Here is a 62194-nt window from a genome sequence, read left to right as displayed (position 1 = left end):
CCAAAGAGAAGGTAATGCTTTTGAGGTTGCTTAATTAACACTGCCTTTCCCAGGACAGAACATAGGATCACCTCAGCCTGGCTGCTGGGATTCCTCTCCTGTACACTTGGGGTCAACTGTGGTTGACTGAAACAAAATGGCACCCATAGGTCCACAGGGAGTGGCACTATATTAGGAGGTGTGGCCTTGGAGGCGAGGCTTTGTTGGAAGTGGTGCCTGACTAGGGGATGGGCTCTGAGCCAGTTCTCTCCTTGCTGCCTGTGGATCCAGATGTTGAACTCTCCGTTCCTTTTCCAGCACATCTGCCTGCAAAGGTGCCATGCTTCCTGCCATGGGCTAAATGGCAATGGGCTAAACCTCTGAAACTGAAAGCCAGCCCCAACTAAATATATTTCCTTATGAGAGTTGCCATGGTCATGGTGTCCCTTCACACTGATGTTCTGTTGCTATCTCTTGTTCATAAGTATTATACATAGACTTAAGTACTTCAATTCCAAAGACTAGTATATTTCTACTTCATTGTTCAAACCTCTTTAATAACAGATTAAAAGGGGTTGAGTGACCAGTCAACCTCTTCCTCCTGGTATTCTTCCTGTTTATGTGCATGTGTGCACAGTGTATGTGTGCACATGAGTGTATGTGTACACATATGTGTGCACATATTTATATATGTGTGGACATGCATGTATGTATGGACATGTGTGTATGTGTGCAGTAAGCCCAAGTGCCAAAGTGTGAAAGAGGCCAGTGGTTGTCACCAGGATGCTGTTCTTCATTTTGAAATAGGGTCTCTCATGAACCTGGAGCTTGTTATTTGGCTAGGCCTGTTGGGCAGTGAGTGCTCAAGATACACACCTGTCTCCACTGCCCAGCACTAAACTTACAGAAACGTGCTGTCACGTTCAGCTTTCATGTGGGTGAAAGAGAGAAAACTCAAGTCCGCATGCCCACACAGCAAGCACTTTCCCCCTAAACCATTTCCTCAGTCAACATTTTCTAACTGGCCTGACTGTCTTTGTGTTCAACAAGTTGGGAATATGTAGTAATTATCCATGTGGACTAGCCTTTAGCCCTTCTATCTCCTGACAAGTATTTCCCTGCAAAAGATTAAAAGCATGCATATACCTTAGCATACTACTGACAGTTCCGTGAACTAACTCCATGGAAATAATTATAAAAGTATAATAATGGCTTGAAAGGTAATCACAGCCTCATTGTTTATAATAGCACATAGCTAAAGAGAAGTTACATCTCTAGCAACAAGATATTTATTAAATATGTTGTAGCTAAATGTAGTCATTGATATGCTATATAAGATTGCTTATTACTCACTGTTAAATGTTAAAAGGGAGACTACGTAACATTGTGTAAAACCAGTGTCTACTTTTGCAAAAGAAAAAATATATAGATGTATAGCAGTAGACAAAAGAATAAAAGAAAATATAAATATCTAAAAGAAAGTGGGTTTAGTGATATCCTATTTTTCTGCTTATCTATACTTCCTACATTCTATATAATTGAAATGCATTACTTCCACTTAAAATGGTTGTCATTATTGTAATAATGGAAAGTTAACTCTTATGGTTTTATTTGAAGGGATTTGATGTGGCAATGAGGACCCTATTCAAAAGTATCTCAGAATCCTTCACTTTGTAGCTTTCCTGGTAAGGAAGCTAGTTTGTCTCTCTACTCAGCATATTACTAATCCTGCAGTGATAGTCTATAGCTGTCGCTCTTTACGCTTTATAATTGCTGGTGTCTTCTAGGCATAAAAATGTGGACAAGGCCTTTTGTTGTTGTTGTCTGGGAGAGATCACTATAAGATATTGAAGACAATGACCCCCAAGCAAGTATTCAAGAAATTATACCTAATTTGTTACAGCACTTGCTGCGACATGATAACCATTTATGCCTGGTTCAGCGTGGGAGCGTAGGCTGCATTCCAGCGCTAGAGGACATACCTTGCAAGATCAGCCAGCCACAAATACAGTGAGCCCACCACAGATACGGATGCAAATACAGATGTGCATTGATTAGAACAGAGGCACGAGAGACGGGAGGAGGGTGAGCTTGGACGGAAGGGCCTCTGCTTACATACTTGCTCTCCTGGTCTCCTGCATAGCTCCTCTTTTCTGTCAGTCATTGGTGACCTCCTTCCTGGATATTTGCACTTCGCTAGTAGAATGTTCATGCAAACACGTTCTTGATTGTGAACCTGGCTCCTGCCACAGGAACAAAGCCTGGCCCTCTCTCAGGAACATTTGCCTGGCTTCTGTTTAAAATCTGTCCAGGGTAAAGCTGCACTCTGCAGCAGATCTCTCTGCTTCTCTGCCGTTGCTCTCCCACCCAGGTCTGACTTTGCCTCTGCGCTCACATAGTACCTGGTGCATAGATGTCACATGATTAATACCCTGCAGCTGCCATCTTGAAATGCCCACCAGACCTCATGGGCCAAAAGCCACCCCGCTCCCCCACCTCAGCACACACACTCCATCCACAAGTCATGTTTTAGCCCAAGACACTCTTAGTCCTTCAGGGTAATGTGACTATGCTTGCAGATACTATCTGTAAAAGGGTGGCTAGGGATTAATGGTGTTTTGGGGTGGACTCTAATCTTTTTGTTTTAAAGATTTGTTTATTTATGCTATGTATATGAGTTCGCTATCTGCATGTACACCTGCACGCCAGAAGGAGGCATCAGATCACATCATAGATGGTTGTGAGCCACCATGTGGTTGCTGGGAATTGAACTTAGGATCTATGGAAGAACTCTTAATCATGGAGCCATCTTTCCAACCATGGTGGACTCTAATTTTAAAAGAAGAGATATAGACCCATAGTTCTGGTCTGTGGTAATGCTACAGCAGCATTGCAGAAAAATGTAACAATTTCACCTTTTAAAAGAGATTGATTTTTTTATATGTGTGAATATTTGCCTGCATGCATGTATGTACACTACGTGCCTGCGGAGGCTGGACGGGTGCATTATATGTTGCAGGATCTATTGTGAACCCGAGATTGTGAACTGTAAAAACCTGTTTCTTGTTTGGTGTGGCCCAGTCCTAATACACACCTTTAATCCAAGAGCTTTCTGTACACAGGATTTAATAAAGTTAACCCTAGGTGAAGAGGCAGAGCAAGAAACCAGCTGACAGGGAGTAAACAGAAAGGATGGACACTGAGTTGAAGGGTATTTCAGACAGTGTGGAGTGAGAGAAGGGGCTTTAGGCTTTTTCCTTCTGGGATATCGGCTGAGTAGGAAGGTCAACCAGTCACTTTCTCTGCCTCTCTGAGCTAACAGGCTTTCACCCTAGATTCTTGCTCCTGAGTCTTTATTTGTTTAAAAAAAAAAAAAAAATCCAACAATTGGCATCTTTTTTGTTTAAAACAACCATTAGATTCCCTGAAACTGGGTATACAGATAGTTGTGAGGCCTCGTGTGGGTGTTGGGAACTAAATTTACGTGCCCTGCAAGAGCAAGTGCTCTTAACCACGGAACCATCTGTTCATTCCCCAATTGTTTCCCCCTTCTTATCCACTTCTGTGCAAGCTTATATGGTGTCAGAGGAGTAAACCAATTTACGCTCACTATTGTGCCCTGCTACTGGGAGAGGTCTGCATACAAGTGTTGGTTCCTTTGACAAAGAGTTTTCCCACTAATCTATACGCTCACTCAGACCTGCAGTGGCCTTTTAGCATAACTGTGTTAGCTTTCGGGTTCTGCCTTGCTTCACTCCCTGCGGCATCCGGTGGTGTTAGTGTGCTTTCTTGCCCTCCCTCCCCATTTTCTTTCTTCCCTCACGTCCTGTATTTCTCTCTTCTCCAGGATATGCTCTTCTCTTGTTATATCTACAGCATTTGCTAACCTTTCTCTCTTTCTCTTTAATCTTCCCCCCTCTCCCTCTCTCTCCCTCCCCCTGCCCCCGTGTGTGTGTGTGTGTGTGTGTGTGTGTGTGTGTGTGTGAAGACAAACTCAGCTGACATTCCTGAGTGTATTATCTACAATTTTTCACACACACACACACACACTCACACACACAGAGGGGGGGGGGAGGGAGGGAGTCTCACTGGCCCAGAAGTCACAAAGTATGTTAAATAAGCTAGCCAGTGAGCCCTAGAATCTGTCTGTCTTTATCCCCCTGTACTAGGGTGCAGCTCCATGCTAACGCTAGGGTTCAGCTATTTCCCATCCCACCCAGCTCTTATACCGGTGCTGGAGGTCTCAACTTGTGCCTCCATGCTTTCCAACCAACACTGTTCTCACTAAGCCTCCCTGATCCCTCGGGTCCTTCTGCCTGAAAGGAAAGCGCTTTCTGGACCAGGCTGCCCTCCCAGCCTCACTCTGCCTCTTCCTCAGCATCCCGCAGAGATTCTCAAGCTCACTCAAGGCTTCCCCTCTGGTTCTATCCTATCCCTGTCTCTCCTCCCCATCTTCCATTCATGAATTTATTCTGTCTTTTGACTCCAAGCACTCTGTTTTGTTTTGTTTTGTTTTAGATGTGCCCTCTAGTACTTGCCTTTTGGCCCACAAAATCAGGGAACAATGTTGGTTCAGCCACTCACAAAACTCCCATTAAATGGACTTAGGAAATTTAGCCGGTTTCAGCCCTTGTGCTATGAGACTGAAGATACATATGGCCTAGCTTTGGTTTAGCCAGCTTCCCAGTTCAATGTTTTCCCTGTCAGGCATAGCCTTTCAAGTAGCTAAACAAGTCTGTTTTATTTTTAAATATGTTTTATTCCATTATTTTTCAGAATTTCATATGCATATTGTATTGTATTTACATCATTTCTCCCTGCCCGTCTTCCCTCCAACTTCTCCTGGGCCCCTTTCTCAAATTTGTGTCCTCTTATTATGTACCTATTATTGCTACATATATGTGCATGTGAATTTACGTTTAAAATCTGCTGAGTTAAAAGAGTCTATTTTGAGAGTTCCCTATAGGTAAGGAGTCGTGTTCACGGGCGATCTGGATGGGATTTTGTGCAGTGCTCGTGAATTCACTACTAACCGAAGTTCAAGTTTTGGAGGACATTGTTTGACGTGCTAACAGCCAAAACAAAGGGCTCGCAGATGGGTGCTAGCCCATGTTCTAGCCTGCTTCTTGAGCCTTCTCAGCGATTCTAAATGCTCCGACTCACCCGAATGAAACTGCTGGGGAAGCCAAAAGAAACCTACCTGCCTTCCTCGACTTCTGTCCAGCCTCTAGCATGCTTCCTCCTCAGTCCATAGTCAAATCAATTCCTTCCATTCTGTCCATCTCCGCCGCATCTCTGACGATGCTTTACAACCTTCTGGAGCATCTCTGTTCCTCGGATCATTGTCACCACAATCCAGGGCAGCACTTGGCACTCAGGTACCTGCTGCTCACTGACTGACTACTGACTGGAGAAACGCTTCATCAAATTCCAGTAGGGGGCGCCTTGTCTGCAGTTTAGGAAGACTGCACAGGCATTGTAGACCAAACTGTATGAAAAATTCAGCCTCGTGTTTAAATTTTAAAGTCATTTGTTGTTTATTTAATAGAAACTGAAGTTCTGCCATGTCGTACAAGCCTGGAAGCACTGTATGATTGCCAGTGCTATCTGATTTTAACGGATAATGTCAATAGCCATGCTTGTGGGAAACACAGGATGAAACTGAATGTGGCATTTAGTTTTGAACTTTAAGAATTCAGATCACTGCCCGCATTGAAAACCTTCCTCCCTATTTTTAGGCAACTGTCCTTAGATAAATGGTGTTTTAAATGAAAATCCCAGATCGTTCTATTTTACCAATAAAGACTCAGGAGCTAGATGCTGAGGTGAAAACCTGCTAGCTCAGAGAGTCAGAGAAAGCACCCCGCTGACCTTCCTACTCAGCTCACGTTCTGATGGAAAAGGCCTAAAAGACTCACTAGCTCAGCTGACAGCCAGGAGAAAAAGGCAAAACAACAACAAAAACAAAAACAAAACAAAACAAACAAACAAACCAAGGCCAAAGGCTTGCTAGCTCAAAGCCCAAAAAGCCAAAGGCCAAGGAACTGAGGAGTTCAAGAGTCAGAGAGCTAAAAGCTGAAGCGCTCCTCCTACTTCCACACGCTGTCTTAAATGCCCTTCAACTCAGAGCCCCTCCTACTCTTTAATCCCTGTCAGCTGGTTTCTTGCTCCGCCTCTTGACCTAGGGTTAACGTTATTATATCTTGTGTCCAGAAAGTTCTTGGATTAAAGGCGTGTGCTGGGGGCTGAACCACAATAAACAAAAGACAGGTTTTTACAGTTCACAATCTCAGGGACCACAATGGGATGAAAGATCCCGCAACAGATAAGTTAATATTTAATTAGTTTATCTCAAATATGCTTATAGATTATCCCAAAGACCTGTTATTTCAAACGTTTATTTTCAGCACTGACTCTCATTTTGCCCTAGGAGCAAAATCTGTGATGTATAGGGACCACTCAGGTAGCTCCGCTCAATACCATGGAGACTCTAAAAGAGGATTGGAACTCTGGTGGATTGATTTTAATAGCAATTATCAGGCACATTAGCTCAGTACAAATATAGTTAGCCCAGGCATAATCTTTAAATATTTTGGTTATGTTTGCAGACATAATATTCTTGCCTGGTTTCCAAAGTAGCCATTGCTGCAACAAAACACCCTGAGCAAAAAAGCAAGTTGGGGACTAACAAAAGGGTTTGTTAGATTTGTACTTTCACATCACTGTTCATCATCAAGAGAAGCTAAGGAGGAACTAAACAGGGCGGGACCCTGGAGGCAGGAACTAAACAGGGCAGGACCCTGGAGACAGGAACTAAACAGAGTGGGACCCTGGAGGCAGGAATTAAACAGGGCGGGACCCTGGAGGCAGGAACTAAACAGTGCAGGACCCTGGAGGCAGGAGCTGAAGTAGAGGCCATGGAGGGGTGCTGCTTACTGGGTTGCTTCTCGTGGCTCCCCTTCTCAAAAGCCTCCCTCACAGAGGACTATCTGGTGTGTATCCAATTCCTCCAGAGTGCATCAGAGCAACGCCGTTATTAAATACATGCTGTCTGCGTAAGAGCCATTTGCATGGGGATTTTCATATGAGGGTTGTTCTCATCACTTTCAGAAAAACCTCTGCCTCCTTGATTTTAGTGCCTGTCTCAAAAGCCCTCGATTTTGGGACAAAGAACTGTTGGAACAGTTGTGGACCGCATAGACGCTACTGTGAATCTCCAAGACAAGAATTTTTTTTTCTCACATAGTGGGAAACCATTTGTGTGCCCTCTACCTGGACTCCTCCAGGTGCACACGATGAAGCCGGCTTCTTCCTTTGAACCTGAATAGAAGGGGAAGTGTGTGTTTGAGTTCCATCTTTTCCTTGAGCCAAGCCTTGCCATGCATCTTGGATTAGGGGGAATTTATTGCAAGTCCTCCTTCAGGTCTGAACATTTCATCTCTCCTTGTTTAGTTAGCAATCCTGGTAATTAGTGGACAGATGGCGGCTCCTCAGACCCAAGTGAACCCCACCCCCTGCCCCCGTCCACCCCAGGTGCCTTGGCACCTCTGGGAGTGCTCTAGGCAGCTCTCCTTTGCCCAGCAGAGCGTCTGGCACAAGACAGGCATTTAATAAATATTTGCTGAATATGCAAATGCATGTGTGACTGCCCCCCCCAAAAATGAACAAAAATATTTAAGTGTCAACACTAATGAGTTGTTTCACAGCAGGACTCAATGAGAGATGTGGGCAGAGGTCTCTGACTTTGAACTCTGCTTAGAGAGAGCTCACGCCTTTTTCGGAGCATGCTTTCTGAACAGTGACAGTAGACGATAACACTTCGTTTCTTCCTCCTCTTCCTTCTAGAATCCTTTTTGAGGCAGGGTCTCAAGTAGGCTCGGCTGGTCCAAATCCACAATGCATCTGAAAATGACCATGATCCTCTAATATTGTTCCTGCCTCTGCTTCCCACGTGCTAGGATTGTAGGCTCGCACCACCGGGATCAAAGGATGGATGTGCTGTGTGTGAAGCTGGCACACTCTGAATTGAGTCACACCCCCAGTCTGAGTTCAAGGTTCTTTTTTTTTTTTTTTTTAAGATAAAGATTTCTTAAACTTTGTGTCCAAATGTGTCAGTGTGTGTGTCTGTGTTCATGGGTGTCCTTGTGTGTTGTGTATGTGTTCATAGGTGTCCGTGTATGTGTCAGTGTATGTATGCGTGTGTATGTGTCCGTGGGTGTCCTGTGTGTTGTGTGTGTGTCCACAGAGCCTGATGACGACTGAGGTCAGGATGTCCTTCCCCGGGAGCCTCTTCTTTCTGAGATAGGGTCAGTCACTTAACCCCAAGCTCACCACTTCAGCTGGGCAGTGACCCTCCAGGACCAGACCCCCTCCCCTCCCAGTGCTGAGGTTACAGGGTTGTGTCGCCATGTCCGGCCTTTACAAGGGTGCTGGGGATCCAATCTCAAGTCCTCATGCTTGTACACACTTTACCCACTGAGCTGTTTTCCCATCCCCAGAAACACTTTTAAAATGTTGTTGGTGTGAAACGAAACCTATAGAAAGTTCCATAGAACATTCAAGTCAAACCCTCCTCACATAAACTACCTGTCACACCTGAAAGTACTACATAGTTAATACACAGAAAGTTCCCAACACCCTTTTTCCATCCTGACCCCAAAGGAAAGGACTCTGTAGTTTTACAGTAACCAGTTGCTAATTTTAGCAGCTTTATTGACACACAATTCAGACACCTGACAATTCATCCACTGACAGGTCACAGCAGAGCACTTTCTGGTATAGTGTGTAATGTAGTGCAACAATCACCATGCAGAATATTTCTTCACTCCTTGTGTCAGTCAGTGCTCAATTGCTGTGAAGAGACACCACGACCTCAACAACACTTATAAAGGAAAACATTTCATTGAGCCTGGCTTAGAGTTTCAGAGGGTTAGTCCATTGTCATCATGGCAGGAAGGATGGTGGCACCCGGGCAGACATGGTGCTGGGGCGGTAGCTGGGAGTTCTACGTCCAGATCAGCAGGCAGCAGGAGGAAAGAGTGACACTGGGCCTGGCATGAGCATTTGAAACTTCAAAACCCACCCCCAGTGACGCACTTCCTCCAACAATGCCACACCCCTTCCAAAAGCCACACCTCCTAATAGTGCCACTCCCTAATGACCAGGCATTCAAAACTATATAAGCATCTACAGGCCATTCCTCTCCGAACCACTACACCCCTAGAGGAAACGCTGCATATAATAGCTATCACCCTCCATCCAGGCCTAGGGAACAAATTCCCTACTTCATGCCTATATAAGTTTGTTTTGTCTGTTTTGCGTATTTCCCATAGTGGAACCATGCAGCCTGTGGCAGTTTGTGAGGCTTCCTTTTACTTTGCATATTTCTTCGTCTGTCTATATTGCAGCATGGATGGACACTTTATTTCTTCTTATTGCCACCTAGTATCTCCTTACACAGATATACCACTCTCCAGTCATCATCTGATGAATGTTTCAGTTGCTTTTAGCCTTTTCAGTGTCATTAGCCAATATTATGATTAACATTTATGCACAGGTTTTTTGTGGCTATGTTTCCTATTCTCTTGGGCATATGCTAAAGGATTCAGTTGCTGAGTTATTGTACCTCTTTTTAGCATGTTGAGGGACTGTCAAACTGTTTGCAAGTTGATTGTGCAATGTGCAAGCCCGTGCCTGAGGGCTCCGGCTTCTGGCAGCGGCTCTTCTGTGTCTTTTCAAACTCACAACCTTATTAGATATGAAGTAGCATTTGATTGATAATGTCCTGACAAATTATGTGAATATCTCTTGAAGTGGGCACTGGCTACTTGTATGTCTTTAGAGAAATGTTTATTTGAGTCATCTGTTCTTAAATTAGGTTATGATTTTCTATCATTGGGTTATAAAAATCTTTTAGATATTTGGAATACTAGTTCACCATTGATAACTTACAGAGTTTTTTTTTTTTTTTCATTTTCTTGTTGATACCTATTAACACTGGACTGTGAATCAAATACCATTTTCCTCTTCCTTGATTTTTTTTCATGCAGATTTACTTCTATTTTTCTTCTATGAGTTTTTATAATCTCTTATTTGCTGGGTCTGACCTTTACATAGTCAAGGGGTTCCCCAAAGCAGCTGCTTTATAAAGATTTCAAATAGAATTTTTCTTCCTGCTATTAATGCTCTAGTGATTGCATTTTCTCTCTTGAGAAAACAGGAAGCTTTCAGCCTAGTGACTACAAAGCTGCATAGCTTCTTGGTGACAGATTTTGGAAGAATCATTTTTCCCTAAGAAGTCCAGTCCAGTCCACTTTACACCCATCTTTTCCTCTCCTTTTACTCTATATTTTCCTTGGAAACATGAAGTAATGTCTAGTCTTTATAAGGGTAGCAGCACCTTTAAAATGATGCTCCACACATGTTTGCAGAATGAATATGCTTCACCCATATCCTTCGGAATGATTTTAGATACAATTTTCCCTGGAGCACCAGGAGAGGGCAGCAGAGGCATGAAAACACTGTCGTAATTTAAGTAGTAAGGCTAAGTCAAAGCCAAAAACCTTGGAATAAAAACTACTAGCCCTTAGGGTCAGCAAATAAAAATTCAGGAAGACCTAGGACATAGTTTGCTGGGGTTGGGAGGGCGGGGCGGGGGAATCATTGTTATTCTGGGGGTTTGAATAGGAATGCCCCTCCCCGCCCCCTCCCCATAGACTGAAGTGTTTGAATACATCATTGACTTTGCTCCTGGGGCAAAATGAGAGTCAGTGCTAAAAAATAAACGTTTGAAGTAACAGGTCTTTGAGATAAACTAATTAAATATTAACTAATCTGTTGCGGGATCTTTCATCCCATTGTGGTCCCTGAGATTGTGAACTGTAAAAAACCTGTCTTTTGTTTATTGTGGTTCAGCCCCAGCACACGCCTTTAATCCAAAGCTCTCTGTACACAGGATTTAATAAAGTTAACCCCAGGCCAAGAGGCAGAGCAAGAAACCAGCTGACAGGGATTAAAGAGTAGGAGGGACTTTGAGTTGAGGGGTATTTAAGACAGCGTGTAGAAGTAGAAGGGTCTTTAGTCTTTGGTGCTTTTAGCCCTTGGGTTTTACTCTTGTGATTGTAGCTCTTCGGCTTTTAACTTTCTAGTTCTTCAGCTCTTGAGCTCCTCATCTCCTTGGCCTTTAGCTTTTTGGGCTTTGATCTAGCAAGCCTTTGGCTTTGGGTTCTTTGGCCTTTTCCTCCTGGGCTGTCAGCTGAGCTAATGAGCCTTCTGGGCCTTTCCATCAAGATGTGAGCCCTTCCGGTCAGCTGGGCTCCTTCTCTGTCTCTCTGAGCTAGCAGGTTTTCACCTCAGCATCTGGCTCCTGAGTCTTTATTGGTAAAATAAAATGATCTGGGATTTTCATTTAAAACAACAATGTCTGCCTGCATGCTGCCATGCTTCCCACCATGATGACAATGGACTAAACCTCTAAAACTGTAAGCCAGCCCCAATTAAATGTTTTCCTTTACAAGAGTTGCCATGGCTATGCTGTCTTTTCACAGCAATAGAATCCTAACTAAGACAGTTTTGTTACATTCAAAGCACCTACACCTGAAACTCGATGCTCAGGCAGTGACATTGACCCTTGTCAGAAATACACTATAAGAACCTTGAAGTGGTGAGGGATCTATTTATTTATTTATTTATATTTAATATGCTTCCAAAAAAGGGAATCTTAATATAACTCAAAGTCAACTGATAACAACAAACGTTTCCGAGGAAAGACCACATTGGAACCTAGAGTCATCAGGTGACATCTTCCTCATGACCTCCTGTGTGATGCACAGTTCCCATCCCAGGCAAAACAGCTGTTTTGGTTAGGGTTTTACTGACATAAAGAGACATCATGAGCACGGTGACTCTTTTAAAGGAAAACATTCAAGTGGGCCTGGCTTAGAGCTCAGAGGGTTAGTCCAGTATCATCATGCCGTGAAGGATGGCAGCATGCAGGAAGACACGGTACTGGAGGGAGCTGAGGGTTCTACATCTTGAGTCACAGGCAGTAGAAAGGGACTATCTTCTACACTGGGCAGAGCTTGAGCATAGGAGACCTCAAAGTCCACTCCCAACAGTGACACACTTCCTTCAACAAGACCTCATCTACTCCAACAAGGCCATGTCTTCTAATAGGGCCACTCTCTATGGGCCAAGCACTCAAACACTTGAGTCTATGGCTCCATTCCTATTTAAACCACTACCACCACCACAACAAATACTAACCTGTGGAAGAAGAGGTGCTTGTGCTGGTGAACTGGGACATTTTTCATCCATATGCTGGCAGCAATAATGCTATTGGATTTTCTTCCTTACTCTTGGGGTCCTGCAACTTGTGCAACAGTTCATTTCCTTTATTCCCCAAATTTTCACATCACATACTTCCCCCCTACAATTTCTCTACTCCCCCCCCCCCATTTTATCCGAGACACCCGGCAATTCCACCTTTAAAAAGTGCCTTTATCTCACTAAGTGGAGACATTTACCTTATCTGGATTGATAAGCACAGATGGGATAGCTTGTGATATTTACTCATTTAGATGGACAATTACTGAATATCTCCTGTATAGAAGAAAGGCTTTATCACAAGAATTATATACTGTTGTTTAAAAAAAAAAATGAGACAATAGAAACCAGATCGGGGCTGGGTGTGAGGTGCATGCCTTTAATTCCAGCACTTGGGAACCAGATGCTGGTGGATCTCTGTGAGTTCGAGGCCAGCCTAGTATACATAGTGAGTCTAGGACAGCCAAAGCTGCATAATGAGAACCTCACCTTTTAAGAAATGAGAGAGAGAGAGAGAGAGAGAGAGAGAGAGAGAGAGAGAGAGAGAGGAGAACAGGGATTTCTGGTTTATAAAATGTTTTAATCCTAGTTGCCAGTTCCTTCATGAATCATTGTTTTCATATTCCTAAGCCTTTCTCTTTGGAAGCAACCTTAGATTGAGCAATGTCATGAGCGTCTAACAGTCCATCCCTTGAAACAGGAATTTTTAGCCAGGTGCAGCAGTGCTTGTCTTTAATTCTAGCACTCAAGAGGCAAGGGAAGGTGAGTCTCTGCGAAGTCTGATGACAGCCTCACCTACACAGCGAGTAAGGCTGTGGCCTGCTAGAGCCAGCCGGCTTCACTGAATGAAGGCACACAGTACTTTAAATTAAGTGACCTCTTGCCATGAGGAAGTACCAGCCTCACCCTGCCAGGTATTCTAAATGGAAGAGAAGCCTGTATTTGAAATGTGAAATCTTCTTATTTTTAAGCATGACATGTAAGTACACTTAAAAAACAGACAAACAAACAAACAAACAAACAAACAAAACAAAAACAATGCGCAGCGTTGAACGGGAAGCAAGCCTGCCTTGCTTCCTGTCCCATCCCCACCACAGGGCACACACCATGGCCAAGATCTCTAGTCTGCCCATTGGCTTCTAGTTCACAGTTTCTGCACAGACTCTGTTAGTTCCTTGCAGGGACTACTGCCGAGCCTTCCCAAATTCTTCCTCATGTCGCTCTGTGATGATCATAAGCATGCAGAGTGATGCGATGATGCTGATCGATCATCATTCTGACTTGAATACTTACTACATGCCAGCTCCTATGACACACATATGTCACTCAGCCCTTCCAATAGCCCCCTGTGGCATGGTCATCATCACCATACAAGATATTAGGAAAGCAGGTAGATGCCCCTGACATTCAAGCTCTAAGGTTTATGCCGTGTGACCCCTCAGATCGTATCCTTTCCTTTGGCTTCCTACGTCTCAACCTTCTGTAACGCTTTACGCCCTCCTCCCCAACATCCTGCCTGCAGCTGGGCCTGTCCTCCAGTAGAGGGCATCAGATCTCATTATAGATAGCTATGAGCCACCATGTGGTTGCTGGGAATTGAACTCAGGACCTTTGGAAGAGTAGCCAGTGCTCTTAACCTCTGAGCCATCTCTCCAGCCCCCTATACCTGATTCTTATCACCTTACTTTTTGAGTAGTTTTCTTCAAGTCTTCTAAATTCCCTCCTATGAAATGCAGGTATAACTGAGACTGGAAGAGTCATCTGCATGGGTTGGCTCAAATATGGCCTTGTATGGGCCATGGGCTCTGTCTCTCCCCTTTCGTGAGCTCTCTGACCCTCTGATCCAGGGGTGGGTCGACCAGCTGTTTGGAGAAGGTCCGTGACTCATGCCTATCTGGATGTCTCTCTCTAGGCAAGTTCCAGATCTGATGGGAGAAACTTTTCAACCTAGGCTCCCACTCACTGGCAAATGCAGTATGTTTTAAATTTAAGGTCATATGAGTTGGGTTACTGGACATGAGGAACTGCATTAAAGGGCGGCAGCATAGGGAAGGTTGAGAACGCTGCTCCATGCGTACTTACGTATTGGCTTGGAAAAGCTTACGTGGTGACATGCAGAGAGCCTATAAACAACTAAATATGCATGGGAGCCTTACACATCAGAAAAAGACCAGGAGAGTGACATCATAACTGTGATGGCTATTCTTGGTTGTCACCTTGATGGCATCTTGAATGAACTAAAACCCAAGTGGCTGGGTACACCTGAGAGAGATTACTATTAATTATTATTTAAAATGGGAAAGACCCACTTTAAATTCAGATCTTTTGAGATGGGGAGATCCACCTGAAACCTGGGCCACACCTTCTGGTGGCAGCCCCCGCAAAGGACAGGGAAGAAGGAAGCACTCACTCTTCGCCTGCTTGCCCTCACTCTCGCTGGCAAGGCTGTTCCTTCTCTGGCACTCTCTGCCTACTTCTCTGGGATTCCAGTGTATACTGAAGACCAGCTGAGACGTGCAGCTTTGTGGACGGAATAATTCCTGGACTCTTGGACTTTTCATTGTTGGGCAGATATTGCTGGACTGGCTGGACCACAGCCTGTAAGCCATTCTAATACATCCCATGTATGTTCATAGAGCAGCGGTTCTCAACCGTTCCTAACGTGCAGCCCTTTAACACAGTTTCTCATGTTGTAGTGACCTCCGACCATAAAATTATTATTATTATTATTATTATTTTGGTTGATCGAGACAGGGTTTCTCTGTGTAGCCTTGGCCATCCTGGACTCACTTTGTAGACCAGGCTGGCCTTGAACTCACAGCGATCCGCCTGCCTCTGCCTCCCGAGTGCTGGGATTAAAGGCGTGCGCCACCCCGCCCGGCTTCATAAAATGATTTCTATTGTTACTTCCCTGCTGTAATTTGGCTACTGTTGTTGTGAATTGCAATGTAAATAGTTTTGGAGATAGAGTTTTGCCAAGGGGGGTCGCAAGCCAGAGGTTGAGAACGGCTGCTGTGGAGAACCCCCCAATTAAGACAATGGCAGAGTCAGTTGAAAGTGAAATTTCAGGGGAAGAAGAATAAACATAACTTAAGGTTTAATCAGCAGGTCTTAACACCTGCTCGTCATCTTTATTAGGTCAATTCCCTGACCATAGAGACATCTCTAACACAGCAGTTCACTTCATTTAAGTGACCATGTAGTGAAGAGATGGTAGGTAAGGGTTTCTGAAGAGCTGGGGAGAAACATAAGGAATTCTGCTTGCTTCCAACAGGAAGTCATGGTCAAATATTACAGGAAAGTGGTCAGTCACCAATAATCCGTCCAAAATAGAGCCAAAAAGGAAAAAGGGTTAAAAAAAAAAAAAAAAAAAACATTTCTTCTACGTGTATCGATCCTCAAACCCTGAGTGTAGACTACTTACAACTTGACCTCATAATGGTAAGAAAACAAGTAACTTCCTCGCAGTGGGAACTGTTTCTCACTTATTGATAACATGAAATTGTGGCGTCTTCATTGCTGATTTAAATCTACCTGAAGGTCCCACAGAAGTGCGTATGTTTGACACATCTCTAGCAAGCAAACCTGAAGTGCTGTGTTAGGATTAATTGACATTGTGCTGGGGTTGTAATTCCTGGCAACCCTGAGTGTGCCTGTGGGGCATGCATAAGGTCTAAACACAGAGCAGAGAGCCGTGCTCAGCAGCCAGCCTTCTGGGTTTGATTCCCGGCTCTGCACTCATCACTTACTCATCAGCAGTTTTCTCACGTATTCGATGGGCATTTTTTTAATGAGCATGTCTGTTGTGCCTGCATGCGCATGTGGGCGTGAGGTGGGGGGACTGCATTTTCCAGTGTGTGCTCATGTGGAAGTCATAGGTGCCATCTTTGCTAATTCTTTCCATAGTTTGCTGCTTTTTTATGAATTATACAAGCTGAGATAAATACTTTTCACCCAATTCCTACAAAATCCTACATGGCCACCTAAAGACTGACGCCTAGCACCATCTCTCTATGGAAGCTGAGAGTTTATGCTTTACTGCTTACTTCTGTTTATTTCAATAATAGCGCATTTGATAGTAAAGAAGATTCTAGACAGGATGCTTAAGAAGAAAGTGATTTTCAATGACCATACTTTTGTATATGTTATAAACTTTCAAGAAATCAGAAATGTAACGATATGGACCATGTCCATCAAATGTTTTAGCATGAAGAAGGACTTATGTGATTAAAGCAAACTGAATGGGGTTGTAACTGATGTGGAAAAGGTCTTTGCTTTGGGTGTAACATTTAGATACGTCTTAACATCAGTATCAATTTATGTGATTCATTTTCTTCAAAGCACTCTCACAGCCAAGAGGAAGGCACATGCAAATCATGGGGTCTTGAGGAATGTCCTCACATGGATGCTCAAAGGTGGAATTATTTTTACGTTTCAGCATATCTTAAGAGGTTGTATCTTGGAGGAAGGTCCAACTGTGTTTTCAGATGCTAATTTCAGTGCTTTGAGAGCTGGTTACGGCCCTGCCTTGGGCAGTGTTATGAATGCTGAACTATCTCCTGTATTCATGTGATGTTAGGAATGTTCTCCAGTTATCCCTGATTGGCTAACTGAAGATGCTGAAGCCTATGATTGAGCAGAAGAGAAGGAGACAGAGTTTTAAGTGCCTGGGCTTGGGTTTGAAGGAGGAGGGAGGAGGAGAGGAGGAGAGAGAAAGGAGTGGCATTAAGGAAAGATGGCCATGAGCACATGGTGGTAAGGTCAGACTGATGGAGCAGAAGCTACCCCTAGAGTTTTCAGATTGGTAAGTGACGGGCTTTTATGTAGGTTTTAAAGGTATTAGGATTAGAGTAGCCCAGAATCTGCCCAGCATAGTGCTTACAGCTTAATAATAAATCATAATCTCTCTGTGTCAGTCACTGGTGAAACAGCTGGTTAAAGAAAACTGTTGTCATAATAATTTATGGCATTGTTTAATACAGAAAGAATAATTAATCTTTCTACAAAAATATCAGCTTGTCATCCTTATGAAATAAATAGTTGTTTAAATGTAAAAATAGTGCATTGTTATAATAATAGAAAACCAGGTGCTCTAGAACACCTTTTACTTTGTATCACGTTCCCTTCCTGTTACATCTCTAGTTATTTGCAAGTCTTGATCCTAAGGGATGAGACAGACGTTGGCTCTTTGAGAGTGGGGCACACACTCCCTTGTGTTCCTTTGGTAATGTCTCAGTAGTTTAGCATTCACAGTTCCTTAGGTCAGGGCACTACCACAGTTTTCTACACCTTTGCTCTATCAATTGCCAATATACACATCTTGATTAATTCACAGGAATTGTTTGGTAAGAATTCTCTCTCCCTCCCTCCCCTCCTCCTTCCCTCCCTCTCTCTCCCTCCCGCTCACTCTCCCTCTCTCTCACCCCCCTTCTCCCTCAGGAAAGACAGGTCAGTTTCAGATGAAATGAGAAACAGCCCCTCTATGCAGAGTCATTCCTGCACTGTCTGTCACATGATGCCGCACTGTTCCACCTCATGGTGCTGCAATGATCAGGCAACGGACACTTGGAATGGAGAGGGAGCTTCCATAGTTTGACACTTCTACTCTGAAAGGGTTTTTTCCATTGGCCAAAATAAGTTCTGGGGCACATAGCCTGGCTGACGGCAAAGGCAAGCATGGAGTCAAAGACGTGTCCAAACCTTGAAAATCTCAAACCTAAGACTGAAAAATCTCAAACCTGAGACTGAAAATGTCATCCTGAGACTGGTAGGAGTGGGACTGCTCCCTCCCTGCTTCGGTGCCTGGATGCCCCCCGCCCCCCCCCCCCCACATAGCCTGGAGAACCCCAACCTTGCAATTCTCAAGGTGGTCACAGGTAGTCACATAGCCTAGCACCTGGATGCAAACAGCATCACCAGCATCCCAGCCACAACCAGTGATGTGCACCCACCCTGCAATCCCTTCCCACTGCCCAGGGTTTATATAGTTGCAGTCCGCCTCAAATAAAGTGACACAAGCTGTTTCACCGATGATTATCTAGGAGTTGCCTTTTCACTGGGCTGTAACACTTGAAGGGCTGTACGGAAAGGGCTTTCTCTCCAGACATTCATTGCTGGGCCTTCGGACCTGACTGCCTGGCGGGGACCAGCTCCCGCTATCCGTCGAGCAATCCGCAATAGGACGCTGAAGTGTTCCCTCCCTCTCTTGCTGCTCGCTCCCTTGGCCACCCGAGTGCTGCTCTGCTCCTTCTTGGCGAAAGGCTATCATCGCCTGAAAGAGCTGTAACACTAAAAATTGGGGAGAAGATATGTATCTTCCCCCCGCCCCCGTGGACCCTCCTCCTGCCACTCCCACCTGGACCAGGATCCTGCAGGCCCCCAGCCCCCAGACTCAAGGTAGCACCAACACCCCGAGAGAGGAAACAATGCAATGCGGAACAACAATTAGTCAATGCTGATGAAGTACAGTAGGACTCCATACACCTAGAAATAGAAAGGAGTCAGATACCAGAGAGCAGTAAAATCACAAGACACGAGTACATATTTGTTGACTAACAACTCTAACAAGTTTTTATTTAGCTTTTCATACTGTACGTAACTGTCGATCTGTATGGTAGTGCTATCACCGACTCATTTTCTGCCTTTAACTCACCATCCCAAAGCAGACAGAACACTATTTTAAACACTTGCCAAGATTAAGTTAATTTGAATGCTTTCAGCATGGCCATGGTGGCTGCTATTATCATGGCTGCATCTTAATTGTATCCTTAGTGTAACACATTAATTAAGCAGGTCACTAAACATCATTCCCTTCCCACTCACCCAATAAAAGGTTTAAGTTTTGCTAATGATACCTGTACGGTGTGACCTGAGTTAGGGCCATTCCGACATACGTACAAGCATATTTAAAATGTGAACACAAAAGACATTATCTAATACAGAAACATCCAAATAAGAATTTGTGTGTATAAAGTAATTAGAGATTATGGTTCCCAATTCAGATTAATTGGCTTATTTAATATACATTTCCTGGGACAGACTTTAAGGGAACAATGACATCAGGGCATAGTTTATAGGAGATTAATTGCCGTGTTTCCAGAAAAGAATGGTTGAGCTTTAAAAAAAAAATCATTTAGTAGCTACTTACTGATCTCATAGCTTCCCAACCAGCAAATTCTAGATCCAGCCCACTTCTCTTGAGCCTAATCTTCATGGACTGCCCATGGGCGACCTGGGAATCACTCTTGTTCTCTCGCTGCCTGTCCGTACTGTATGTTGACTTCTTGGAAAACCTGAGGAAACATCTGAAATATTCCATGGTCATTGTTTATGTTGATGCCTTACTCTTCTGCTGTCATGACAAAACACTGTCATTGAGGCAGCTTATAAAAGAAGGAATTTAAGGGGGGGGGAGGGGAGCTCATGGTCCCAGGGGGGTCCCAGGGGGGGTCCCAGGGGGTTAGAATCCATGACCGTTACTGTGGGGAAGATGGCGGCCGGCAGGCATGGCACAGCACTGGAGCAGTAACTGAGAGCTCATATCTTGATTCAGAAGCATGAGGCAGAGAGATCTAACTGGGAATGGAGTGGGCATCTGAAACCTGAAAGCCCAACGCCAGTGACACACCTCCTCCAACAAGGCCACACTTCCTATCCATACCAAACAGTTCTACCAAGTGGGGACAAGCATCCACGATATGATCTTATGGGGACCATTCTCATCCAAACCACCGTAGTTGATTGCAATTTCAAAATAATACTTCAGATAGGCGAGGCTAAATATACAGCATCTCTACTTTGCTGTAAATGTAGTCAATAGAAAGTTTTAAGCTATGCGTGTGGTTTGTGTTATACATTATTAATGTTCAACCATGACTAAAACAAGGCAAACTATTTTGGGTAGCACTATTTCACAGCTACCTGTGAAATACCTGTGAGACACAACATCATGGGGGACAGCTCACACAATCTGGGAACCTGGAGCACACAGCACAGCCTGTAGGCAGGTCAACAGGATGGAGAGTACCTCTTACAAGTTACTTAGTTGGTCTAACTCTCTTCTAGGCATCTTGGCTTGTTTCTGCTTCTTCCAGGCAGCTGGTCTGATCTCAGAGGCTTCTTTGCAGCTTGGTTTGTCTAGAGAATAACTCTAGGCTACTTGGCTTATTTGTTTTCAGGAAGACAGGGTTTAGTGAATCTGCTCAGTTTCATCCTGAAGCATTTTTTTGTGTTGTCTATCTTCTGTGTTGGGGAGCTTCCCTGCAGGATAGCATGTAGTAGTTTTGGAGGGAACTGCTACAAAGGTTGACAAGGCTATGGAACTCATGAACCCACCAGCCAAGCCTAGGCACAGATGGGGAGGTGCTCCCCAAGCCCCATCTCTTGCTGAGGAGTTAACCGAATGGAAGTCATAAGCATGTAGGTGACGGATTTTTGAGCGGTGAATTTCAGAGTGAAAGTGTGTGTGTGTATGTGTGTGTGACACCAATTAAGGAGGCCAGCAGAGAAGGCTAAGATGAATGAGAACATAAGTGGCCAGACAGGCAGGAGGGAAACTAGAGAAGGCAAGTGGCAGAACTTGGCCATCAGACATGACAAGATAGGACAGTCCTCAGTGCCAAATAGTGCCGAGGGTTCAGGCAAAACAGGTGGAAAAGGTGTCTACTGGATTTGCCCTGCTGAAAGCCTGATTCTGTATGTGGGCGGAAATAATAACCGCGTGTGAAGGAAGTGAGTGAAAAAAGAAATGAAATAAAAGGAAAGGACATGACCACTCCTAAAGTATGGAGAAGACTTGTACTGCAGGTAATAAGGAAGAAAGCAGGCAGAGGTAGGAATCTGGGCTGAGCATGGCTGGTAGACTAAATAGGACTAAGAAGGTGGAGGGGGGATGCAGGGAGAAGGAAGAGCGGGGGGGGGGGGCAGGGAGACGGGGGGGGGGAGGCCAGGGGCGGACGGTGGCCCAGGCAAAGAGGCCAATCCATAGTAAAGGGTGGACAAAAGTGGCTGGATCATATAAGGAAGGGCAGCCCAGCACCGGGGCTGGAGAAGTTTGGGTAGGCGTGGAGTATGCTAGCTATATCCTGTAACAGGAAAGGACTGAGGGATGCTGGGAGAACCAGGTAGCCAAGGCCGCTTTGGTATGTTAAATAGGCACCTCCATTAGCCCTTAGTCCCAGGTGTGAGGCCTAACTGTGAGGAAGTACTGCAGAGCCCTGGAAACACAGGGCTTCCGTGTCTGGCAACAAAGTTTTCCTTCCAGCAACATTTACCAATTTACACCTAAGGGGAAGGTCAGTTTAGCTTTTCTCCAAGGCTAGCTCTTGGTTGCCAATACTGGAGTTCCTCTGCATCTCCGGAGGATTGGGTCCCAACCCCCTCAGATCCCAGGGCATTCACTCTCAGCTAATAAGTTTTCTGCGTCCTCCAATTAAGTCATTTCTAGATTATTTATACTTAATACAAGGCAAATGCTACGTAAATACTTTTCTGCACTGTTCAGAAAATGGAAGGGAAATGTGTCAGGGCTGGAAAAGGCTTATCAGTTAAGAGACCTGGCTGCTTTTCCAGAAGACCCAGGTTTGATTCCCAGCATCCACTCAGGAGCTAATTAGTGTCTATAATTCCATTTTCAGGGGGAACTTTTGCATTGGGGATGCACATAGTGCACAAACAGACGTGCAAGGAAAAGATAAACACACACACACACACACACACACACACACACACACACACTGAAATCTAAAAGAAAAGATGCCTGTACAGATTCAATACAAATGAAATTTCACTTTAAAATGTATTTGACATGCCGATGGTTGACCCTGTGCATGTGGCATTTGGGTATGAAAAACATCTTTATTAGAAACCAGCATCACAGTTTTTAGATTTGTAAACATTACAGTTTTTAGGCTTAACATTGGGGCAATTACATAATAAACGACACCCATAAAGTAAAACAGTATTTTATGGCACTCCTTAACGGGCACCATGACTTGTAAGTATTATCCCAGCACCCAGTATAAGAACCATGGTCCTGGTGGCGCACGCCTTTAATCCCAGCACTTGGGAGGCAGAGGCAGGCGGATCGCTGTGAGTTTGAGGCCAGCCTGGTCTCAAAGTGAGCCCAGGACAGCCAAGGCTACACAGAGAAACCCTGTCTCAAAAAACCAAAAAAAAAAAAAAAAAAAAAAAAAAGAACCATGGTCCTGCTTCTGGCTGCATATACTCTCGGCTGCAAGTCTCCCACCTGTTACTTTATTGAAAACAGGAACTAGGTCAGCTGTTTTAAAAAGTCGGGGAGTAGCTTATAAACGGTGAAGGATGAAGGGGCTTCAAAATCCATCAAAGCCAATGGCTTCCAAATCGTGCAGAGCATTAAAATGGACCTCCCAAGCCATGCATTAAAATAAGAACCCGCATCACAGCTTTAACTCTTAGAGCAGAGGGCATGGAAAGGGATCTAGAGATCTACCTGGATAAGGAGTGACATAAATTCAACTTCTCCGCGGCCCTCTGCGGTAATGAGGCACCCAGCTATTGACTCCAGGCTCTCCAGATTGGGGATTCTCAGTCTTCTGGTTTGGGTGGCGCCACAAGGTCTTCAAGAAGCCTCTGGTGCTATTTTTTTTTTAGGAGGGTGAGTCGCAGATGCCCTGCTTTCCCGGGGTTCTCTGCGCCCAAGAGACGTGACCTTTCCGTAGGGAACTCCCCGAACTTCTGTGTTATTCTGAAAGTGATGTTAGTCCTCAGAGGAACCTCCAGAAAGGTGCATGCACCCAGTCTGCCGGGCCCCTCCTCTCTCGCTTGCTCGGCCTCCCTAGAAAGCCTGGGGGCGGAGCCTCGCTCAGACCACGCCTTCACGCCGTCTCACCGCCCCCTGCCCCCCTGGCGTTCCCGGAAGTTAATGATCTGATAGTGGCGGAGCTGATTGGCTGATTGCAATCTTGGGTTTCGCGCGGTGTTTTATGGAGTTGTTTTGGGGTGAGCTCGCATAAGGGAGCATGGCTGGGCCCTGTGTTCTCCTGCGCGAGCTGCTGGGCCCTCTGCACCCGTATAAGGGCGACGACGAGGAGGAGGATTGTGTGCAGGAGGATGAAGGGGACCTGGAGTCGGAGTTTGTGGACGCCGAGGAACTCTGCAGCGGCGGCATCAAGGCGGGCAGCCTCCCCGGGCGCATCCGAGGTGAGCGAGCGCCGGCTGGGCCGGCTTGGCAGGGTTCAGAGCAGTTTCGATTCTCTCTGCCCGGCGCCGGTCTTCCACTGCAGTTGACAGATCCGTGGCATGGCCTGGCTCCTTCACCTTACTGAACATGTGATAATGGCAGTGACTAGGAGCACATACTGCGCGTTAAGCTTGCTTTTTACATACATCATCTCATTTAATGTTAACAGTTCTTGTAGGTAGTTTTACAGTCGAGGAAATGGATACGGTGCCCATATTCCTACCCACAAACAGGATCTTGTTTTGTTCTGTTTTGTTTTGTTTTTCGGCACAGGCTTTCTCTGGTTGTGCTGGACTCGCTCTGTAGATCCACCTGCCTCTGCCATCGAGTGCTGGAATTAAAGGCGTGCACCACCGCGCCCGGCTCAGAAACAGAATCTTTTAATTATTACTGCCTGTCTGAATCAAAGACGAAGTTGTTCTTTAGAAATCTTGAGAAAGCGGCCGCGTGCGCGAGAAACAGAATCTTTTAATTATTACTGCCTGTCTGAATCAAAGACGAAGTTGTTCTTTAGAAATCTTGAGAAAGCGGCCGCGTGCGCGCTCGTGCATACATACAAGCACACACACACCTGCATGTATGTATGTATGTATGTATATATATACATATCTACATTCACATGCAGATACACTTGTATATACACACAAATTTACACATACACATGCATATATGCACACATACACATTTGTCCGTTCATTCACACATACACATACACACATGCCCACACATTCACACACACACACACACACACACACACACGTGCGCACACCACATACACACACATTGTATTTGCATGGTCTAGTAGAGTAATAGCTGCTGACCGTGTGTGGCAATTAACTGTTAGGATTCCATGGTGGTGGAAGTGCAACTGGTTATCCTGGACAAGCATTTGGTACTGGGACAGCACCAGGGAGAGAAAATGATGAAGTTGCCATGTCAACGGAAGTACCACAAGGCCATTCTTTTTTTTTTTTTTTTTTTTTTGGTTTTTCGAGACAAGGTCTCTCTGTGTTAGCCTTGGCTGTCCTGGACTTTGTAGACCAGGCTGGCCTCGAACTCCCAGTGATCCACCTGCCCTCCTGAGTGCTGGGATTAAAGGCGTGCGCCACCACGGCCAGTTTAGGTGGCCATTCTTTAACCACAGAAGTAACCACAGCCTCCTGTTTACAAGGAATACTAGGCAGCGCTTGGAGAAGTGATATGCATACGGTCCAGCAAGGCTTTGCAGAAGATGTGAGCTGAGCTGAGCTCTATAGTAACCGAAGGAACCGGCCAGGAGAAGCAAGTACAGTTGAGAGAGCTGAATAGCTCTGTGTGAGCGGAGATCTCCATGGTACATTATTTAAGTCCTGCATAAAGGCTGGCATAGACTGAGGCGATGGTGGCGGGTAGACTGGATTTAGAAGAGCAAATCCATGGCTTGCTCTGTGCTTACCTCCAGAATGCGTAGTTGGAGCAGCATCCGGGCAGAGTCGGTGGATATCTGTATGAGGTGCTGCCTGCGTGTGTATGTGTGTGTGTGTGTGTGTGTGTGTGTGTGTGTGTGTGTGTGTGTGTGTATTAGAGAGAGGTGAGTAGTGGGGAAAGTTTGCAAATTTCCTCTTCTCTTTCCCTCCTCCTCTAGTTTCTATTCCCGATGAACATACTAAAGAGAAATGTACCGTGTATGGACGTTTCCCACTCAGAGGTGCGTGGTGGCGGGTGAAGGTCCAGGTATTAAAACCTGTGCGATCCAACAGCTACCAAGTCCAAGGATTTCCGTCATACTTTTTACAGCCCGACATAGCGCCACTGGGTCAGAAAAAGCATGTCTGTTCGCTTTTTCTTAAAGAATGTGAATTTGCCCCTGAGCGCATAGATACATTTTTAAAGTGGGTAAATAAAGTGCCAGGCTATGAAAGTCTAAACTTTGAAAATCTCCGGGAAACGTTAATAAATTTCTACAGAGAAACTGGAAAGAAGAGTAAACCACGGTCTACACAAAACGAGCAGGATGTGCTACCAGATGATGTGGTGAAATTAGAAAAATCATGTAAGTATGATTTTTATTGGTGAATTTTTGTGTCATCCAGACATTCAGTGACTACAGTATTTCAGCTGTTAATTCTTGCTGTGTCTTGCACAGGATAAATTGAGCATCTCTAATCTGAAAATCTGAAATGCTCCATACTGTAAAAGTTTCTGAGCATGGGCCGGACACTATAGGTGACATTTTCTGATCCATAGACATGAACTCTGTCTTACCCACATAATTATTAACTTATTTTATAGCGTTATTTTCAGCCCGTGTGTCTAAGGTGCATATGAAAAACAAATGAGTCCCATCCCCAAGGCTTCTTATAGATTATTACAAAATAAATAGCCAAAAAGCCAGGCTGCAGAGATGGCTCAGAGGTTAAGAGCACTGACTGCTCTTCAAGAGGTCCTGAGTTCAACTCCCAGCAACCACATGATGGCTCAGAACCATCTATAATGTGATCTGGTGCCCTCTTCTGGAATGCAGAACACTAAATTAAATATTTAAAATAAAATAAAAGCCCCAGATATTTTTCACAGGCATTTCAGATGAAGGACACAAAATCTACCCACAGCCTGTAGGCCACATGTGGCCAGGGATAGCTATGTGGCTCAAGTTGAAATTACCTTACTTAAGAAGTGATATTTAGCTGGGTGGTGGTGGCAGGGCACACTTTTAATTCTAGCACTTGGGAGGCAGAGGCAGGCGGATCTCTGAGTTTGAGGCCAGCCTGGTCTACAGAGTGAGTTCCAGGATAGCCAGGGCTAAAACAGAGAAACCCTGTCTCAAAACAAAACAAAACACCAAAACAAACAAACAAACAGACCCAAGACCTGAGGTTTATTTATTTGTGACTCAGTTGTTTAGTTTTAAGTCATAAACTTTTTAGGTGACAGCATGTTCCAGTGTCAAAAGTTTGGGCATGTCTAGGTCCCCTTGGAAGTCAGTTTGATGAAATTGTGCTGTTGCGTTTGGTGTTCTTTCCTGCAATGTGGAAGGATCCTGTGTGGCCATGTTCAATCCGGGAGCCTCCACCTTGAAACTGTGACCCCCCCTCCTCCTTGACTTTCGGGTTCATGGAGAGTACCCAAGATAGAACTCAGCTGTCCCTCTTTTTAAGAGGACTGAAGAGAAAGGAAAGCTCTGGAATTGTAGAGCTACTCCAGTTCCAAATGACTTAAAATTAGCTCCCAAACTTGGTTTTCTATCTGAGCGTCCGTGTTACAGAAAGACATTGCCTTTCATAATGAAAGGAAAGGAATTGTTGCATAGCCGTCAAGATGACTTTGAGGACAAAAGAATCATCATTGCAGTTGGGAAAATAATTGTAAAGGCTAACGTGTAAATGATTTATTTTTGTGCTTGGTTTAAAATTTACCCTTCTAGGATGCGTTCCAGGTTTATTCTTCTGATTATGTTGTACTTAGAATAAAAGGCAAAGAAGCAGTCAGTGCATAACAATAAAAGTTTGGTGTTTATAACAAGAGAAGTCATCGTCTTCGTAGAATTGTTCTCTTAGCTGTCTTTAGTTCCTCAGCAGGTACATTGCGTAATCCTTCAGGTTTAGGAGTCTTCAGCTGATTGTACTAGGAGAGAAAGCTCTCCAGGTCTGTCTTTCTGGGCTCACTTGTGTATTTTGATTTGTTCTCTCCTGATCTCCTGCAGTCCCATTTATAAGTGTAACGACAGCTTTGCAGTTCCCAAAAGTCATGGAATTCCTACCGGTGCTTTTCCCTCGACATTTTAGAAGGCTCCTCACCTCATGTTCTGAAGGGGTGTTGGAGAAGATTGAAGAGGTATTGGGTACACAGCCGTGGAAGCTTGGCTTCAGGAGGGTAAGTAAGACGCTTATTCAGCCTTTTGTAAGCTTGTATAAGGCAGAGTTCTTCAAAGCTGGCAATGTTTGGCTGTCTTTCTCTGGAGAGTTTATGAGGATGGAGTGCAGGTTTTTTTTTTTTTCCTCACGTGTTACAGGTAAACAGAAGTGTCTTCTGTCTGGAATTCTGACAGAGCTATAAAGTCAATAAACAAGGAAATCAATTGAATAATAAACAGGAAAGAAAATAGCAAGATGTACGCTGTTCAGATTATCACTGTCATTTTAATCATCTAATGTAATGTAATGTGACACCCTTCTCGGCCACTTAGTTGTCATATGTGTCAGTCCCCTTGAAGACAAAAGGAATCTGTTGAGTCCTTTCTGCTCTGCAGGCCACTGTCCCATGTTCCAGTATGGCTCTGAAGAGGTATATTCTCAGGTACATCCTGCTGTTATTTGCTTGTTACGTGGCACAATAACACCGTTTACAAGGAAGTTCGTATTTGTTCTTATTGTCGGAGCTCAAGGGTTGAAAGCGCCATGTAAAAGCCCAAACAGTGCCGGAATGCAATGGGTTCTTTAAATCTTGGTGGCCCTAAAGTGGTTCTCCAAAGGAAAACACAGTTGATTGAGTTGAGTGATCTCTGGTGTGAGAACTAAGTGGTTTCTGCCTCCCATCCTAGCAAGAAAATAGAGGTACCCCCTGGATGACCTTCTCCAGAGCGGTTCTAGACTTAGGGACAGCAGAGGAAGGAAAGGCAGAAATTACACATGGGGACGGGATGGATCATGGCTCAGGACTCTCTGTACCCTCATCCTGGTATCTACAAGTTTTCTCTTCTCTGCAGGAAGAGTTCTCGCTGGGGAATTTAAGCTTAGCTCGCTTACTTACTTCTGTGTGCTTATTTGTCCTTCATTGAAGGACACCAATCTTAGGAGTTTAAGGTCCAATCGGACAGTATCATTAGTGCCATGGTCTCATTTATCTCTCCGCCTCTGTGAAAAGCACTGTGTCCAAATGGAGTGACATTCTGAGGCAGGAGGGACTTCAGTGTTTGACTTTTGAGGGAACACTAGGCAATCTGTAAAAGGAGGCCTCGGCAAGGTGTCTCTGTGAAATTAATGGAGGTGAATGTTAATGAAGTGAAATGCCTTATTTTGATGTTGTTATTTTTGTTTGTTTTTTGGAAAAATTACCCATAGACACATGGGAAACCAAGCAAGCCAAGCAAATAAGGCAGCTATTCACTTCCCAGTATGTGCAAAGGCCCCTACAAAAGTGGGGTCAGCACAGGGTGCCTTTCTGTCGGGAATCTTACTTACATGTTTCATGTTAAACACTGACTCAGTCGGACTGACTAATGAAGCGTGTGCTGCAACTCTTTCCGCAGGCGAGACCCTAAGCCTTTGTCAGGATGATGGCGCGAGCTCTAATTCACAGTAAAGATTTAATAAGTGTTATCCTAAAGGGTTTTCTAAAAACTCAGGGGGAAGCATGAACAATACAATGCAAAGTCAGTGCTCCAGGAAGATAGTGATGTTGTCTTGAGGAGACTCGGGAAAGACTAAATCAGGGGATTTCCCCGGGTGCGTATTTATGTGTGTGTTAAGCCAGGTAGCGTTGTTTGACGTTGAAAACTGCGCTTTGGAAATTACAGAGCTGCCTAACTGTAAGGCAGTAAATGAAACCAAACCAAGCCATTAATGATGTGTTAGCTGCATAACCTTTTCCCCAAGTTTTGTGGAAACACGTATTTTTCTAGAGCTTGGAAATGTTTACGGTAGCATAGTTTCACCTGTAGTTGTGCCACCCTGTGCCACACTGTGTACAGTGTGTGTGAGGCATCCCGAACTCTCTCTTCTTAAAGATAACCTACAGACAGCTGAATCTTCTGCGCTGCGAGGCCAGCTGGACAGCGTTCAGCCAGTGCCCCTCCCTGCTCCGGCTCATGACGCCACTGCAGAAGCACGCACTGGTCACATACTCTAAGCTGAGGCAGGCATGTAGAGAAGACGGGCACACGTGTGTTGAAGCGAAAGGCTTCACTTCAGGGCTGTCAGACTACATGTCCTTCGAGGAAGCCTGTCAGTCTCTGGCGTTCCTGCGGGACGTTGACGTGGTGACCGTTGAGAAAGACTGCGTCTTCCTTTCTGAGCTGTACGAGGCCGAGCAAGGCATCGCCTCCTCCATATGTGACCTGATGAACAGACCCCCGTGGCATTTAAAAGTGGACGTGGAGAACGTTCTGGCGTCCATTTGCAAAGGAAAGCCCAACGATTCCGGAAGCACCGAGGAAGCGGAAGGAAAGAAGCCAGATGAAGTGGGGCTAGCCCAGGGCGAGAGTGTGTTAGGCCCACGGGAAAATGGTGACCACGTGAGGAGTGATGGTGACGGTGAAATGGATGACGAACTCGATGACGTCCCACTGGACCAGGATCAGGTGGCTGCGTTGAACATGATTTGTTCCAACGCTGTGACTGTCCTCAGCGGGAAGGGTGGCTGTGGGAAGACCACCATTGTCAGCCGTCTTTTCAAGCATGTCAGGTGTTTGGAAGAGAGAGAAGTGCAGCAAGCTTGTGACGATTTTGAACAAGACCAGGATGCCCCAGAAGAGTGGCTTGCCTTTGCTAAGCAGAGTCCTGCAGGGGTGGACAAGGCTATCGAAGTTCTGCTCACAGCGCCTACAGGGAAAGCAGCTGGCTTGTTGAGGCAGAAAACTGATCTTCCGGCCTACACGCTGTGTCAGGTAAGCATGCCGTGTCTGGGAAAAGCCTTTAACATTTCTCTGTAGAGACCTGGTGGCACTCAGAGGAAGGACAGCAGGTTGCCAAGAAGAGACTTGATACCCTATGAGCATATACAGGGGGAGGTGATCCCCCTCAGGAACAGTCATAGGAGAGGGGAATAATGGGAAAATGGGGGGGGGGGCTGGAGGGAAGAATGGGAGGATACAAGGGATGGGATAAACATTGAGATGTAATAAGAATAAATAAATTTAAAAAAAAAATTTTTTTCTAGCCGCGCGCGGTGGCGCACGACTTTAATCCCAGCACTCGGGAGGCAGAGGCAGGCGGATCGCTGTGAGTTCAAGGCCAGCCTGGTCTACAAAGCGAGTCCAGGATAGCCAAGGCTAACACAGAGAAACCCTGTCTCGAAAAACCAACCAACCAAACAAACAAACAAAAACATTTTCCTAAAAATCATCTTTGCTCCTTGTTCAGAAGTAATCTGCTTGTGAGTTTTTTCTTCGTTTGTATTTACACATGGAGATAAAACCCAGGGTCTTGTGTATACCAGGCAGGCCCTTTGCTACTAACCTACATGCCTAGACTCAAGGGTTTGTAAGCCCCCACCCCCAAGAGGTTTTTTTGAGAGTGAAAAGAAATAGACACATTTTTCTGGCTTAGAGCAGTAGGAGAAGTCTTAAGGTTATTTTTGTTTGTTTGTTTGTTTGTTTTTTGCAAGGGAACTTTGATTGATACTTATTTATTAACTTAAACTCAAAGCTCACTGGGAAACCTTTTTTTAACCTTTTTGAGCTTTTTACAGTTTAAGACTTTTAAAATTCATCTTTTTCTGTCCGTTCATCCCAATAATTGGTATGTTCTTTACTTTTTCCCCCTTATGTTTTTATACTCCCCCCCCATCATGTAAGCTTTATGTTTAAAACCTCATGCTTGTTAACCTGCAACCTGATTTCTTTTATGTGTGCACCTTTTATTTATAGGTCAATTATAGCTTCTATTTTTGGCAAAAGAATGAGGCGGTCAAGCCGTGGAAATTCTCCGCAGTCCGAGTTCTGGTTGTGGATGAAGGGAGTTTGGTGTCTGTAGGAATCTTCAGATCGGTTTTAAAGTTACTGTGTGAGCACTCCCAACTGTCGAAGCTTATAATCCTCGGTAAGTTAGAACACCAAGAGTGCTTTGCACGTTTAGTGTAGACACCGCAGGTGCTGTGCTGTGGATGTCACTCCAGGCTTTGGTTTGTTGGAGGTGGGGAGCGTTCCTCACAGCCCATAGCACAGCTACTGAGTTAAGCCCGTCTGCTGCCCTTGCCAGCCTGGGTGGGTCTTCTGGCCAGCGTGTTGGCAGGCCAGGATGAATGAGATAGCATGTGATAGGCTATTGCTTAATGCTTGAGTAATAGCTATGGAAATAGTAAAAATGTCCAAGCTAGACTAAATCAGGATATAGATAATTTGGAAATAATAAAAAAATGTTAATTATAGGTCACTTTAACTTTATGATTCTAAGCTAATAACTCAAATTAGGCCTCACCAGCCTCTTAATCTGGTGAGATTTAGTTAGATTCTGGAGAGTTTTAGTGAACTGTCCATTCTGTGATTTAATTGTAATGGGATTGTCTAGAAATACCATTTATTCTAGGCATTTGGGATGTTTGTTAAGCAACTGAGTCTGTTAACATCTTAAGCGTTCTCTGAGTTTTCACCCAACATATATTTTTCTTTTCTCTAGAGTTTGCTCTTTGCATCATACTAAGATTTTTAGCAGTCTAAAGCACTGTCATTAGGCAGCTGGAATTTGTCTGTTTTCGCATTGATTCGGCTAACTCATTTTATGCTTAGTAGGCTTGGGTTATGCATCTGAGGCCACGGCCCCATCAGGTTCTGTAACACAGTGAGACAGAGTAAATTAATCACTACATGCAAAATATCTGAGGTCTGATTTTTAGACATGTTCTAAAGTATATGTTGCTAGTGGTTTTCCTGGATCACAGTTGTAAAAGGAGATTGATTAAAAATTTGTAACCTTAGTGGGCTCGAGAGATGGCTCAGAGGTTGAGAGCACTTACTGCTCTTCTAGAGGTCCTGAGTCCAACTCCCAGCAACTACACCGTGGCTCACAACCATCTATAGTGAGATCTGGTGCCCTCTTCTGGCTTGCAGTCGTATGTGTAGGCAAAACCCTGTATACTTAATAAATAAATCTTAAAAAATTTGTTACCTTATTATATTATCACACATATTTTTATGTCATACACAACTTCATTTGACTTAAAAATATTTAGTATGCTTAAAAATGTTTAATATTGTATTAAGAATTCATTTTTGTTGAGAATTTCATATGTTGTATTTTGATCACATTTAACCCCTATTCCTTCTAGGATATTTAATATTCTTAAATAATTTTTACATAAAGGCTTCAGAGGTTCTTTTACAAGTTACAAGATGTCTACAATTAACTATATCGCAATTGGCATAATAAAAACAATTTACACATTTTAGAATCCTAGTTAAATAAAATCTTCTTTATGCCTCCACCCCTTTAGGTGATATTAGACAGTTACCTAGTATTGAACCTGGCAGCGTGCTGAAGGATGTTTTTGAGACTCTGAAGTCAAGGCAGTGTGCCATTGAACTGAAGACCAACCACAGGACAGAGTCCCAGCTGATTGTGGACAATGCCACAAGGTATGATAAGTCAAAGTTCCTGTGTTTTTATCTCTGCTGAATTATGAATAAAGTGTCGTTTTAAAGCCTTTGAATCAGTACAATTTAGTATGGGGATTTACTTTATCATTTTAGAAAGCATGTTTGAACCTTTTAGTAGACGCCTGTTACCATGCTTAGAAAACCAAAGTTAGCATCTTTCATTACCGGCCCAGTATAAGCTGTTGCTTAAATTTAAGAGTGGGTATATTTCTTGTCTTTCAAAGCACATATGTTTGGTTCTCTGTATCTGTGGGTTCCATACCTATGCATACAACTAACCAGATGGTAAAATATTTTAAAATATTTCATGTGTGTTGAACATATACAGACTGTTTTCTTTGCTACCTCCTAATGATACCCTGCGATGACCATTTATCTGGCTTTTACATTGCATTAGGTATCATAAACAATCTAGTGATGATTGATTTGGAATAAACAGGGAGGTGTATAAGTCATAGGAAACTACGCTGCCATTTTATACAGGGACTTGAATATTCACTTATGATAGGGAGATTGTGAAACCACCTCCTGCAGGTGATACACAGGGAAAACTATACGGGAATTAAAGTTGTGTTAAGCTCAGAGTCTGGGCTATGCCCACGGCAGCATAGATTTAGAAATGAGTCCTATATTCAAAGGAGAATTGGAAAAGAAATTTCTGATAATTTCTGTGGAAGGAAAGCCCAAAGCAAAAAAAAGTTAGTGTAGGATTTGACTCTGAGATGAGTCCTGGTGGCCTCTAAGGCCTCCACTCCTCAGTGGAAAGAGTTCTCCTCCTCAGTGTTTGTATAAGCCTTTGGCGCCCTCCACATTCAGGATGCTGGAGAATTGGGACTATTACTGTTTTGTGACTTAAGATATTAGAATCTGCAGGTGTAATGGGACCATGGAATACTAAGACATGGTTTCATTCACTGGGCCACATTTTATATTTGATTTTCACTTTTTTTTTTGTTGTTGTTACTTTGTTTTTTCGCGAAAGGGTTTCTCTGTGTAGCCTTGGGTGCTCTAGAACTCCCTCTGTAGACCAGGCTGGCTTTGAACTCACAGCGATCAGCCTGCCTCTGCCTCCCGAATGCTGGGATTAAAGGCGTGTGCCACCACGCCCTGCTGATTTTCAGTCTTTTATGAACTCTTTGTTTTTGCTATTTGTACATTTGCTCAGTTGTACATCACCAGCACCTTGAATATACCAAAACCCACTTTGGTATGGCCATGTCCACCCTCGATAGGACCGGGCACTGTAGGGTTGGTAGGGATGGGGTAGTTGATGTCAAAACCTCAAAAATAATGGAGTGGCATGTATAATACTCTTTTTGTTTGTTTGCTTCAAGACAGGGTCTCTCTGTGTAGCCTTGGCTGCCCTAGAACTTGCTCTGTAGACCAGGCTGGCCTCAAAGTCACAGAGATCCACCTGCCTCTGCCTCCCAGGAGCTGGGATTAAAGGCGTGCGCCACCACCGCCCTGCTAATTACATAATTATTCTTTTCCTGAAACTTTCTTACTGCTGCCTCAGTTTTGGTAGGTCCTTTTAGTTAGTCTGTCAAACCTGGAAGAAACAGAAGCTTACCCAATTAGGACTTGACTTCACGGAAAACTCGGGCACATTTCTGAGCAACCTGCTCAGCAGCCTTTTATTCGAGCTGAGCTTCTGGTCATCACTTTAATTTCATCACCGTCCTCCAGCACTGCCGACCAAGGGATCTCTGTGACATACTAGAGGAAGTGTGTTCCATGTCCCGGGTCACAAGCCAAATAGGAAATCTGTGCTGATGGCTGGAAACTTCCAGTTCAACCTGCCAGCAAGAACAGCCAGGTTCCTTCCGTGCTGTTTCCTTTCCCTGCTTCTTGGGATGGCTGACGGTGGCACTGAGGGCACTGCACCTTGATACCTCTGCTAAGTCTGTTCTTAGACTCAGTCAGGACCTCACGAGAGGCCCTCGTTGTCACGAGGCGCTTGAACCTTGCTGTGTTTTCTCATATGATTGGCTGGAAAAAAAAAATACTTAGCAGAAAGAAAGATGGCGAGGCAGAACAAGCAGGCAGGTGTCGGTGCCTGGCTCAGCTGGGAAAACAGGGAGCTCACACACAGAACATGGGAGAAGCATGCGGCGTAACATATGGGAAGGGCTCCTATTTCCTGCAAGATACAGAAGATATGACACACAGAGAGCTATAGCATGCATAGACATGTGGAGCATCCGGGCCCAGCTTTGGCGGTCTGCATTTGTGGTGTTGGGAACCCAGGAAATTTGACTCTGTCTCCTATCACTGACCTGGGGAGTGAGGAGAAGACCTGCGTCCTGTGCTTTGTAGTGCTCTGGTTCTCGGCATGGTGCATAACACACTGTATCATCATTTCTGCGTGTAGTCGGGGGTGGGGGGCAGGAAGTGATTGCCAAGTATACTGAAATCTCATAATTATTTCTCGTCTATTATAAAATGAATGTATTATAAAATGAATCGAATGCCCTTTCCTCCTGTTACCCACAAACAGGTATGGATTATTGTCGGGCATTAGGCTGCGTCACACGCAAAGACACTTCTGTGGATGGTAATATGAGACATGCTTTTTTTTTTTTCTTTATTTAAGAATCTCCAGACGCCAGTTTCCAGAATTTGATGCGGAGCTAAACATCTGTGACGCTCCCACCTTACCTGTCTCCATTCAAGAGCAGACATTTATTTTTGTGAGACTTCCTGAAGAGGTCGGCAGTTCTCCGTCGCCTAACGGCGATCACCGATTTAGTGAGTGTTAACGTAGGCGTGCCTGTCAGTGTTTCAGCTCTGTAACATTGTTATCACATGACTAGCTGTATGTTACCGGATGCTAAAGGTAGGTGTTGCCAATGAACAACAGAATATACTGGAAGTAAAACAGCTTAGGAGTTCTCAAAAAGCAGACGACCCTAGACCAGTGGTTCTCAGCCTACCTAACGCTGTGGCCCTTTAATCCAGTCCATATTGTAGTGACCCCGATCATAAAAATATTTTTGTTGTTACTTCATAACTGTAGTTTTGTCGCCGTAATGAATCATAATGTAAATGGTCTTTGGCGACCCCTGTGGCAAGGTCATTTGACCCTCGAAGGGGTCACGCCCCACAGGTTGAGCACCGCTGCTCTAGGAGTTCTGTCAGGAAGTTCCTGACATCGTGTAAGGACTCTCATTAAATACTTGACGAGCCAGTAAGTGGCCGGAAATGATACTGTGTACAGAGCCCTGGCAATCCAAAATAAGAATGTAAGCTTTATTTAGTGAAATTTTCCTCTTAAAAATTTCCTTTGAGTATATGCATAACTCTTAAGCAGATAAACATCACGTGTAATTTGGGGTACTAAAATGTCAACTTGTCAGAGTTGAGAAGGAGCGTGGGATACGAGGTCTTCTCCCTCAAGCACATCACTCATGTTACTTCGCCACGTGTGAAATAGGAGTCAGAATTTTGGTGCCTGTGGAGCTGGGGGAGGGGCACCCATATTACAAATCACTATGTAAGTACTAATAAATGTCATTAAATTGGTTATGGCAAACAATTATATTTGGTTATAGTTGTCTTAGAAGACACAGCCTGGAGTCGGGAGAAGAGAACTTCGGTTGGGGGCCTGCCCAGATCTCGTGGCTGGTGGGCATGTCTGTCAGGGCTTGTGTTGATGACTCGTGGCAGTGGGAGGGTTCACCCTAGGTGGCCACCGTGGGTGGCACACCCCCCGTGAAGGTAGTGTTGGCCTGTGTAAGAAAACTAGCCGAGCGAGAACCAAGTGAGCCAGCAGGCAGGCTGCCTCGACGGTGCCTGCCTCAAGACTCTGTTTGGCTTCCTTCTCTGATGTCCTTCCTGTAAGCCAGACACATTCAGTTCCGTCTTCGCCTTCCATGCTTCTGGCATCTTAGCGCAGCAATGGACATGGAAGCAGAGTGGTAGTGAGGCTCTCTCGCTCTTGAGTTAGATCGAGAAGTGACTTAGCAAACTTTAAAGGGCAGCATAAGGGTTTTTAGTAAAGACTCGCAGTGACTTAAACGACTCTTCTGAGAATCCACGGTAGCTGCTTACGGTTCTCACAGATACGCCGTCTTCACTCAGCCGCCTCCCCCACCTCACCGCACTGGGAAACCAAGTCGGCATGTAGCTTCAAAAACATCCAAGTCTGTCTTCCATCGTGTGCCTGTCTAATGCCATCATTCATTTCAGTTTTATATAAATTGGATAAGAAGATGCAAATCTATGAGCTACAGGTTTTAATTAAATCGCATAGCTCTTCTTTATCCTCAAACAGCATAACCCACACAGGCACCATTACAGACAAGAGGAGCAGGTGCAGGCTTTCCATCGCTTGCTTCCTGTGCAGCTCTATAGCGTGTATCTCATCTCAAGCATTGTTTTATAGCTTGGTACCTGTCCTGTATATTACAGAGAATGTGCTTTTTGTTTGAGTAAGCCAGGGTCTTCTGTTGTCTGGGCTAAATTTGAACTCCTAATCCGCCTGTCTCCACCTCCTCAGTCCTGAGATAATCTATGCCCTCATCCCTAGCTCATGAGAATATACTTTTAAAAAGAAAAGAAGTTGTTTGCTTCAGAGTGCTAGCAGAGCTTTAGCTGGTTGTTTTAATGTTAAAAAAAAAAAACAAGTTCTGGAAAATTAAATCTTTTCCTGAAGAAAAGTGGGTAAATATTCCTCAGTGAGGCTCATAGCACTTTCTCATTCATAAGTTACGGAGTAAACTGTACCCATTGTTACAAAGTGCAGAGACCCAAGACAGGATCCGAGACTGGGCTTGAAGTTCAGAGGTGCTAAAATGTATATTGTAGAATCAATAAAATGCCCAGTGCATGTGGGTCTACGAGACAGAAAGGAAAACGAGGTGCAGAATGGGAGGCCTTTGGAAGTTTCTGCTCCGGCAAGCCAGGGTGCACTGGGCGTGGTCTGAAGTCAGCTATTTTCTGGAGAGTATCTTTTGTTCCTTGAAGAGACAAAGGGCGAGGTGAGCAGCTGACTTTGTGCACCATAGCAGCCCATGGCTCATCTGCCCCTAGATAATACACAAAGTCCTGCAACCTTCCTGCCCCTCAACCCCCTTTTTTGGAGACAGGGTCTCATATTGCGTCAGCTGCTGTTGAATCTGGTATGTAGCTGAGACTGACCTTGATCTCCTTCTGCCTCGCTCCCCGCACTAGCATGACAGGCATGTGCCTCTATGCCCAGCTCATTCCCGAGGGTCTGGTTGGGGTTTTGTAGTTGCCGTGTCTTACAGATAGGGTCTCATATAGACTAGTCTCAATCTCAGTATGTATATCCTTAAACTCCTGACCTTTTCTTGGGGGTCAAGTGTGAGTCAGCCACCATGCCTAATTCCTGTGGTACCAGGGACTGAACCCAGTGCCTTGAACAGGGCGGGCCAGCACTCTACCGATTAACCTGCACCCCTCGCCCACTACTCTGATTTCTGCTTTCATGTGAGACATGTTGACTTTTGGTCTAAGCACTTAGAGATTTGAGGCAACTCTGCTTGTCAGCGGGACGGGATGAAAGGAATAGTTATAAGTGGATGACGTCATAGTCCATCCTCAGTGCTCTCTACCAGAGGTGGCTGGCCACCTGCCCCATTTGGGAAATATAAGTGACCAGATTACTTAAGAGCTGGCAAGGCATGAAGGCCACTAGAATTCTTCCTGCTGCTGGGGCTAAGTGTTTAGTGGTTGAATTATAGGAGACATGGACAGAGAAGAAAAGAGGTAGTTGAAGTGAAGGTGGGCAGCGTGGTGTTAGGCTAGTGGCCACTTTTTGAGGCAATGTAGAAATACGTCAGCATTGCAAAGCTGGTCCGCAGCAGCTAAGAGTCAGCTCTGAGTATGGTCATACTTCATGATTATATGATGTACCATTTAAGCTTATACATTGCAAACCCTGACTACCACCAGTACCTCAGGGGCTTAAAGCCTTTCTCAAGTTCTTCTCATTGCCATGGCCCATGTTGAGGATGATGTAGACGCTCTCATGGTGACCTTGTATTTCATGTGGTGAGATATTTTACCTAAGCTGCTTAGTAGAAATTGCCCACTAATTTTTTTCCCATAGAAATAGCATTATAATTTGACATTTTTTTCCATGTTAACCTTTTTCTCTTTGCCAGATTTATATTCTGCAGTTAAAACTTTGCTTCAAGGAAAGGACTTTGAAAGTGCAAAAACATCACAATTTATTGCATTTAGAAGGTAAAACATTTATAATGTGTTAATGCACTGTATCCAACTTTTAAACTTCAAAACTTATTAATGTACACTGTATTTAAGGGGAGATACATGTGATTTCTCATTATTAATTCTCATTTTTGCTTCAAAGTATCTTTTCATTAGACACATCAGAAGGCATTCTGAACAGGGCTGTTTTCTATCCAGTGTACTTTACAGTCTCACAGGAAGTGTGGGTAGGACGAAACTTTATGTGAAGATTAAACATTTATAAAATACTTTTTTTCCAACTAGGCATGGTTATGCACATGCCTTTAATCCAGCACTTGAGAGGCAGAGGCAGGAAGATCTCTTAGTTTGAGGCTAGCCTGGTCTACAGATCATGGGATCTGCTATATCAGCAGGGGTGTGAGTGCTGGCACGCTTGCCTAGTAAGCCCAGAGCGCTCAGTTAAATTCCCAGTATCACAACAACAGTGAGTTAAAAGTCCGGTAGCCCTAGTATAAAATTGTTGATAAACATAAGCCAGCGTGTAATGCATATTACTGAAGTGACTCCGATTTTCATGTGTTTCAGGCAAGACTGTGACCTCATCAATGACTGCTGCTCTATGCACTACACAGGCCACTTAATCAAGTGAGCATCTCCCTGCCGGACACTTTAGGGGACATTCGTGCCTTGATTGGCCGTTCTTGCGTTTATATGGATATTTGTCCCCTGGGGCCAGGCGTTTCAAGAGTCACACGCTGTCCCCCAGTTTGTGAAGCATAATGGTCTCTTTGGTTAACTGGATTATATATCATTAGGAATTGTTTTGGGCAGGGAGTAGGAGAAGACGGGAAATAAGGAACCAGTATTTCTCTCCATGGTGTCCAGGTTGGCAGCCTCCCACTTCTTTAAGATGAACGTGGAGAATAAGGGGAATTTCTAAGGCTGCACTCAGAGGGCAGTTTTGTGAGTGACCGGAGGATTAAAGAGTGCAGCCAAGTCACTCTGCGTCCACATACAAGCCTATTCCCCCGTCTTGTATCTGCCAGCACGCGCTCCTCACTTGGCCTAGTGTAGAATACGGGAACTCCTGCCACAAGAGCACTGGGTTGGGTGGCCTGACAGAGGATCCAGAAGGGGCTCAGCTGGGCCCATGTAATAGTGGTCCCAGTAACTATGCTCTTGTCAGGTAATTTCATCTTTCTACTTGTGTGAACGAAACTGCTTACACAGGAGCCTCGTAAAGGGTTGAGTATAAGCGGAATGAGAAATTAGCTGTAGTACGTTCGCAGTGATTGGCACAAGCCACCAGTCAGTGCTACTGTTTTCACAGGGCAGTACCGTAATTATGATAATAGAAGTACTCTAAGACCTGAAACTGGAGAGCAGAGGTAGAAAGTGGATGGGCCATTTACACCGGCATTTCTAACTTGAGAGTGTTCAACTGGTCCATGTCAAAGGTGTTCGGGGCTACAGGGGGTGAGTGTAAAATAAACAGGTGACAGTTAAGACAGCTTGACTTCTTGGCCTTTGGACAACAAAATGATGCAAAGATGTATGAACGTCATTTCCTGTCGGCTCCGAGTGGAGTTACTAGCTAAATAAAATGAAGTGGGAGGCTTCCAGGCTTTGATGATGTGTGATCGCTTCCTACGCAGAGACCATCAGAAGAAACTCATCTTTGGAGTTGGTGATAAAATCTGTTGCACCCGGAATGCATACCTCGCAGATTTACTCCCTGACGATGACAAACAAGCCAATGGGAAAGGCTTTGGCGATGTCCCTGCTGCTGATGCTAAAATCAAACAGGATTTTGAAAGTGGCATTCGGCTGTGCAACGGGGAAATATTTTTCATAACAGCTGTAAGTATTGGGAAGTAATAGGCTTGCCAGTTATAGTTTTTCTTTTTTTCAAGGTCCTAGACTTCGTTCAGGATTTAATCATATCAGGGATGATGCTCTTGTTCAAAGTGTCTTTATTAGACATTTTCTTACATCCTCATACACGATGAATATTGCTTTGTAGCTTCTGAGCGATGTCTTGTCTGGCTTAGTATTGGAATGCACTGGGATAATGGGGAATAGTTGAGCTGGGAAAGCATTGCTTTTTCTAACGTTTTCTTTTTTTTGAAAGATGTGGAAAGGAATCGTCTTTGTAGTAAGTTGGAAGCTTGAACAGCAAAAGACAAGGCGTGTGCATCCTCAGTTGTAGTTTCAAGGTAGAAACTTTAGTAGTTGTCTGCGCTCACTCGCCTTAGGCACACACCCTCTCAGCCTTCACATATCCTGACAGGGCTGTGAGGGAAAGAGTGTGAGAGGTTTCAAGGACCAGAAGTTTCTATCTCTGTTCAATATTTAAATGTGAAGGCATTCAACTAAGTACAGATTTTAAGCCTTTTCAAGTTCTTTTTATTTTTTATTTTTTGTTCTGTTCTGGGTATTAGATCCAGAGCCAGACAAGAACTACACACTTGGACTGCAACCGCAGTTTCAGCTCCAAGCACTTGGAAAATCTTTTTTTTTTTTTTTTTTTTTAATGTAAATGTTTGTACTTTATGTCGCACCCTAAGCCGAAATATCTTTACCATGTGCACGTTGGGATATATGCAACGTTTTCTTTGTCTTCCTCCCAGGATGTAACTGTTATAGATTTGAAAAGAAGAAGACTTTTGACCATCAATAACGAGGCTGGCTTGGAAGTGACTGTGGACTTCAGTAAACTAATGACAAACTGCCAGATAAAACACGCCTGGGCGAGGACAATCCATACTTTCCAGGTCAGAGCGGGTGTATGCCCAATTGTGTAAGTAAGCGTTATCATCAATGCGGCAAGATTCCTGGCAAAAGCAATTGAAGCAGAGGTTGTTTGGGCTTACGGTCTGAGGGTATAGGCCCTCGTGGTGGGGAGGTCATAGAGGCAGGAGCATGAGGCAGCCGGTTACACTGTGTCCACAGTCAGGAAGCTGAGAGAGATGAATGCTGGGAACTCAGCTCTCCTCCTCCTTTTTTGTCCACTCTGGGATACTGGCCCATATTTACAGTGGGTCTTCCCACGTCAGTGACCCACCCCATCTGGACACTCCCTTACAGAAGTCTCCAGAGATGTCTCCCAGGTGATTCCTGGTCCCCAGAGGTTGACAGAGTTAATGGCAGCGCTCACCGCAACATGGAGCACCTCACATTTTTTTGCTGTTATTAGTTTTAATTTTTCAGTTAGGTCTCAGTTTCCAACTGAGTTATTTTGCTTTGTTTTCTGAGAGCTTCTGCCCAACCTGGGACCTAGTGCCTAGTACCTGACAGTTGGGACTCTGGGCGTCTCTCCTGTAGCCTTTGCTTCTGGGCACAGAAGCGCAGGAAATGCGCTACATTCTGTTCTCTGCAGTGCTCTCTTTATTCTGAGGGACTGAGACAGTAGCAAGCCACCCTTACCCTTCCTTCTCCCCAGCCTCGCATCTCCAGCATGGCCTGGCATGGACTGCACTGATGGCTTTAAGCTTTGGCATTTTATTTATTATGTGTCTTTTGTGCACTTTTGATATTCTAGAATATTTCAGTAAAATATTATTTGACCGCTGAAGTTCTTGAGCATGCCTACTCAACTTAAATTTTGTACCCGAGTAGTCCCAGGCACACACTCCATCTTGCTAAGAAGTGACTTCTATCCTGTGTTTGATATATTTCTGTTCACATAGATTTGTGTGTGTGTATATATATATATATAAAACACACATATATGAAATATCGATCATCTATCTATCTATCTATCTATCTATCTATCTATCTATCTATCTATCTATCTATCTGTCTCTATGTGTATGTGTGTTTATTTTTCCTGTTTTTTTTTCTTCCTCAGTGTTATTGGTGCTTGAGAACTAGGTAAGATGAGGTAGACATTGACATGTGTAGGAATACAGGATGTAAACTTGAAGGGAAGAAGTGGTGTCAATCGAAGATGTATGGGATGGCTATGGAGTCGAGGGCCATTTAAATCCATTTTGGAGAAAGAGTAGCCTGTCTTGTAGAGGCTGAGGAGATGGGCAAGCTCGCTGTGAAGAGCTGTCTTCTTGCGGCTCATCTTTTGGCAGGACCGGGCTGGAGTGCTGCTCACAGCACGCCCTCATCTGCTGTGTAGTGGCTATGCTGCCATCAAAATGCATCGGCTGAACGCAGCCCCCAAACATGAGATTGCTCTCAGGCACTTAGAGACACAGGGAATTTCTCTTTCCCATGTCATTCTTGCTTTGTTAAATTTTTAAAACCAAGGCTCGGTGTTCTCTTTTCCTTATGTTGATGAAGTAAATAATGCAATAATGACAATAGAAGTAAAAGAAAAAAATCCACAGGGCAGCCACGTAGAGGCCTATTATACAAAATTTTAATTCTTTCCAGAAGAAATATGTGCTTGAGAGAGTGTGTGTGTGTGTGTGTGTGTGTGTGTGTGTGTGTATACAAGTGTGTATACAAGTGCATGCAGACGTCAGAGGACAATCTGAGGTGTAATTCTTCAGGGCCTTTCCAGTCTTTGTAGAAGCAGGCTCTCTCATTGGCCTGATTTTGCCAGAGTTAGGGTAGCTTCGCCAGGCTTCAGAGATCTGCCTACCTTCTCCTCCCATCTCACCATGGCTGGAATTACACACCCTTGAGTCTTCCTTTCTAAACATGGTCTCTGGGGTTTGAACTCACGTCTTCATGTGTGAGAGGAAGGCACTTTACCTGGGTGCCATCTCCTCAGCCCTTATGCTTTGTAGTGTGTTACATGCTTCTCTGTTGGCAAGCAAGAGTTGTTGTTCTTAATATAATTTTGATCATATATAATTATATATATATAGTTTTCATTTGGAAATGCTTATATGTTTGCATATACATGTGAATACGTGTCTGTGTGGTCATGTGTGTGTCAGATGTACTCAGGCATGTGTGAGCATAGGCATGTGGAGGCTAGAGTTAATGTTTGGCGTCCTCAATAGCTCCCCACCTGTTCTTTGAGCTAGAGACCCCCGGGGTTACACCTGGGGCTTGACAGTCTGGCTAGCCAGTGAACCCCAGACAGGGTCTTGTCTCTGTTTCACCAGCACTGGGGTTACAGGTATGAACGGACTGCCGTTATATTTTTTCCTATGTGAGCTCTAGGGGTCCAAACCCGGTGCCTATGCTTAGGTGACAGGCACTTTATGGATAGAGACATTTCCCAGGCCTCTTGCTATGTGTGCCTGCAAATGCGTGAGTGTGTTTAATGAACCGATTCACACGTGTCATGTCTATACGTATTTATGTAATTCTCCTGTTATTGCGTATTTAGGTATCCTTTTTCTTTGCCGATAATTAGTGTGTTAGTGTAACACATTTCCACATAGGTCTGTACGGCCATTTCAAAGTCTTTGGTTAGGGAAAATGTAGTCTCTAGAGTTTGTTTGGGCCACCACGAGCCCATTGTGGCCCCATAGAACCTCATGTTGGCAACTTAGTTCTGAGATAATGAATAAAATGGATTTGCGGGATTGATGCAGACACACATGTCCACAGGTAGAAGGACATGAGTGTACCAAGAACACGTCTCTCTTTTAGTTTTCTGTGCCTGTCTGTACGCATGCGCATATATGTGTATACGCATGCGCATGCTGGTGCTGCTGCGCATGTGTGGAAGTCAGAGCAACCTTGGGTCCTGGTTTTCTACTTGTCTGTACTGTTGTGCCTGCCAGGCTAGGTAGTGAGGCTTGAGCTACACTTGAGGCTTTTGTGAAGGGTCACACTCACCCAGGGAGCCGTCTTCAGTCACCCTACTGAGCTGCCGTGCTAAGTCTTTGCACTTGTTTTTGCCTCTCAGGGATCCGAGGAGAACACAGTGGTCTATGTAGTGGGGAAGGCGGGCCGGCAGCACTGGCAACACGTCTACACCGCAGTGACCAGGGGCCGCTCCAGAGTATACGTCATCGCGGAAGAGTCTGAGCTCAGGAGCGCCATCCGGAAGCGCAGCTTCCCCAGGAAGACACGTTTGAAACACTTCTTGCAGAAGAAGCTCTCCGACAGCGGCAGTGCTTCCCCAACACATTTCTCATCCCAGCCTTCAAGCCCTAGAGTTGGAGGAAGACCTGGCATGCTGCCTCCAGCATCTCCCCTCTGTAGAACCCCAGACAAGGTAGCTACTACAAACAGCGCCTGGGGCGAAGTGTCTTCAGCCACAAAGGAGAAGTTCGCCATTGATGAAAGATGGCTGTCGACTTCTTTTAACGATGTGGATACAGACGAGGAGTCAGCGCAGCCTAAAGGGTCCAAAAGAACTGGCGACGGCTTTTCATTTGATGAAGAAAGCCCCAGTAAATTCCGTATGGTAGGAGCGATGTTCCCTTGTATTTGTGTTTTCTTATAGTCTTGCCAGCTGCAGTGTGCCTGGACGGGACCAGGTACTTCTATTAGTTTATCACCGTTCTGTCAGAACCTCAAGGCGGCTGGTGTCGTGCATCTTCCAAAGTATCTTTTCTGTGCCCACTTGGTGCAAGCTCTTTTCTGCCATCTTCCTGAGGCTGACTGCCACTCTCGGAAGTTTCCGTTGATTGATGAACTGATAGATGGCAGTCCTGACAACGCTTTGCACACCTTACCTGCCTTCCCCCTCTGCCCCCAATCCCCACCCCGCCTCCCTTGTCAGTTACCCCTGGCTTTGCAGGCCATACTCACTCTGTGTTTCCACAGCTCCCCCGGACTGGTTGGTTCTTCTTCAGACTTCTGGAGACTTTCCTTCAGTCTTACTCTTGGCTCCCTCTTGGCCTTTAGTGGTTAACTGTTGCTACAGGCTCCGTGGCTCTTTCTCTTGGTTCACGTGACCTTATCTAATCTGATGGGAGAACTGCCTTCACAGGTCTACCCCATTTCTCACCTCTCTTCTCCCACACATCTCCCCCAAAGCCTTGAGAACATACTGTGTTCTCAATTTCACTCATCTCCTTGGCCCAAGTGTTGAAGTGGCTGCCATAGTGCAGATGCTGGGAACTCCGGGTAAGCAAGCGACTCTTCTTCGCTCTTGTGCTGACTACAGGCAGGTACAGGAGTAACCATGATTCACTGAAGAGCACTCAAGAACCAGTTCTCTCATGTATCTTTGCTCCTGGAAGTATAGAAATAGCCATGCTGGAACCGTAACCTGACACCTTCCTCTCAGACCTTCATCTCAATCCATCATCTTCTCCTGGCTTGACAGCTTGAAGTCTCACAGTCACATTGTCCTCACCTTCCCTCCACTTTCCAGTCTACCTCTAGGGAGGGAGCTCTATTGAGAAATGTCCTGCTCAGAGTTTTGTTTTATTTTTTTTCCACCCTACCTAGCTTAGGTAGATAGAATGTCCTGTCTTAGATATGTCCTGCCTTAGATCTTCATCTTACTGGAGGAGGAACTAACTGTTTGCCCTCCCGTTGCCTTCTTACTATACTCCTCTTAGGCTCCACTCCCTTGGGTGTTCAGGTCGGTTCCCTTGTCTACAGGCTCTCTGTGGCTTAAGTGCACACTGGAGGCTTCCTGGGCTCCGTCACGCCCGCCTAGTACCATGTGATTTCTCTCGGTTACCTTTTGTAATCTACTAAATCAATCTACTGTTTGTGTTCACTAACCCTCCAAGGCAATCAAATGTTTTCTTATCTCTTCCTTGTGGCCTTTATAGTTTAGAGAGGTAGCTGTCAACTGGGTGGCTGGATGGGAGAAGGCAAAAGGGGACAATTCCAAAGGATACCCTGCTTTTTGGCTGAAAGAGTTTGTGTAAACAGCAGGGCCATTTACTGAGATGAAAAAGACCTTGTTTGAGAAATTAAGAGTTGTCCTTCGGCAGGCAGTAATAGGTGCTACCTTAGAGACGAGGGGTTACAGTCATATCTAAACATGATTCCAAAGGGAGCTTTCCTCATTGGTTAATGTACCTGCCACAGATTTGCTAGGGGAGGTTCAGTGAGGATGAGGAGCAGATGCTGACCAGGTTCTAAAGTGTGACACTCATGTCCCTTGGCCAAAGAAGGTATGGGACATGTAACAGGGTCTCTAAGAGTCGGCCTGACAAAGAGTTCAGTTGTGGGGTGAAGCAGAGGAGGCCACTGGAATAGCAAGGAATGCAAATGAGAGGTAGGGCTGCAGATACAGGTAGTCTTGACTGATGGACAGGGAAATCTCCAAAGAGACTGTCCTTTCTTCTGATGGGAGTGGAGATCCGGAGGAACATGTTTAAGTGCTTGTCAACTGAAATCCCAGTAGGTGACCTTGACCTTAGTGTAATGGACGGCAATTAGGGAGAAACTGGGGAATTAATAAGTTCCTAGCATAAAGAAACTGGGTACAGTGATGAGGCTAAAAGTAGGATGCTTACAACAGGCAAGGGGAAGAGGTGCTAAAGGGCTGAGGGGCCAAGCCTATTGGGTCCTGAAGATGAGTTAGATACAGCTGGGGTTGGGCTGTGTGTGACGCATGTGTGCTTGACCTGGCATAAGGTGAATCCAGGTGTCGTTAGTGAGAACTAGTAAAAAGGGTAAGTGACAAATGTTGTGGGGAAACTGATTATCCTTTTTCTTCCGTGGCAATGGAAGAATCAATCTGCACCCCAGTGCAGAGACGATATGATATTTCATGTGATATTTCCTTTTTAGTGTGACAACTTTTCTTCCTGAAAGTAAGCTTGCAAAGGCCCTGGGACTATGCATTTGATCAGAGCACCAAAGGGACAATTCTAAAGAAAGAGCCTTCCCAAAAAAAAAAAAAAGTTTCTTGAGTTATATTTCTTCTCGCCAACATTGGGCAGGGGTAGGGAGGGGTGTTAGGATTTCACGTGGTGGTACAAAGAGAAAATGGCAGTGTTGCTCAGCCCAAGTCCTGAGTCTACTAGAGCCGTCGTCCCGCTTTGGCTAAGGCCAGTGTTGCAGATCTGTGAGCTTAAGGGTGAAATTGGGGACTGCTGTGTGCTGGATCATGTCCTTGCCTGATGACATCAACCCAAAGTTCGTTCACGGGAGGGGATGATGTTCTTCCTCACAGGCTCTGCCAAAAGTACACAGTATCTACAGGAATCCCTGTAAAAAAAAGGAAACAAAATTCAGAACTGTAGTACATCACAGACTTATTTCCATAACTCTAGATGAATATATCTTTTCTTTTTCTTTCTTTTTTTTTTTTTTTTTAAGAAATCCGGAAACAAGGGCTAACCGTATGTCCTACCTTCAAATTCATATTGCTAGCATTTAAATTCTGCACGTGAAGGCATACATGGCTGACCTATGAGGATAAATTTGAGAAATGCCTCCTATGGCAGCCATTTCCATTGTGGTGCAAATGTTATCATTATGTGCTCACAGCGACCTAGATGGTCATGGTGGCTTTTCTTGGTGCACAGGAAGACTGAGTGGTGTGAGGCCACGGCATCTGCTCATTTATGGTTAAAAAGATATTTTTAAGTGGGTCACACTAAATCAGTGGCTCTCAACCTTCCTCATGCTGCGACCCTTTAATACAGTTCCTCATGTTGTGGTGATCCCCCCCCCCCCCCGAACTGTAAAATTATTTTTGTTGCTACTTCATAGCTGTGATTTTGCTATCGCTGTGGATCGTAATGTACATTTCTGTGTTTACTGATGGATGGTCCTAGACAGCCCCTATGAAAGGGCTGTTTGACCACCCCCCCAAAGGGGCCGTGACCCACAGATTGAGAACCACTCCTAAATTAATGCTAAAAACCATTCTGAAGGCATCAACTAGAAACATAGTTACTGTGTAGTGTTACTTTTCACATCAGCAGCTTTACATCACCAAATCCATGGATCCATGGATACTCTCCTGCACTGGGCAATAGGAACATTTGAGTTCCATTCTGATCTTAGGGGTCTAGCGTTATATTGTATATAGTTTATCACTGGCCCTATGACATTCTGGTCTCAGTGACACTGCTAACGACTGAACCCTTCCTTGCTTCCATGCTTTTCATTCGTAGCTTTGGGTTTTGGGGAAAAAAAAAAAAAAAAATCCCAAAGGAAAATGTTGACCCAATGTCTTTCCTGCCTTGAGAATAGGAAAGAAAAAGGTAGCAGTGTGCTTCTTGATGTAGCTATCTCAGCGAACACTGCTAAGTTTATCAGATAAAACTATTATCTCCAGAAAAATATTTTTAAATTCACATTGGAATAAAAAAGCAAGCTAGATAAGGCCATCGTTAACAGTCAAGGGAAGGCTAGTCCCTGTATTAGCCAGAGTTCTTCGGAGACAGAGCCATCTGCGTGGTCTGTCTGTCCATCTGTCAGGGCAGACTTGTTTGGAAGGAACCTGCTCAAGCGATTGTGGAGACCCGCAAGTGTGAACTTTGTAGAGGCAGACGTAGAAGCCACTGCAGCGGGCATGAATCTGAAAGCGGGCATCCTGGCGGCCTTCCTCAGGGCAGCGGGCATGAGTCTGAAAGCAGGCATCCTGGCGGCCTTCCTCAGGGCAGGGGCTTTTTCCCGTTAAGGTCTTTCAATGGCTGGATGAGGTTCTCCCATCTCGCAGAGGATAATCCACTCATCAGAGCTTGCCGACTTAACTATTTCCTTTAAGTCATGCCTTCATGGGAACACATAGCGTAACGCATGACTAACTCCAGGTTCCAGAACGTCAGGCAGGTTGGTACAGGTTATTGATGACCCACAGTCAGTCTCTACAATGTAGATAGAGTATTAAAGAAGATGAGTTGTATTTTTTTTTTCCTTTTTCCTGTGGTGGTGAAAACTAGCTGCTGCTGCTGCTGCTGCTTGGGTATCACCAGAAGCATGAAGAAATGGTCATGCCACTGCCATGCTTCATGTACCACACGGGAGAGCTGTCTTCATGAGTGGGCAGCCTGGCAGTTGAGCAGGGCTGTGCGCTTAGGGACTTGGCATCATCTTGAAATTCTTAACGTTTGTACAGTGAACCTTCATTGTAATTCCGTGTCTTGTCCCCAAACTGTCCAGTGGGTCCTTTCCCCATTCTTAGAAGTTAGATGTCTGTCTTGAGGCAACGCACAGTCGCTCCTCCATGTCAGACCCTTAGCTAGGGACAGGGGATGCCACCGCGGGCAGAAGCAGGCATGATCCTTCAAGGGTTGTGAGGAACGCATCCTTTTCTTCAGAAGCAGCCAGAGGCCATGGAAGTGCATATGGGAGGCGAGGTATGCTTTCATAAAATTAACTTTATTTTTATGTTCAAACAGGTTGAAGAACCATCACCACAAGTGTCTTCCATATTTCGGAATCTGAGGTTGAATAACCTAACTCCCAGACAGCTTTTTAAACCCACTGAGGATCAAGAAACAACTAAGGCGGATGTGGTGGGTCACGTCAGTGACCCCAGTGGTCAGGAGGCTGAAACAGGAGGACTGTGAGTTCCTGGACGACACTGTGAGACCCTGTTTAGACACCACTGCCACCACCACCACCAAAAACCTCAGAACAGAAAACAATTTACTTCACATTGCTCAAAATAATTACTTTTTTTTTTTTTTCCTTTCAAGATAAAGGAAACATTTTAGCTTTAGAGTTTCAAGCTTTGAGAACATGGCTGTAACTTGGCGTTTTATTTTGGGGCATTTGTATTTTGGGCATCTTCCCCAAAAGAAATATTTTTTTTATTTTATTTTTAAATCTGAATTTAAAAGCAGGTATTTTAAATTCACCCGATCCAAGCAAACTGTGATGATCTCAGCCTCTGCCCTCAGGAGAACAGCTACCACTGGACAGAGATGAGGGGGAAAGATGCTTAAAACACTCCCGTTTTAGGGGATGCTGTACGTTCTGTGATAGTGCCATGCAATCATTGTGCGTCACCTTTGCCAGTACACTGAAGCAGTAGTGAAGGTGGACTGGCTGTACCTGTCGATCCTAACACATTCGAGGGTGCACACATTCGAGGGTGCTGTGTCTGCCATAGAGGCTTCACCTGCAAGGTCATCGAGCCCTCCATTCCCCCCTCCTGGGACTCAGCATAATTGGGACTTGGATGTACCTTTCCTAGGTGGGATTACCATATTTTCCGGCATATAAGACGACTTTATACCACCACCGCCATCCCCGCAAGATACGTGCCAAAGTTGGGGGTCATCTTATATGCTTTCCCTTGCTTCATGTCCGGTGCACATAGTGGGGGGCACCACTGTCAATTTACCGCTCTGTGCAGGGAGTATGAAGCAGGGAGGAGCAAGCTGCACACATCTTCCTGTACCTCGAGGAGAATGTGAGCATGGATTGGCTCTCCACCAGAACCCGCCCATTTGACTTGAAGGACTACATGTCTTCCGGTTGAGAGTTGAGTGTGGGGTGTGCCTTAAAGGAGCAGTGTAGGATGGCACTGGCTGTCTGGTGACATTTAATAAAGTACCTGGGTCTGCTCTGCATTTAATAAAGCACCTGCTCTGCCTGCAGGTAGACACATGCCCAAGGCTGCTGCCCAGGGTGTGCGTTGGAAGAGGAATAGTCTTATACGGAGAGTATATTCCCAAGCTCTATAATTTAACTGGAAAAGTTGGGGATTGTCCTATACGCTGGAAAACATGGTAAGTTTTGAATCTATCCTAGGTCTAAGAGAGATGATTCTATAGATATATTAGGTAAAATAGTTAAATAAGGTCTTCAAAAGCCTCAGAGACCTACAGAATATAGCATTTAAAGATTTTTTTTTACTTATTCTAATGATTCTTTGACAATAAGACAAGTTAACTCCTGGCAACACTCAACAGCTTGGATTTTAAATATTTACTGCCAAGTGGTGCTATGGTTTGAATATTTCTTCCAAAACCCACGTGGATTTTGCTGCCACAGTGGATGCCTGATAAAAGCAGCTTTGTGCTGTCTTGAGTTCTCATGTTCTTTTTATTGCTGTGGAAGTCCTTCCTAGATGTGCACACTTGGCTGTAGGCACACCTTGTCCTGCAGTTTGCTTTATTGCAGTTCACAGATAGTATGTTAACTTATAAATTGCTACTTTCCAACAGCTCAGATCATGGAAACTGCTGGCAACAAAGTATTCTAGCCAATCTCTGCATATTCTCTGTTGTCTGTCTATTGGATTTTTTCCTTTTGTGTGTGTGTGTGTGTGTGTGTGTGTGTGTGTGTGTGTGTGTGTGTGTGTACGCACTGGTGCTTGAACCAAGCTTGTAAGCAAGCACTTCACTGTTAATTTCATCCCTGGCCCTAAACATAACTTTTATATGTACTGGGAAGTAAGCAAACAAAGACAATTGTGTGACTCATCTGATTGTACTATTTTTTTATTGCTGTGCCCTGGGTCTAATCTGCAGCGTCTCTTTGTGAGAAATAAATTCTCTGTTCTTTTTACTAAATGTCCCAGTGTATGCTTTGTTTTTTTTTTTTTTTTTTTTTTATAATAACACAAAGATCTAAGAACAAGGGTCACATAAAGAGTCCTCGTTAACTTAATGTGAATAGTCTTGGAATAGAATTCTATACAACTTACCCACTTAAGGAGTATAGTTCAGTAGCTTTCTGTATAGTGGAGGAATTGTGAAGCCGTCACTGTAGTCAACTTGGGGGCATTTTCATAGCCCCCAAGCCTGCACCCCAGTAAGCATAATCTGCATCTCATTAGGCATACTCATTCACTCCAGCTAACTGATTTGTCTCTATAGGTTTGCCCATACTGCATAGCTCCTATGAGTGAATCCATGTAGTGTCCTTTTGGACTTATTTCCCTAGTGATACTATTCAGATTTCACCCATATTATATCAGTAGTATATTGGTAACTCGACTCACTCACTACTAAATAATATTCCTTTGTATGGAAGTAGTGGATGTTGAATTTATTAGTGGATTGACACTAGGGTGGTTTCTCTGTTCATTGTAACTAATACTACCCTGAACACTCCTTTAAACATTTTTGTGTGTAGATTATAGTTTCATTTCTTGGAGTACGTCACTCTCTGGAATTGATGGGTCATATAGTAAGTCTGCCTTAGACTTTTGAGCAGTTAGCATTTTAAATTCTCAGCATTAGTTGAGAGAATTCCAAATTCCCCAATAGTGTGTGTGTGTGTGTGTGTGTGTATGTATGTGTGTATCTGGTGTATGTGTGTATATGTATACAAGTGTGTGCATGTGTGTATGATGTCTATATGTGAATATTGTGTATGTATATGGTGTGGTGTGGGGGTTGTGGGTGGTGTATGCATCTGTTTGAACAATAATCCGCTGAGACAGGCTCTGTCAGTGATCTCCAGTGGTCCTTCTGTTCTGTCTCCTCACATTGGGGTTACAGGGCTGCATGACTACATCTGGATTTTTACATGGACTCTGGGGATTTGAACTCAGGTCATCTAGCTTGTAGGCAAGAGATCTGACTGAGCCATCTCCCCATTCCTCTAATGTTATTTTTAATAATTTTTAAAATTTTTTACATATGTATTTATATTATTACACATATGTAAAATAACTACATACAGCAAGAAAAATCATGAAACAATCAGGAATTACATTAATGTTACATTCATAATATTTTAGCTATTTGTATTTAGCAACCTTGAAGAAAATATTTTCCTATCTTGGTGAGTCTAAAATTCGGAATGTAAATCAATATCTATCATATCTCTATCAGCTTAAAACATCTATCTAGACCTAAAAACATCTTAACCCCTAAACAACTCAGCTTAATTGTGAAGCTAAACTATTTGGTCTTCAACCCCATCAGAGTCTTGAGAAATAAAATTAATTACCTGAGTGAACAGGAAGTGCAGGTTAGCAGCTTCCAAATTGGAAAAAAAAAAAAATGACAGAGATAGTTTGCTGCCTGAACAGTCATCCAAAACTATATATAACATTGGTATATCATCTTCAGCCTTCTGGCCCACTATATCTGACATAAATATTTGTGAAGCAGGAACAGTTGAGGACTTGCTTACCCTGTCTTGGCAGAGTTTGGCTGTCGACTCTGCCTGCGTCCAAGCTTGCCTATTTTTAGGCGGAATTCTGTCTGTGGTAGAAATGAGGACATTTTGCCCAGTGGCTTGTTTGCCACATTTGAAGCCATCTCCATAAGGAGGGTCTTTGATGCTCATCATCTTCTTTGATGTAGGCTGGGTGTTGCCAGGGGTTAACCAGCTTATTGTCAAAGAATCCTTAAAAAAGTAACACACATTATATATATTTCTACTCTAATATGAGGTATTGTGCCCATACCACCCAAGTAGAATACTTTAAAGTGCTATTATTGCAGGCTGTTTAGGATAGTAAGTTATACAAGTTAATTGTCAATTGATCAAATCATGGTCATGTCACTTACTAGTCTTTTTATCACAAGAATATACATCCTAGGTGTAACAGATGCGTATGATTCTATAGAAAGATAAGGTGACATAGTTAGATAAGGTCTTTAAAAACCTCAGAGCCCTACAGACTATAACATTTAAAGATGTTATTGTTTTAAGGATCCTCTAAATTTTTTTTTAGTGAATTCTAAAATATAACCATCATAGGAGTACGGCATGGCATGGTATTTTATTCTGATTTTTTTCCTTATGGCTACGGATGAGGAGTAGTTTTCATATATTTAGTGATGTTTTATATGTCTTTGGAAAAATATCTATTCCTATTTTTTGATGTTTATATTAGGTTGGTATTAAAACCTGAGAGTACCTGATATAGTCTACATACAAGTCCTTTATAAAACAAAACAAAACATGACCTGCATTTTTCTGTTATTCTGTGAAGTTTCACATTGAAAAACGTATTTTTAGTTCTAATGATGTCATTGTAGGTTATTATTACTTGTGATTTTCGTGTTACAGCCAACAAACCATGGCTCGTCCAAAGCCATGAAGATTTACTTCTGTTTTTTTCTAAGCATTTAACAGTTTTTGCATTTATGTTTAGATTAAACTTTCAGTTAGCCTTTGCATACAGTTTGGGAGAGGGGTCCTACGTCATTTGCATGTCAGTTTCCAATTGTTTGAGCTCCATCTCTTGAAAAGATTGTTCTTTCCCCATTGTCTCCACACCCGTGTCAAAGTTCAGTGGCCTGTGTGGGAGCATGTTTATGACTTCTCAGTTGCAGCCCACAGATCTGTACGTTGATATGTGTGCTGGTATGGCATCATGCCGACTCCGTTACTGGATACTGTGGTACAAGCCATCTAGCTTTGCTGTTCTTTTTCAAGATTGGTTTAGTTGTGGCTCCCTTGGTTTTTGTTATTGTTTTCTTTTTGAGACAATGGCCTCATTGTCTGGTCCTGGTTGGCCTGGAAGTTGCCATGTAGACCAGGCTGGCCTCATGTCAGGTAGAGTCTCTTGCCTTTGCCTCAGGGGTGCTGAGATCAAAACCAGGGCCTGGAGTCTCTGCATTTCTGTATGAATTTTAGCTTCCTTTTTTTTTTTCTTTTTTGGAAGAAGCTGGACATTGGATGGAGATTTACGTTAGAGACATTTTTTTAGGGCTGTGGACTGTCCTCATTTCAACATTAACTCTTAGAATCTACAAGGATATTTCGCCATTTATGTCAGTACCCTCTTTGTAGTTTTAGAGTTCCTATTTCTAAATTTATATAATTCTTTTAAATTAGGCTTATTTTTAAAATTGCATTCTTTTTGATATTATTAAATTGGAATTGTGTTTGTGTACACTCCTGTCTCTGTGCAGCTGAGCATGCCCACGTGCATGTGGAGGAGGCCAGTGGTCAATGCGGGTCTTCCTTGGGTGCTGTCCACCTAGTTTTCTTGTTTGTTTGTTTGGTTGGTTGGTTCTTTTGTTTTGCTTTTTGAAAAAGGGTTTCTTGGTTGCCTGATGGTCCCTGGTTTGGCCTGTCTGTCTGTCCAGCGAGCCCGAGGTATTGGCTTGGCTCCTTCATCAGTAGGATTACAAGTGTGTGCTTCCATGCTGGGCCTTAAAACAGAAGCTCAGTGTCCCCATGCTTTTACGACAACATTTAACTGCATTGTCTCCTCAGCCCTTGGCTTAATTTTTGGTTGGTTCCTTGTTACTCTAGAGAAGCAAGTGGTTTTTGCCGTTATCTTGCCTTATGTCCTCGCTTGACCCTCTGAGAACACTGTTGAGGAGAAGTGGCAAGAATGTGCATCCCTGCTGTTTTCCTGACATCCAGGCACATTAGTTGGCTTTTCTCATGCAACAGGAAGCAATTACCTTAGAGAAAGCTCAAACAGGAAGCAGTTACCTTAGAGAAAGCTCATTTTGATCCCCAGTTCTGAACTGGCTCACTCCAGTGTGGGAGTGTGCAGATGTGCAAACTGCTCACCTCATGAACCAGGAATCAAAGTGAGCAATTAGGCAGGACATCCCCCAAGGCCTTGCATCCTAAAGGCCCACAGCCCTTCCCAGCAGGACTACCCTGGAGACCCAGCCTTTAACACACAGGCCTTGGATGAGGGAGAGAGTATTTAGCATCCAAACAGCATTGGAAGAAGAATTAAATGTTTCACCAATGTGTTGTTAGCAGTGGGCTTTTGGTTCTCCTGCCCTTTATCTAAGACTTCTTTTATTGCTAGTTTGTTGTATGTTTTTACCATGATGGGAGTTTTGTCAGTTGTTTTTCTGTTTCTGTTGTAGTGTCAATGTGGTTTTAGACTTGTTATACCAATATGGTATATTATGCTGATTTTGGTTTTTGGGTGCCAACTGACTTTGCATCCCTGTCTCCTCGGTCATCGCTATCTGCTGCTGGTGCAGCTGGTGCTGGTTCAGTGCGCAGCGTCCTGCTGAGGATTTTGTATCTGTAATCACAGAAGACACAAGTCTGGCTGTAGTTTCCTTGTGTGGTTTTGACCTCAGGGTCTACTGGCCATGTAGATCAAGCTGACAACTATCCCACGCTCTCCTAGTTTGTGAAGAATTGATGCTGATTCGTCTTGAAATGTTTGGATGAATTCACGAGTGAAGGCTTTCCTTTGTAGGATGTTGCAAAATTCCCAGTTACATCTCCTTACTGTAGCTCTAGACTTTCTGTTTCATATCCAAGTCTGTTCATGTTACAGAGACTCAGTTTTGAGAGTTTGTTTCTTGAGTTTGTCTGTTTTACCTTCGCTTAACCTGTGATCGGAATAGTTCTTCTTTATCGCTCATTGTTTCTGTAAGGCTGGTTTATAGTCTGTTGTTTCTCTGTAAGGCTGGTTTATAGTCTGTTGTTTCTCTGTAAGGCTGGTTTATAGCGCATTGTTTCTGTTAAGGCTGGTAGCAGAGTTTTCCTTTCATTCCTGATAACTTGAGAGCTCCTTCTCCCTCTGGCCAGTCTAGCTAATAACTCATGACAGTTGTTGGGGTTTTTAAATGATTCACTTTTATTATATTTAATTGCATGGATGCTGTGTGTGTGTGTGTGTGTGTGTGCACGCGCGCGTGCACATGAATGCAATGGGGGGTATATATACATGAATACAGTGTGTGTGTGTATGTGTGTGTCTCTGCGTGTGTGTGGGTTGTATATGCATGCAAGCGCAGATGGGAAGCCAGAGGCACTGGATCCCCTATGGTAGCTGTGAGCTGCCTGACCTGGGTGACGAGAGCCCTTGCAAGTGCAGGGCATGCTCTTAACTGCTGAGCCATCTCTCCAGCTCCCTTATTGATATTTTTACAGTTTCATGGACTGCTCTCTGTTGCTTCCATCATTGAGGGTCTAATAATTTTCACTCTTACTCTTATTTGTCCTAGGAAAGGCTATCAGAGAGGGCTGTGTTCTGGCTAGCATGGAGGGTTAGCCAGAGTTCAGGGATCTTGCTTGAGTGTGAAGTTCTCTCTAGGCTGCCCAGCTCATGGGTTAGGAATAAATAATTGGCTCAGGGGTGGGAGTGGTGATGTCTGTGCCTTACTATCACATCATGTAGGAAGGACGGGTCCTGGTAATAGACATTTTTCTGGAACACAGAGATGGTAGGCAGGGAGGACGGAATGATGACTATCAAACTGGTAGATATAAAACTGCTTCAACGATAGCTGCATCCTAGAGGATAAGACTCAACGGCTTTAACCTCATCAAGAAGAAATTTAAATTAGCCTGTTTTCCTTTAAGTCACAACAAAACAAAGTATAGGTGACTGTGGCACAGCCATATCTAATGGGAACAGCGAAAGTCATAAATTAGCCAGCGCAGCTGCTGGACAAAGACCCAGCAAAGTTGAGCACGTGATACACTCGCTGTTGTGCCATCTTTCATTTTTGGTCTTGCTCTCTACGTGCTGCATGCTGGGGGGTAGGAGGGGGTTTAACTATTTGTACAACGTGGGGATATTGGCTTGATGGGAAACGTCTTATGAAGCATTTACGCCTTCTTGCAGGATCACTGCTTCTAAGCTTCTCCAGGTAAGTCCTCCCACTTTTAGGGAGTGATCCCTATCTGGCCCTACTTGAAGGTCTTCCTTATGCCCTGGAGGTTGTGGCTCAAATAAAGACACCAGAGACCTACTTATGAGGCGCTGACTCCAAGACGCTCTTGACACACTTGCCCTGCACTTACTCAGCAACAAGAGAGTCATAACAAGGTAAACTTTTTTGTTTGCTTGTTTGTTTTTGTTTTTGTTTTTCAAGACAGGCTTTCCCTGTGTAGCCTTGGCTGTCCTGGACTCGCTTTGTAGACCAGGCTGGCCTCGAACTCACAGCGACCTGCTTGCCTCTGCCTCCAGAGTGCTGGGACTAAAGGCATGCGCCACCGCCGCCTGGCTGAACGATGTAAACTTAAAAAGGGAAACAAGATTCAGGGGGCTAGAGGAGTTGGCAGCAGATCAGATTACAGTCCTCTTCCTACTGAATACTCGGGTGAATACATGGCATATAAGATTGAGGGCCACACATGGTATGCCTGTCTAGGAACAGACATAGCAACAAAGTTAGATTGGCTGGAGCTATCTCTGCCCTACACAGGGGCTTATACCAATGGAAAAAAAAAAATGGTGTGGACAAATGATAAGATAATGAAGTATTAAGACACCCCATTCTTAGAAAAGTTGGCTCATGCAAGGCCACTGTGGTATCATATGACCAAGGAACAAAAGAATACCAAGATTAGGCATATAAACAAATTCTACAAATATATAAAATATGAATACTGCATTATGCCAAAAGTTGAATAATGACTGCAGCAGCTTTGGCCTGAAGATTTGTCTTGGGCCTAATGTCTATTAGCACTCTGACCATTAAAAGTTGATAATACAGGTGAGCGTGGTAACGCATGCCTGTAGTCCCAGCCCTAGGGTAGGCAGAGGAAGTCAGATCTCTCAGTTCGAGACCAGCCTGGTGTACAAAGTGAGTCCAGGACAGCCAAGGCTATACTGTGAAACCCTGCCTTGAAAAAACCAAACCAAACCAACCCAAAAACAAAGAAGTTGATAATACACTGCTCGGGACATGGCAATCTGCCCAAAATGACTTGGAGATTTCCTTTTTTTCTAGTGCCCTTGAAACCACAAGATTCTTAAAAGTTGGGTTATATAGGGTTCATGAGAGAAAATGATTTTAAAAGATAACGCTTTTCTGTCATGGTTTACCAATGATAACTAAACATACGACCAAGAAGAAGTTAAAACACATGTCTGGGGAGAAAAATGATATGATCTATGTTTTGGAACATGAATCAATCCCTGCCTACTGAGTTCTGTGTAAACAAAGAAGCATTCTGACTGCCAGTGAGTCAGGCTGGAAGATTCTCCTACACTGGTACCCGACTCTCTCCTCTCTTCCCACATCTTATCTCCTCTTCAGGTCTGGCCATCTCAGGGGCTGGCCCCTGGCACAACTGGGTCTCACTGCATAGCTCCTGACTGGCCTAAAAGTCACTACATAGATCAGAGAGATCTACCTGCCTCTGCTTCTAGAGTGCTGGGCCTTAGGGTATGTACCTCCACACTTGGCAGGAACGAGTTTTTATATTATGATAGTAATATTAGCTCGGAATACGAATAATTAACCTGATGCAATATTTTACCCGCTGTCACGGGAGAAGAACATGTCTAGGAGCCTACAATTGGGATGTGAGGCTAATGCTGTTTTCTCACAGCACAGTAAGACTGAAGCGCCATGCCTTTAAATCCCAGCACTCAGGAGGCAGAGGCAGGCAGATCGCTGTGAATTCGAGGCTAGCCTGGTCTACAAAGCAAGTCCAAGGCTATACAGAGAGACTCTGTCTCAAAAAACCAAAAAAAAAAAGCTGGGTCCCTGGCTAGATGCCACCGTGGCCAGGGTGGCACATCCTTCACATGCTATCCTCTCTGGATGGCCATAATCATTGCACGACACCAAAACGGATCATTATATCTGAAAACTACTACCTGAGATTGTTGGATTCTATTTTCATTTCGTTTTCTACTGATTCATTCCAGTTTGGGTTCTACCTCATCTCAGTCTTTCATAGGAGAGATCGTTCTCATTTGTCTTACTTCATGGATGGCCCTAACCCTACTTCCTGTCCTTGATTTCCACCTCAGTTGCTGTACAGACCTTAGGCAGTACAATCAAAATATGAACAATAGTTTGGTTTTTTTTTTTTTTTTTTTTAAGGGAGATGGAGCTTCAGTTGGGGCAATGCAACTGCCATGTGTTTATAATGTGATCCTGTGTGCACGGGATGTAACTGTGTAAAAGTGAATGTGAGACTGTGAACTTACGGAGCCCTGCTGAGTACCTGCAGAGTTGAAGTTTGCATTTTATTAATTAGTGTAAATGTGCCTCAAAGGATGCGGACCATATTTCCCCTATAGTGACCACCGCATTGGTTTGAAGGTGTTGCTGTGGGCAGCTGCTCTGGGTCTTTGTGCACTTGAAAGCACATTCTGCAGATTCTTCAGTGTACTGACCTTCAGTATCCCAGGTGGGGAAGCCGGCTGCCAGGGAGGTCAGTCGTACACTATTTTATCAATACTAGAGCTGGCATTCAAACCCAGATCCGACTTCACAGCTGGCTCTCATTCATCCATAGTGATTTAAAAATAGATGGAGACACTTTCCTCCTTGGGAAACTGTTGAGATGAACACTGTCTATAGCATTGGGCTGGGACACTGAATCACAGTCAACGCACCAAACGTGAAGGTCATTTTCTTTTTTTTTTTTTTTTTTATTTTGGCTTTTTAAAATCACCGTTTATTCCATTTGGTAGAGGATTTTTTTTTTTTTCCATACAAATATTTGCAACAATTTTGAATTCCCCAAAACCATACATAGACGATAAATACCATGCTATTAAAGTATTAAATTTGTACAAAAATACTTTACAGTTTAATACTTGTTTGTTACAAACAAAAATACATATTTAAGTGACTCATGATCTTTTATTTTTTTCCTTAACATGATTCTGTTCTATACTTTCTTGCCCTGGCAGTTCTGAAATGTGTTTGAAATCATGTATTTCTTTGCACAAAAAAAAAAAAAAAAAAAAAAAAAAAAAAAGAATTATTTTCCTTAAGCAAAGGACACAGTGTTTGGATGTTTTGCCTATATGGATGTATTAGTGACCAAAATGAACAGGTTTGGAAAATAATTGTTTCGACATTCTACCATCAATATACAGATCTATTTTTTTTAATATTTACCAAATAACAGTTATTAGTGTAGCTATTCAAAATATCCGAACAAATGAAAACAGTTGCCAACAAACATGTAAAGCAACTGCCACAGTTTATTGCTTTAGGGGATAATGATTGGCAATGAGCTTTGAGACAATGTATTTACAAGTTCAGCAAGTGGCATGGCTCAGAACAAAAGGTGCTGTGAAGTCCATGTGCCGTGCGCGACTCAGTGTACCAGTCTGCAGACAGCTGAGCTGGATGACTTCTATTTGCCTACCCATAAAGTGAATCTCACATCTCATTAGAGTCTTCGCTCAGTCTTAAATTCTTAGCCTTGGATTTTAAAAAATAGGATCATATCACTAATTCTCAGTGTTACTACATATTCTAATTCATTATCAGAGATTTTCAGCTATTAAAAAGAAGTGTGTCCTTAAGGAAAAAAGAAAACAGGTCACAAGACATATCCTGTTTGAGCATTTGTTGCATAGGGAATAGCATACATCTTAGTTAAAAATCATTCCTATATTTGGGCAAAACATTTACCACCACCTATTATGGTCTCCTACGTGCATTGTTGCTGAAACGTTTTAAGAAAACCTAATGTTATATCTGTGCCCCTCCCACTGCGGCAGGCCTAGTAGTTCACCCATCCTAGCTCCCTAGCAGAGCCAGCTTTATGTAAATCCATGTTGCTCGTGTTCTTACGCTAATGACTTCATAGTA

General features: G+C 44.0%; 1 protein-coding gene across 1 annotated transcript; it reads left to right on the top strand.

The window, feature by feature from the left end:
- The first annotated feature begins 23227 nt into the window (after positions 1 to 23227).
- On the top strand, positions 23228 to 50348 carry Helb (DNA helicase B). The gene is made up of 13 exons (XM_051170417.1): positions 23228 to 23484; positions 25149 to 25556; positions 27207 to 27376; positions 29229 to 30107; positions 31089 to 31260; positions 32651 to 32792; positions 35407 to 35561; positions 38942 to 39023; positions 39576 to 39635; positions 40646 to 40850; positions 41621 to 41764; positions 44812 to 45315; positions 50174 to 50348. The coding sequence occupies exons 1-13, from the start codon at positions 23304 to 23306 to the stop codon at positions 50342 to 50344; spliced, it is 3273 nt and encodes a 1090-aa protein (XP_051026374.1). The 5' UTR covers positions 23228 to 23303; the 3' UTR covers positions 50345 to 50348.
- The last annotated feature ends 11846 nt before the right edge of the window (positions 50349 to 62194 follow it).

The sequence above is a fragment of the Acomys russatus genome, chromosome 28 (genome assembly GCF_903995435.1).
Source record: "Acomys russatus chromosome 28, mAcoRus1.1, whole genome shotgun sequence".
Lineage (NCBI taxonomy): Eukaryota > Metazoa > Chordata > Mammalia > Rodentia > Muridae > Acomys > Acomys russatus.
This window is presented reverse-complemented; position numbering and strand designations above follow the sequence as displayed.

What these genes read in the sequence shown, in the direction of transcription:
- Helb (XM_051170417.1), top strand. Translation starts at nt 23,304, where the DNA reads ATGGCTGGGCCCTGTGTTCTCCTGCGCGAGCTGCTGGGCCCTCTGCAC. An exon ending in CCTCCCCGGGCGCATCCGAG is followed by an intron (nt 23,485 to 25,148) that starts GTGAGCGAGCGC and finishes CTCCTCCTCTAG; the next exon opens with TTTCTATTCCCGATGAACAT. An exon ending in ATTGTGGACAATGCCACAAG is followed by an intron (nt 32,793 to 35,406) that starts GTATGATAAGTC and finishes TCTTTATTTAAG; the next exon opens with AATCTCCAGACGCCAGTTTC.